The sequence below is a fragment of the Coloeus monedula genome, assembly GCF_965178545.1.
Source record: "Coloeus monedula genome assembly, chromosome: 4".
NCBI classification, from domain to species: Eukaryota; Metazoa; Chordata; class Aves; order Passeriformes; family Corvidae; genus Coloeus; species Coloeus monedula.
The window spans coordinates 44,653,708-44,725,796 of NC_138784.1; positions in this window are offsets into that span (position 1 = coordinate 44,653,708).

Consider the following 72,089-nt stretch of genomic DNA (forward strand, 5'->3'; position numbering starts at 1 on the left):
TTTAATGATAAAGTACATTTACATGCACAAAGAAATGAATGAATGATAAAGCAAGGAAATTTGTAGTTCCTTTGTGTTAGTGATTCACAGTGGTAATAAGAAGTAATACCATACCTAATTTAATTAAACTAAATGTTGTTATCTTAATTTATCTGGCTATTTCAATTTAATCACTGTTTAATGGGAATCATAATTTAATTAAAAATGAGACTAATTAATAGTTTCAGTTGTTGTTTCTATGAAAGATGTTGTTTTTCATGGAAAAAGCACAAAACCTTTTATGAGGTAAAGAAACCACTTACAACATTGCCTTAGGAACATTTCCTTCCAATTAAAGCATTCACAATACTATGAAAATATATTATTATGTTATCATACATGCAGAGACAGAAAGAGAGAAACAGCAATGGCATTGAATTTACTCTCAGGGAATCTGCCCACTCCATTGGATTTCACATTTCTTGGTGCTCACCAGGTCACACTGTGCAGGTGCTGAGGAAAGGATTTGTCTGCTGCAGACGTTTATCAAAGCTATGAGAGAGATAAGAAAGAGATATTTCTGATTCCAAAAGAGAGATATCTTGAATTCCAGTATTGTTTTCCAGGAAAAGAAAAAAGTGCTTCACTGGAGTTGAGGAACCAGCTGGGATATTACAGAGTTGAACTGGAATTTTATTTTGTTAGAAATTTCTCAGGATAGGTAGTTGGAGGACAGGGAGAAGAGAGGGAAGACTAAGATGAAAATTCAGCCTTTGTCAGCCTTCCTTAATGGTTTTCAGATATATAAAATTTGAGACAGTTTTGAAAACTTATTATGAGAGAAAATAAATTTTAAAATTCTGTGTCTGAAGACCACACTTGAAAAAGAAAAGATACTTTAAAATCCCAAATGCTCCTCTGGCAACTCTTTTGTAAAGTAACTTTAAAAGCTAATTTGAATTAAAAAAAAAAAAAAGTAAAATTAGTTTAATGTAGAAAGAAGAGTACTATGAAATAAAAGAAGAAACAACTGAATATAAAGAGATTTAGAACTAGTCACTTCACATTTCCTAAGCATCTGTGAAGTCTGTATCTGAAAACAGCTAAAGATTTTTAATAGGAATTGAATAATTGCCAGCTTTTTCCTTGATTTTTACTTGATTCAGCTAGAAAAGCATGAGAAAATGGGTCTTTTATCCTTCACTAATGAAATTTATACTTACCTGTTGAAAACTCCAGCAGCTTGTTGTCAAATACATTTCTGCCTTTTCCAGTCTAATTTTGTGTTTTGTGGGGGCTTCTTGTTTTTACTATTCAGTTATTTTCAAGTTTTATTACAATGACAAAAAATGGAAATTTTATGCATTCTGGAGATAAAATGAAAGTTCCTACTTGCTATTTTGCATGTAAACTTCTAACTCTTTGAGAGCTGCATTTCCTCACCTTCTGTGACCAGTAACTGTCAGCAAACCTAGAATGTTAGACAAATATTTGTGAAATGTCCTATCAAACATTTGGCCAAACTAAATGCTGTAATCATCATGAACTACTCCCCAACATCCAGACTTTCTAAGGATTTTATAAACTCTTGGAGTCCTATCCTGCTGACTATGAGGCATGAAGAGGATGTCTTCCATCATTTTCAGTAGGATTGTAGTTCCTAAGTGTAAATGTTTTGGAGCTTCTTATTTCTGTGGAAGACATGAAGATACAATTTCACTGTCTGAGGAAGTTACTCATAGCATTACAGACTCTTCTGACTTATTAAAAAGGTTGCCTTTTTTTTCTTCATTCTAGCTACTTTTTTGTACTTAATATGCATACAACCATAGGCAGAGAATATCAGAGGGTGTAATGACAGACCTTCTCCTCCATATTATTTATTTTTTTAAAAGCATGACTTGGCGTTACTTAGTATATCATGATGATTTTCTGCCTTATTGAAACTTGTTGATAAAGGGATTATGATTTTCTTGCTCAAGTTTTCCCTTGAACTGAAAATAAATTATTAGAGGGCTTTTTTCTTCTTAAAACAAGAAAAGATAAATTTGTGTATCAACAACAGAAAATGTTTCAGTCATGATGAAATAACAAAAATATAATTTCAAAACAAACTCCTTCCTTTTCAGGAAGTGTCAAAACACTTCACAGACAATTTTCAAAATTTACTCACTCCTTCTGTAGCAGCTATTTTGCTATTGAAACATAAATTGCAAGTAATTTTGGATCTCCTACAGCTGCTTTTACAAGTTTATTATCTATCTGCTTAGAATACCATATCAAAGCATAGTCCTTATGTATCTGGTAAAAGATTTTATTTTTCTGAATTGGATTTTAACTACTTTCACCTAAGCCAAATTTCAGGAATCCATGGGTTGTCCCCCTCAAAAAAAGAACTCCCACAAACTAAAGTAAACATACAACTTCTCTTTTGGCTCTTTCCTTCCAATGTAGGAGTACTCCAAATCTCAAATATGAAGTGGATGTGATACAAGATTGTTACTGAGAATAGCATGCTTTCATGGCCTGGTGGTCTTTTAAATGCAGATTATTTTACCAGAGACTTTTACAGCAAAGGAACATTGAACTTTGACAATATAAATATTTGTAGATAGGCATACATAGATACACATATAATTTGCAGTCCATGTAAAGCATGCATCTCAGTACACTAAGGAAAGCAAAACTGAACATCAAAAGCACATCATGCACTTCATCATATAAAACTATCTAAGGAATCTTCTACTCTAGCACTTTAATAGTCCAACACTACAGGATCTGCTATTGGAGTGAAAAAATTACAATGAAATTAAGCAGTTTCAGTGTTAGTATGGTCTAATAGTATTCGTGATTTATAATAATGGAACATGAAAGCCCTTAATATGCTAAGTTTAACCTGCAAAATCTCCTATTTTCTTAAATAAAGAGGAGACAAAACATTGGGGGTTAAAAAGAAAAAAATGATAATGATGATACAGACAGTGAGAAACAAAAAATAGCAAGGACAAGGAATATAGTAAAATAGATTGACAAACACCTGTAAAACTGCTGGCTACACAGTACTTTGCAAATTAAAAGTCATGGTCTATAGATAAAGCATTTTCAAGAGCTGACTTATCAGAAGGACTTAGTACAAGGCTTTAAGGGGCCATTTTGTCACTCTGTGGAACAAAAATAAGCAAATGAAAATATGGTTTGCAAGGAATCACAAGTCAGTGTCGTCAAAACGCACAAAAGTCAAAAGCTCAGAGGGGCAGAACTGATTCAGACAGTGTAGGGATCAGCATTGCAAGGAAATGTTAGCATTTAAAGCAAAAAATTAGAGACAAAGTGGCTCAGACAATTTATCTGACACACCGCATATGCATCATGTATGAGATCATGTTATATATGAAAATCTAACAACACACAGCAATACCTCCAGAGAGACTGTTGAAAGGCAAAAGTCCTATTGTTCCTTTAAAGTTTAACTGCAAAGTTCTAAATAGAGATTTATGATTGGGAATACATGCTTTTGATTGTTAAGAAGGTGTGGATTTTGGTGGGTTGATCTTGGCTGGACACCAGGTGCCCACTAAATCACTCCAGCACTCCACTCCTCAGCAGAATGGGAAGGAAAAAAGATAGAAAAACCTCACGGGTCAAGAGAAAGGCAGTTTGGAAAAGCAAAGGCCTCATGCAGAAGCAAATGAAAACAAAAGATTAATTCTCTACTTCCTATCCGCAGTCCATGTCCAGCCACTTCCCCAGAAGCAGGGCATCAATACAGGTAGCAGTTGCTCTGGATGACAAACAGTGCGATAGCAAATGTCCCCCACTTCCTTCTCTTAGCTTTTATTGCTGAGCAAACATTGTATATAATACCCTTTGGTCAGCTGGGGCCAGCTGTCTTGGCTGTGTCCCCTCCTAAGATCTTTCCCACCCCCTGCCTACTCGTGGTGTTGGGGAACTTTGGAAAGCCAGAGCTGTTCAGCCAAAGCTCTGTTGTGTTATCAACACCTTTCTAGATCCCAAAACAAAGCACAGCATTGTGAGGGCTGCTGTGGGGAAAATTAACTCCATCTCAGCCAGATACTGTAAAGGATTCATAAGTGTACAAGTAAAATTGATCATGCCTGGAATGAATTTCAGTGTCTGAAGTCAGGTTACACAGAATGGCCTGTATCCCCAGTGTTAAAACTATTTTATTACCTGAAGCACAGTAATTGGATGCAAATCCTTATTGTACCTTATTCCAAGCTGTGTTTAGGAGCTATTTGAAAAGGTATTTGTTAGCCTGGGCCAAAACTGTCTCACAAACTGCTCTTACATTTCACAAATATGGGAGATCACACGACAGTTTACACCTATGAGGCTTAATCCTCTTAATTTAAACACATTCATAAATTTCCAGGAAGTGAAAATGCATTACAAAGACAAATCACTAAAACATGCTACATCAACAGTCTCTACCCCTTACACAGGGACAGTTAAGCTCCACGTTCAGAGGACACTAGCCCAAGAACCAGCTTTGCATTTGCTTTCTACATCATATTTTTTCTACATTTGTCAGAAAGTGACTTCTCTGCAGTGTAGTAAGAAATGGATATTTATTTTACTTTTTTAGACAGACAGATAAGGCTCTTCCAGAGCCTCATGACTTTTCTGAGTCACTTTACTGAAACACTGCTGATGAGCTTCTCACAGTGGCTCTCAAGATCTTGAGCAGACACCTCTTTCACCTTCAGCTTCTTCAATTATTGCTGGACAGGCAGCCTCAGCTGATCTGTTTTTAGTCCCTCACTGGGTAGATGGATTGTGGAATATATGCAGTACGATTTTAATTTACACATATATTCTTTCAAAATATTTCAGATTGCATAAAACACAGACAAAAACCGGGTCAAGATGAAAACCACTTTTTTTTTACTTGTAATTGCTTGGAAAGGGGAGGTGTTTGGCTCTTAGCTCTTTCGCTCTTCTATGGGTCACTCAAGAATTCAGCCATTACAATGTTAGCTACAAATAAAGCTTAGCTGTTCCCTTTCTGTCCATAACCTCTCAACCCATCCTGAAATTCTCCCACTACTCCTTCTGCATGATGTACCAAAATTCCTTTTACAGTTTCTAGGCTCCACCATCAGTTTCCTTTTCTTTATTATTGTCAGGTCAATGTTCTTTAGATTGAATTTTCTTTAGATTGAAATTCCAAACCTCTGCAGAGTCATCAGTTCTTTATTATTTTCCCTTGCAGTAGTATTGAACATAAGCCTTGAATCCATGTCTTATTAGAAACTATAAAGATTCAAAAAATCACCCAACAGTGTAGCTATACTGTTATGCCAGAGGGTGTATAGCTCTCAGAAAGTTTGTATTTAATTGCTGAGCTATCGTAAACCTTATTTATGTTGTCTTTCCCCTCATGCTCAGCAAGGGTGGAGTTAAATTCTAATGATGACTCAAACAACAGTTACCATGACCAGAGGCTGGTATAGCAAAAGCAGAGGGATGAGAAGTGATTCAGTTGTATCTATTTATCAGCATTTGTGCATGGGAAAAAAAGGACTAGGAAACTGTAAAATCAACAGAAATTGAGAGATGTCAATCAGTCACAGTGGGGTAAGTCAAAAGAAATAAAAACTTTCTGTGCAGGGTGTTGGCAGTCTTAGATTTCTAGAGCAGCTCTCTCATGGAATTTGGTGGTACTGCTCTCAGAAAGAGAAACTGAAGAAGTAGACTAGATTTTGTTAGAAAAGTATCCCTGTCTGTTCAATTTTTCCAGTGCAGAGAAAATGCCAACTTGCAAAGCTCTGAACATTACTTGCCTATTTTTTCAAAAGAAGCAGCAATGCCACATAAAAGAAACTCACTCAGCACATTTAAACAGTATCTTATTCAAGTAATGTAAGTGCCTACTCTACCTTAAAATATTACATCGTGTTTTAGTTGAGCCATTATCATTGATAAGCAGATTTTTAATCAAGGAAATAAGGCATAGTTAATTATGTGCATGGGTTGTGCTTTAAATTAGATTTTATTAGCAGTGCTCATCACCTTCCAGCCCACAAACCAGGTGTGGCATCACAGTTCTTTAACTACTGCTTGCAGAGATTACAGCCAGAACCAGACTTAATCCAATTAGCAAACAGTGTCCTCATGTGAAAAGTGAGAAACTGCTGACAGTTGCAGTGACTGCCATTAGTGCTCTTCAGTGAAGAGATTCTCTAATTACAGAGCTTGACATCCTCCAAAGTACGATGATAGCCTGAAGATACACTGCAAAAAAAAAGAAGTAGATTATAGGTGTAAACAAGATTTGCTAAAAAAATAAACCACCAGTCTCTATGACAGAAAGGAAAATATTGCAAAGTTTGAAACTGTAATTGCCAATGTGGAATGATAAAATGTCTGATTTAAAGGAGGAAAATTAATAGCATTACTTGATAGAGGTAAATTTCTATGAAATATCTAAATTGTAACAAATCTACTTTCCTGAAACTACAAGTGCATTTCTTTGCTGGCCATAAATATTTGTCCTCAGCATGGCACATCAAATACTGATTTTTGGATGCTGGATTACAGATTTATGATACAAGATTTAGAAGGGGTTTTTTTTGTTTATTTTTTTAGGCCTCACGGCTTTTTTAAGCTCATGAAATCCTGTGAAATAATAGTGACTACTTTAATCTTTATGAGAAATCCTCAATGCTTATGCTGCTACTGCACGTGGCCTTTATACACATTCATCCATACTGGTTGTGTGGCCCAGACTACCATCTGTATTTCATGCTCAGTATTCTTTGCAACTTAAGTTTTGTCCCAGATATCTCATTTTTTCCAGGTTGATTATATCTTATATTTAATTTTCAGCTGTGACTTTTTCTGTGATTAAGAAATCCAAATTTAAGAAGTATTTCACTTTTTTGATATATTTTACTGTTTCTTCACTAAAAAACTTTACAAGAGTCCTTCTGTACACTATTTGTCAAAAAAAAAAAATAGTGGGTAATACACAGGACAACATGAAGAGTAGAGAAGTTCCAAGAAAAACATATTTTTCAAGAAATATAATGGCCTGGTGTTGGGAAAAACCAGAAGAACAGCCCCTCAGCTAATAACATGAGAACTGCTGAAGTTTTTTAAGTGTATTTTTTTTCCAAAATAAAATAAAACAAAAAAGCCCTGAGACACAAGATCAATGTCCCCCTATCCCCTTATGAAATTTTATCTGACTGATGCAGCTGTACTGTGATCACTATTGCAGAGAGAGAGATGAAATTGTATTTGAGAAGTATAAAACATACTGCAGAGCATGAAGAGCAACAACACAAATGCTTATACTATCATAAAATGATATACAAATACCTCTGGCTAGATAGGAAACAAATGTTAATGAGTTAAAGCATAGAGACATATGCCCTTCTTGGAAACTCATTAGCATGGTTTAGATGTTTCATGGGCGTATTCTCAAGTGATCCCGAGAATCACATAGAATTATTACCTAATCAAAATGCAAGATTCATTGATGTGTGATGTAATTAAGGAATGAAGTTTGAATGTGTTCATTAAAATGGAATCGAAAATAGATGAGACCTAGGGTCAAGGTCCTTCGACAGCTAACTTTACCCTAAAGTCCAATATGATACAGATGCAATTATTAGTTTAGCAATTTAATGAAAACTCATGAAGTCTGAAAAGGTTAATCAGTTCTTCTTATTGGACTAAATCTGCATGAAAAGAATGTCAGATTTGAACAATGTTATGAGATACGAGCACCACTCTGGCCAGGGTTTCTTCCAAAATCCCGTGAAAATATTAACAAGGCACAGTTCAGTTAGGATACCAGTTTGAATAAAACAGCAAAAATCATCACATGCATATAATACAATTTCCTTCCTAAGGAATGCTGCAATTGTTAATAGAAAGATCTCATGTTTTCTGTCATAATTTACACAGGTTTGATGGAATCTCAACTGGGGTTGCTTGAAGTTACCTAATAGTAATGAAATTTCAGGCTTCATCTTTCTGAGTAATTTTCTGACATGTCGGTAGGGTTTATACTGTTGCGGATAATTGCTGGTAATTAGGTACTGTAATATAAATCCTCATTGGTTAGAAGCCCTGTATCTTGGGAAAATAATGCACTTTTGTGTAGATATGGTGTAAGGATTTGTTCCATTTAGTTACCTTCTGGTTAAGAAAAATCAGACTTTGAGTAATGAAGGGTCATCTATGCAAGCCGTGTTGGAGATCACTGTCATTGTCAACTTTAAGAGCAATGGCCATTGGACTAATTGTCATTAGAAGTAATAAAATTGCAAGCTGATCTTTTTAGATAGTCTTACTTCTTATGTAGAAATAACTCTTTCCACAAAAATAACTTAGCATACTGCTGTATAGATGGATGAAGACAATTCTGCATTTCTCTATCCAATATAATTCAGAGGCTCTGAACTTGAAAAGACTATGAAAGTTGGAAGAATAATTAACTCAGTTAATCAAACATGCCAATAGGTAAGGCAGTAGTTACAAATCTATGAGAAAAACGGTAATGAGATCTGGTGAATCTTCATCACCCCTACACACATCTCCATTTGCACTTTGTTTGATCCCACAAGACCCTACATGACTACTTGAGTATATTAACTCAAAATCAGAGTCATCTTATGTGGCTTCCAGAGTGAAAATTAGAGACATTCAGCAGAAAAAAACAAGCATAGATAATCCCCACCACATAGATGTATTACAGACTCTTCAAATTACCAGAAAAAAAAACCTGCTGATGCTACTTTCACTCTATAAACTTAACATATTTTCATAAACAAATATTGGCAGTGTCTGTCTGTGAGCAGCTCAGATTTACTTGTAAAACAGCATGGTCATTGGAGGTCATTTCTGAAGTGTTGGAGGGGGAGGCAAGTTGAAAGATTACATTGTGCATAAATGCTGTTTTTGGCTAAGCACAGCTAAGTTAAGACTGCTAAGTTCAAACTGCATAATCAATCTTTCAAGGCAAGCAAAGGAACAGGGGAAGGAAGACGAAGAGGAACTCCTTATAAGCAATTTTCTCTAGTTTGCTTCATTCCTAGCCTGTGGGCACCATAGGCCAAATTTGAGTATATTAGCATTTATGTGGAATTGTCCTCTAGGAAAGCAATCCTTCAGAAGCCACGACAGAGATGTAGAGATCCCCATCTCTTTTCTTAACTACCCCGTGGCCTCTGCAAACAAGGTTTCAGGATTTTTTGAATGCTGTTTTCAATATTGTTCTAAGCAAACTTCATTGAAATGATTAAGAAAGAGTTGCACTGCACCTCAGGGCTATGTACAGCTGGTGACATTCACAACAGCTTGCAGGGAGCCTAAGGTTATAGGAGGAACTGGGTTGGTAAATAATCTCAGGATATGAAGGCTGTGACACTATTTGTGCCATTCCAACTCTCTGCTCAGTAAGTGAGGACTAGTCTACTGTCCATTCTGTTACCCTCCAAGACTCCTTGCTCCAGGGTGAAGACTGAAAAGAAAATAAGTTGTATATGCTACATACTTCTTCTTTCATGTGCTTTCTCTTACATGTGCCTACTTCAAATCACTATCCATGAGAGTAATGGGAACTGAGGTTTATAGTCTCTTTTATGGCCACATAGACTCAGCATTTCTTGAGCATGTAGGCATTTAAAACTTCAGAAGGGAAATTAATTAGAATTGATGTCTACAATAACTCTGTTAGGTATATTTAGAGCTCTTAGGTAGAAGTCCTAAAGTCCAAATTATGAAGTACCATTCCTTTTAGTGGATATAGAATAACAGAATCATATAATAATAATATATTACATGTTGCTGTTGCTGTGTGTTTACATCTAAATTTAAAAAAATATTATAAATGCTTAAAAAGGGGTAATATGAAGTTCTTAATTCTCAATGACCAGGGCCAGGAGTTGGATTTGATGATCCTTGTGAGTCCTGTCTATCTCAGGATATTCTACGATTATCAACTGTTCCTCTCCTTTTCACTCTTAGTGCTGTTCCCCATCTTGCTTACCAACTAAATTATTTAAGATCTTTCTTGTTTTCCTAATATATATATTTATCAGAATTATGCTTTCCATTGTCAGTTGAGACCAAAAGACTGTATTGCAGCCCAGATATTTCACTGTAATCACAAATAGCAGCAAATTAATATGATTCTACATTCTAGGCACTTACTGAGAAAAAGATATTGTGTATCAAAATAAGCAGAAAAATACAACTCTGTGAATAGAATTACTTATGAAAACATTCCCCCCTTTTTTTGTTGAAAAACAATTATTAATGCAATTTGTTTTAAATACTAATCCATTAATTTTTGATGCAATTATTTTATTGAGCAAAACGATGGTTTTAAACAGCAAGGCTAGGAGTTCTGGGTATTATTATTTCTTATTGTGACTCCTCAGTGATTTCTCTTACAGCAACCATATCATTATGCACAAAATGCTTTAACCTTGTGCAGAGCTAAGCTGCAAATATTATTTCTATTTTAAATGGAAGGATTAAGGCTCAGAGTGAATGAATCCAGACTTTTCGGGAAGTTTATCTAGTAAGTGTGGGTACTTGCATAGAGCAATTAGCCTTTGAAAAGCACTGTATGATCAAAAAGAATACTCACAACTCATTTCAATTTGAAGTGTAGGGAGGTTTTAACCCTACTATGATTCAGGCTGCTGTGTGGTAAGAGCCAGTAATGACCACACAGCACCTGCTGGATGGGTTTTAAATTTTGCAGAACACAGGTACTAGAAAATAACAGTTCTTTCACCTAAACCTTTGTTAATCTTATTTTATTTAAAAGCTACATCATCCAGCCACTGAGAAAACAAAACAGGGAGAAGTGATCAGCCATTAAACCCTGGGAGGACCAGACCCTCAGTTTTTTTACCTTCTGCATTCTTTTGTACATTTTTCAAGTGTAGTCACTAAATGAACAAGAGAAGCAGTTCTGCTCTTTAGGAGATACTTTTTATGTGAGGAATCATAATCACCTTGACCTACTTGTTATATTAGCATGGAAAATAAACCAAAAAAAAAAAGTCACTTCATCTCATATCAGAAAATTTAGTAGCAGGCATTTATTAACAAAAAACCCCCACCACCAAAACCATTCAAAACATAAACCCCCCAACTCTGGCCTATTTACAGACAAGTTAAACCCTCACCAAAACTGAAAACTAGTGTGGGCTTAAATGTCACTTTTCTAGTAAAATGTTATATTCTCTATTCTAGCTGACTGCATCACATGGGAGCTAGGATTCTGTTCTACAAAACTTTTGGAGAGATAAAAAAGGATCAGTTAGATTTATGAGCATATTTGTGGAAGTTTTCATGCATTCAACATCAATAGTATTTCATATATATTTGAATTTAGAGCCGTACTTAGAACCATTTTAAAGAACTGAAGCACTAATAACTGTACAGTAAAGTTGCTTGTCAGATTAGGTTTGAGTTAGATCAGTTTTGATTAATATACATTAATTTTGCTGAGTTTGGTGTTTGCCTGTCATACCAGGGCTCTCAGGGAAATTCGCAGGCATGGAGTTAACATTAATTTTAAGTCAAAGAGTTATGGAGCAAAAGAAGTTTCTGTTGTTTTCATAACCCTTATCTGGCAAAACAATGTAATCAAGGTGTGTAGAAAGTACATAGAATAATAGAAAAACACATCTTTGTTATAGAAAGCCACGCCTGACTTTTATGTTCAATTACAAATACCCTGCAGTACTAATATAGCAGCTTATTCATGGATGTAAAATAAGTGCAATTCATTTTTGTCCCTTACTCTTTTGCAAGTTCATCAGGAAGTCACTCAGGCCCTATACTGGCAAAGACCATGGTATCAGAACAGCTAAACCCTCCAAATATTTTTATGCAGTTGACTGAAGAGAAACATTTTCTTGCCATGTCAAAGGCAATTGCCCCCTTACTCTTTTACCCAACCAAATTTTCAGTGTGCTAAACTTCTCATATTTACTATTATTTGCTCCCTCAAAATTTGGTGAAAACTTTCATATTGTTATTATATCCACAACAGAAGATTAAAAGATTAGGACAAACTCTTTACAATGAAAAGCTGGGCTACATAGTTGGATTATAGAAGAAGGTGACTGCTTCTCCTCTCACCATTTCTCCTTCCTGCTTTTAGACAGGTGTTGCAAGCTGAAATTTTTTAGCCCCTCTAATGAGATTTTTTTGACATTATTACTTCAGTTTTCTCTGTGTGATCTTTTAAATAAAGTATTTATACAGATTTTATATATCACTTCATCAGCATATATTAGCCAGTAGAAGAAATGTACACTTTTTGCCAAAATTATTTTTGAAAAGCTCATTCAACTGAGTAAAGAAGGATTTAATGATTATGACTGCAAAAGCACTTTGGTTGGTTTCACTTATTATTTTAACAATTAAAATATTGTGTGTATGTTCTTCCAACCTTCTATACCTTCTAAAAAGACATTCAGTTACAAATAAACCATCAAGTCAAATTATATTCAGCAATAGTAATTTTTCTATTAACAAGTTTCAAGTCAATAGTAAGATTAGTCTACACTGAGATTTCACTGAGATTTTTCAATTTTACTTTAGAGGTGGAAGTGGAGGTCATTCTTTAAGAGCTCAGTGCTACTACTGAAACTAGCACAAAAAAAGAGAAACTTCTTGAAGAACTGTTTAATGACAACTGAAATCAGTGCTTCTATTTCAGACATTTAGTGGAAATAGAATAATCTCCAAAACCTAAAATTCATTTCCAGTCACACACTGTTCTCCAATAATATAGTAATAATTACCTAAGTGCTTCATCCACCTGAGTTTTTTCTCTGTCTTTACACAAGTTTACAACTCTGTATTTTTCAGCCAAGGTTTCACAACTGCTGTGAAACTGGTTTAAAGCAACAGAATCAAGAAAAAACCTGTTGGCACAATGCCTTTCCTGCTAAGTAACAACTAATATTCCTTATCTCCTTTCCCCTCCCCTTAATGCCTTCCATTTCCCTTGCTATTTTTTTTTAAAGATCGCTCTTCAGCAAACCATCTTTCCCAACACAAAACAAGAATCTATTGCAAGTTTTTGTGACTTGTTTTTATCTGGGTCTATTTTAAAAAATTGACAAGGTTTAACATATTTTTTATATTTTCCCAAGCATATACAATCTATCCTACAAAAACAGGGTAGTGGATCCCTGAAATTTGATGACTGCTTAATTTTTAAGAAACGTGACCAACTTCCACTAAGTGCATTCAGCTTTCACTTTCAAGTCAAAAGCATCCAAATCAATATTGCAAAGAACTTCCATTTAATCCTATAATCAATGCTTGCCAATGCTGAATGAACATCAATTATTAATAATGGATGTGGTTTGGGTTACTGTACTTATGTCTGCTTTTAGAGTATTACAAAGGGTTGTTCCTGTCAAGTGCATCCATTATATAGGCATCACAGCTCTGAACATAAGAAAAAGGAAGAGTAAAATTTACCGACTAGCCACACATATGTCTGGCTGGGATCTAATTTTTTTACCTAATGCCCTGTGTCTCTTCTGTTAAACCTGAACATTATATTCACTGAATGCATGAACCAAGGGAGAGAGGGAGTAAGACTTGATGCAAAACACGAAGAAATCACAAAAAGCAATATCAGGATCCTGAAAAAGGTGTAAAGCAGCATGGCTTCATTTGCCTCAGTGACTACAGCTACATGGAAGGGGAGTACCTGCTTCTTGATTTTGAGGCTCCACGTTGCTTTGTAGTGCCATGATGTCAGGGAATTTAGGTCTGATCACTTAATAGAGCAGCATGGAAAACTTGTTACTTAGGTCAGCCAGGAAGGGATGGAGGTCACTATGCAATGTCCCATAAGGAAGCTTTGGCATCTATTTGCCTTCTTTCATCCAGCTCTCACTACACCTACAAAACTTAGCAGATTTTCACAGTAAAACAGTAATAGGGATGGAATTAATCTCATTTAGCCATCAATGTGTTAGGCATGTGATCTCAGTATGTAATTTAAGCTCTTTTTACAGAAAAAGGGAAGAGAAACACCTAAAGGTGGCACAACCCACTTTTGCTAGTCACCCACATTATCAGGGTATAAATTATCCCCACAAAGTTTTACTTTGTCCCTTAATTGAGAAAAGAAGTCATAAAGAAGGAACTGTAAGAGCAAGCAAACTTCAAGATTGTTAAATCTATGAGAATATCGTTTGTCGTAAGAATTGACGGCTTGATACATAAAAGGAAACGAAGTCATTTACTCTATTAATGTTGAAATTTCTTTCACAATATTTTAAAGATGAAAATCAGCCTTAGAGTTCTAGTTTTAAAATGCAGACTGATCCAGACCAGCATTCAGTTTTTCTTCCCTGACAGTCTGCCCCAGAATCCTGCCTATACTCTCCATTCTCCTTTTGCCTCCAACTTAAGTCTCAAATTCTACTTTCCAACACTGTTGCAATGTGCTTATCCTCTGGTCTTTCTCTTGACTCCATTTAAATTGATCACCCCTTTATCTTACATTGGTTGTGCACTGACAAATGAATCAATGCAGGGTAGAAGAATTACTTGCTTTCAGTTCAGTGACCTGGTTGTACATCCAAACCAAGCGAACTGTAGAAATGCAATTGCAGAAAAGTAACAGAAAGTTCATAGAATAGCTGGGATTGGAAGTCCCCTTCAAAGATTCTGCCCAGTCTCTTTGTTCTTTTTCTTCTGCATGTTTTCAGAAGGACAAAGTGTGTCACAAAGACAGAAGATATATATTCCTAATAAAAATATTGTGTTGCAATCTTTGAAAAGTAGTTTTAAAATATTAAAAACTTATTGAATAAAAGTTTACCAAAAAAGTTAATTTAAGCAGAATAGTGTTTCAAAAATTTTGAATTTCTTTGAGTTGTAATACTGAAAAATCAGCCTAAGCTAGACTTCCCCAAATGCAAATAATGCCAAAGATAACGGAATAACTTATTTTGATGAACAATATGGTAAGATCTCAAACCTGGTTATTGAGAAAAGATGTTGAATATCTTTAATGAAACTTGACAAAATCTGTAATGAAAACTGAAGATGTCAAAGAATAACATTCAACAAAAGTTATCTTGCTCCCTGTGAATGAAATTACTTTGGATGTAATGCAAGATATCAGTCAGTAAGAGGCCATAGAATCTGAATAAATGTTCTGGAATATCTCAACCTCCAAGACAAATAAAGTTATCACTACATGACATCATCAGTAGGTATGAGGTAAATTCTTCCTTCAACGGTTTCAGAGATATGATTTCTTTCCCTAGAGCATGGGTGTCTTCTGCAGAGAGCAGTGGGTTTGTATTCAGCCACACAGAGGCCCACAGAAGCCCACAGATGTCACAAAAGAGGGCAGTTGTTTTTAAGATTTTTACTTATTTCTGTTTGAGAAGCCATGCTTTATATAAATGGTGATCATTAAGCTGGGGAGAGAGCTGACACAACAGATGACATAAGTGCTCGTAAATATATCATATACAGCTTCAATGGGGAAGGAGAAGACCCTCACCCAAATGGTCTGGTGGCCTTGGTCTCCACCTCTCTTTCAGGATGGACATGACTCTGCAAGCCTGGCAGCTGTGCAGAGCCCCGGCTGCTCCTCAGGGTCACCAAAGGCCAAACTGAACTGGAGCCTTGCACAGTGGAAGCAAGTGTACTGTTTACTTAATGTGGTAATGCCAGGAAATTTTCCATTATCACAGTATTTGAAGTAGCAGCTTAATCATATGGTATGAGCTTTTATATAGGCACTTTGATTATGTATTTATTGAAATAACTGCTGGAGAACAGAATATTTCTTTTCATATTAGCTTTTTCTGCTTGATTTAATATATTAGTTTTTATTCTTGATGGGCTTCTATAAACTGTGTCTCAATATGTTCTTCTCAACAGGGATACTGGTGCTATTCTAACTTCAAATGTGATCTGGATGCTGTGTTCCTTTCAGTATATGAAAATCATGTATGTTTTTTTCACAGTAAATTTTGATATATGGTATTTCCTTTCATTCTTGTAATATCACTCTGTCTGGAGTGACTTCTCATTTCTTCCATTTAAGAATACCTGCAACACTTCTATGTTCAGATTGTCCCATGATCATAAACCAAAGAATTATTTATTTTTGTCTTAAGATTTTAAGCAGAAATATCAGATTTTATTGCAGTCCTTAAGATATTAGTAGCTTAATGCAGAAGAATGATAACAAGTGGGTAGTAAAAAATTCTGTTCAAATTAACATGAGAAAGTTTTAATTAACATAATGCATTCAAGATTTGCTAGAAGACATCAGCAAAAAATACAAATCTCAGATTAAATTAGGTCACACTGGAACAACAACTCCTCTTTTAGAAGGTGTTCTGTTCATTTGTGTCTAAATTAGTTCTTAACAGAAACAGCTTTAGTGATTATGAAAAAAATAGCTTTTTATCTCTAACTTCTGTAGTTACGAAAAGAATTTGAAAATATGAAATAATCCCAAAGCACTGCTGAAGAAAAGAACAAAAATACCAGCAACAAAACCAAGAGGGGAGAAGAGAATAAAAATAATTTCTTACTCCCGGAGTGTCAATTTCTCCTCTCCTGCCTTTGTGACAACAGTGGCATGACTGCACAGAGCAGTGAGTAGTCCTGCAGAGATGTGCAGTCTGGTCAAGCTATGCCTGGGAAGCCAGTGTTACAGTCCTGAAGCACAACAGATACAAACACTTTGGCCACGAAGTGCAGGATTGTGCACTTGCAGCACAGGTTCAATAGGCCTGTAGCTCAGTGAGGCTGTGTATCCCTTACTGTCTGCTTCACTCAGGCTCCTATAAAGGGGTTTATACTTTTTGGCTGGCCTGTTAGATGTTATGTTGATAGGAGGCTCTATCTCTCTCCTAAGCCATGCACACAGTTTGGTATGTTTGGTTTTTTCCCACATTTTAAATGAAGAGGGAAAATGCAAACTATCCTACAAGATTCACCATTAAATATTTCTTAAAGAGGAAAAAACATAAGTTGGGCATTATATACACAAGAAAAATGCAGAAGGAGTAAAAAATTTATAGTATTATTACCAGTCTTGTTGAGAAAATCCCAAAATTTAAGGGGAGGATTTTAAATAAATTACAATAAAAAAAACAAAAATAAAGCTTTAAGTAGTAATAACCACAAGAAATAAAGGACAGGAAAATCAAGCTAGTGATCATGATGATGTTGTAATTACATTGCCTGTCATGCTTAAACAAGATGTAATTACATACCAATAAGAGAACTCTGTAAAAGGCAAACCTGTATATGTTGGAGTGGAATAAGAAAAAAATATATCTATTTTTTTGCAAAAAGCTTCATTTTTCCAGCTTATTAAAGTCATTTATAACTTTAAGCATAAAAATGTATCTGGATCCCTCAACTATTTCATAATTTAGCCCTGCATATTGTTTGATAGGAGTTGAGCCTCATTTTTTCATATGAAAGTGTAATTTTAATCTCCACTGTTCAGCTCAAGCAACAGCTTTCTTCTCTTGGAAAGACCATAAATTTTGAAATGTAAATCACATATTTTATGTACATTAGGTTTCTGGTCAGAAATCTATGAAAGAGTTTCTGTTAGATCACTTGACTTGAGATATTATAACTGATGGTTTATTCCTACTTTGCCTGCTATTGAGATGAAAATGCCAGAGTTAAGGTGGAAACATAACCAGTCACTTCAGTGTAGACTGATCAGAAGAATTCATACACTTTATTTCTGAATTAGAACAATCTCTGTCACACTTCAGACCAATGTAACATAGCAAAAGCAGAAGAGGAAAGAGAGGTCCTAAAGACCTTAAATGATGTGCAATTGTATTTTTTTAATATTATTTTTTTAACTCACTGTAATTATCCTGAAAATATAGCTAATGGTTCTCTGCTCATCACTGAACTGGGCTCTGTAGCCTGTCAAGTACCACAAGTCTCACCAAGTGACCCTGAGGTGAGCACAGTGCCAGTAACACCAAGATCATGGGTTTGATCCCCACATAGGCCATTCACTTAAGAGTTGGACTGGAAGATCTTTCTGGGTCCTTTCCAACTCATATTACTCTCTGAAGTATCAGAGTAATCTAAATGAAAATTTATTGAAACAGGATGCTTGATTCTTAGGTAGTAAGGTCCTTTCCAAGTGTCAGATTTGTATCTACACAAACAAAAATAGTCAGATCTTGTCAAAAAAACCTGTTGGAAATCCAGAAAAAAGGAAAAAGAAATTCATTGTGCTTTGATAAATATATTATTCTGAGACTGTAGATCCATTATAATTCCTTTTGGCCAGAGTTTTGCCAGATTTCTCCATAATCCTGAACACCCCCATGATTGCTCATGTAAAACAACATGTTTTGTAGGGTCAGGAAAACACCATTCCCGATTCACTTTGAGCTTGATTCTGTGAAAGACCAAGGGTAAGCTCCAGACAAACAGTATGGGAATTTGTTTGAATTTAGGTGTCTTCTTCAAACACTGCTGAACTATCTAGGTACCTTGAGTATCTTCCTTGCCAATGTTAAGTTTCTAACATTAAGGGCATGCATTTTTAGACAGTTTTCATATGGAAACATATGCACTAATATATGTACCTGCTTCAGGCCTACTGCAGTGTTTAAGTATGTATGTGCCTGTTTCATAGACATACAACCTCAGAGTAACACAGTCTGGTAGAGCACTTGAAGAGCATTTTTGGCATTCATTTCATTCAAAAAGATCAATAGAAAAGAAGTTGGAGTTCACTTGTTATTATGGTTCTACAGGAAGGCACTTAAACCCAATAGCATTTTCACCCTGGTAGAAAATACGTTTTATTTCTCTTATTGATGTACAGCTCTAACAGACTCGTAGTTCTGAGATCAAAAGAATAACAAGCATTAGTAAGTCTCACCTAATCAATTCAGGTGATCTGTTTTCTACAGTATTTATATACATTAAATTATAATTTCAAAAAGACAAATACACACAAAAGAACAAAACTGAACAAAACCAATCAGAACCAGCACCTAGATGAATACCAATTGATATGAGTATCTCACCCATTTGAGTTCTCTCAAATAATTGGGAAACACTGGCAAATATGATCAGTCAGTAACTAGAAAAATGCTTATGACCTTAACTGGTTTTTTTTAACATTGCTTTATTATGTGTTTTTTCTTGCTAGGATCACATGATGTTATACTTATCTTTAATACAAGATATATCCAGTCTCCAAGTTTTTTTCAGAGTCTTCTTTCCCAATTTTTTCATGGAATAATTTTTAAAAAAATTTTCTTTAATTCATGCAACATAATTAGTGTTTAATCAGACTATAATGAAATTTTCCCTAGAAAATCAAGTCTTTTGTGGCCTAAGGCAATATTCAAGTTTTTATGAATCTTTCATCATTTTGGTTTTTTTAAATGCTTTTATTGGTCTTAAAGAGTTTTTTCTGTCTGTATATTTTTTGTGTTTTTCTTATTTTTTTGCTACACTATGTTATTCTTACATGGGTGTCTAGGTTCCTCAGCTTTCATTTATTTCTTGGATATTTTCATCTCGCTTCTGATATCATTCCCTTAACCTCTCTGTTTTCTAAGATGTAACCTCAATGTTTTCAAAGAATTTTGACTCAGGCTTCCTGCTCCAGGGACATAAATAATTTTTTTCTGAGGACATACTGAGGCATCAATCTATATTCATTACAGTGCCTCACTGATGTCACAGATTTGGAGTAGAACTGACTGATTTTTATTATTGGATTTCTTAACATAGTTTTAAGTTCTAAATCCTACACTCTCAAATATATCCTTTCTGATATATACAATTTTCTTTGATCTTTTGAAACGCCCCTTGCAGTAATAATAAACCCTTCTCTTCAAGATTGTCAATGAAAAAAGTTGGTTTAGGAAGCTGGTTCACTGAGCTCTTCTTCTTGCTTTGTAACATTTGAAACTAAGTTCTTTATTAACACAGCAGTAATCCAATATGTGCTTTTTTTTCTCAAGAGCTTTGATATTAATGATCTCAATTACTTTATGAGTAAAAGCTAATAGACCTTCAATATGAGGTGTATGGCTTGCTAACCCAGTTGCACCTCTGCTTTATGAAGTCATAAATTGAGCAAAAAAGGAGCAGTATTACTGTCCTACTCTTCTTCAATATTCAGAGACACAGTAGCAGAGAAAGCTTGTTTTCCTCTCTCTGTCAGAACTGGTTTTTGTGGTGGTTTCTGTCGTGCTGCCTAGGAAGACATCCTATCTTCCTTTTGACCAGTGACATATACAGCACATTTCTTGTCTAATAGTCACAATGACATGCTTAGAATTTGATTTTACAGTCACCCTGTGTTCAGGTATGATCACTGTTTTTTCCTTACTAGTGGTATTCTGGAGAGAGGTATAGTTCTTTCTTTGCTCACCTTTCATCCTTAGCAATAATGATAACAAAAATAACTGCTAATAGTACACTACGGCCAATCTTGGTGATTGACAATATCTTACTCAAACTTGAATTTGATAAGTAGAATCTACAGAAGATAAATAAAAAACCAAGACAACAAAACAGCTGAAACAAACAAACCACACCCAAACAACAACAAAAAACCCCCACATGTTATTCTTCACAATATAAGTACTACTCCATGCATTCGTCTCCTGGCATCATTGTGCCAAAGGATTTGAGCAAGAAAACATAGTTAATTCCTTTTAGAGATGAATTCCCTCCTCTCTCTGGCTTTAGTTATACAGGATTTAGAGAGCATAATTCTCTGCATCCTTTTTTTAAAGGAAAGAAAACAGACTGAACAAAATAAGAATGATCCAATAATTTATTTAAACTAAAAAGAGGAAAGCATAACCAGTGCTTTAGGAGTATGAGTAGTTTCACTGCATTGGTTGTCCAGCTTGATGAAGTACCAGACTTAGGCTCCATTTGTCTGCACTGTGAAGTGAAACATTTTCGTTGTGTTTAAGGAACAAGTCTACCATAGATTTCCCTTGTGGAGAAGATCAGTTTTCAATGAAAGCTGAGTAATCTGTATTTATTGGCTGTGGTATTCACCTACTTAAACTTCTTTGGAATATAGAATAAACCATAATCAAGATAAAGCACCAGTTAATTTATCCAGGAGATAGCCATCTCTAAAGCAGTTTCTTCACAATCTTTGCCTGCTACAATGACCTTTGTAGAGGATACAATTAATCCTCTAACATAACTGAGAGTAACAGCTAATATCCTGACAACACACTCTTGTGTTCAAAACTCTCTGCTTTCCCTGACGTATATAAACATGCATCTAAACTAACAATGGCTTCATAAGGTTTTACTCACTTTAGGGAGAGGGAAGTCCTTCTAGTTGCAAAGTAAATTGCAGAACATGTCAGCTCACAACAGGCATGTTGAAATTTTCTCTCAGTTTTAAAGATAGCATCAGTTTAAAAAGTACTCTCTTTTATGTACAAAGAATCTCTTTGAATGTGTATTTCATTAATCAATGCTGTCAAAAAACATTTGGTGACTGAATACTTGAGCTTCTGAGTGTTTAATTTAACTTGGCCTCATATTCAGAAGATGGAGGCTCCCTCTTTTCTAAAACTCAAGCCTTCATTAGAGTCTCTGGGAGTTGAAAGTACTAGGAGTGCGAAGTATCTTCCAAGTTTAGCTGCTTAGAAGCTAAGCATCTCGTTCGAAGCAGTCATCCAGCTCCCTCTGTAGCTGGTAGGAAGAGATAAGTGTAAGCTAAAGCAGTGATATGAAAGCTGGAAAAATAAAAAATCTAATTAATGGAGCTGTGCAAGTGACATAGCGAAGAAGCTGGGAGTGTGATTGACAATCTGACAGAAAATAGACTAAAAAGCAGGATTTCTTTAGCCCATCAAAAGTCTGTAAAAGTGTTCTCAAACACCTCTACTAAAACACCACCTACTATTGCAAGTAGGAAGATGCACAGTACTAGTAATGTGTGCATATGGTCTTTAAAGATACAGAGCATGAAAAGAGCATGAAATAAACATTTTTTTGCTACTACTTGCTACTGTTGTTAATGTTTGCATGTGTATGGATAAAGCAATATTAAAAAACTAGAAGTATGTCCAGATTCATAATCAATTGTACAATATATGCTACAATAGAGGTGAATCATTACAGCAAAATTCTGGAAGATGAAGGACCTGGTGTGTCCAGAGAGACCATTTGCCCCAGGGAGCTGAGACTGGTCCATGTGACAAAACTCCTGGGGGTCAGCAGAAGAGAACAGCAAATAAAAGAACAACCCACCTTAGAAAGCTGGTTCATCCAAAATAGCTGGTAAAATTACTCTTTGCAAGTGTTGATCTCCCACTGAGTAAAGACTAAGACTAATTGACCAGTTTCAATTAGAATACTCACTTTCAGTAAGTCTGAATGCAACCCATTCCAAGTGTGCTGCAATGAACCTTGGATGTCAGCAGAATTTGCATTAATGTCACCAAAGCTGTGACATTAATCATGCAAAGGAAGAGACAGCTTTAAAACTGAAATCAACATTTAAGTCTGGTATGCACAACTCTAATGATCATAATTAGTGCTGCAGGACAGATACTCAGACCTTTAGTCACTAGGCATCTACAGATGGTGATAGATAGGCAGGAACAGGTCGTGCTTTGAAGAAAACTAGAGACTTCTGATATTTTGGTCATTTGCTCTGTACTACATGGAACTTACATCGAAGGTGAATTCATTAATCACACTTTCAATAATTATTGCATAAAATCAAAAGAGAAGGAAAGAAAAAGGATATTATAACTTACCTTCTCTGAATATTAGGTATTTAATAGATGTATTTTTACCAGATAGACAATAATTTGACTTTCACTTTATGACAGGATGTTTCCTGACTTGCATAGACTTCTTTAACCAGTGCATTTCCTTAATTACCTTTCAGTCCACTAACACCTTCATCATCCCAAAGCCGGTCCATCTGCTCTTCCTGATGTTATTTGTGAGATGAAGTGGAATAATTTGTTTCAAATAGGACTGCAGGGTAAATAATTTGTTGGGCTTCTATTGAACATGAAGGCCAAATCTTAAAATCTCTGAATAAATTTAAATTAAAAGTAAGCAATTTCTTATCATTATTTGGATAACCAGTGCAATTTCAAAACTTGATTAAAAATAAAATTTCCCATCACTATCAGTATGTTTTATGCAATGTTTGCCTTTCACTTTTTTTATTTAAAAAATACAGACTCTACAGGCTCTTAGATGTCAATGAAAAAAGAACAATATTATTCAATAACACAGTAAAACTGAGTATAGTTTGGTATATAAAATAACAGCAAAATCAATGGTTATGTTTCCAGGATAGTATATCTTGGAAAGCATAATATAATCCATAAAATAAATTGGTTTGTGTCCCATCTTTTGATATGTTCCTTAATTTTAAAGAAAAGGCAAGGAAAAAAGTTAACAGACTTTATTACTATCATATTTCTGTAAGTTTTCTTGAAACCCATCCATCCTTGAATAAATTCCCTACTGTGTAACTCCTGTTGTAGGATAGTGTATTCCCATCAAATAAGCAGAGTTCTTCAGTAGTGAAATACCAGTGAAAGAGGCACTTTCAGTGGCATCTAATTTATATACCTCTGGACAGTTCTCAAGTATGCAACAAATTCCAGTATATGCCAACAATGTCATTCTGGACAGCTTGCTTTGTTGTGTGAATGTCATTTCTCCTTTGAAGCCTGCTAGCAGGGAACAGGGAAATTGAACAAAACAAACTGAAACATATTCCCTTAAATGATAACTTGAAAAAATATGTGTTTGTAAACGAACAAAATTATGCCAGTGTGGAGTAGTGATTCATAGACTTGTCTTTAGAACAGAACTCTGTTAAGTGACATAGAGATGGGAATTTGGCTGTCTTGGTTGTGCAGGTGAGTTTGGTTTGGATGGAGTTCCTATTCTTCCATAGTGTTGAGGCAGAAAGTGACTAATCTGAGTGACTAGCTCAGATTTAGATGCATACCTTATGTAAATAGCTAGATGATATGCAGCCCACTCCAAAACATTTATATATAGCACTCATTTTACTAGTATCCATTTTAATTTCCAGCTATAAAGAGGAAATGTGAAATGAATCCTCTTATGTTAGATGGTTAAAGACTCTTCTTCATAAACATGAAAGATCACAGAGGCATGATGGTGGGCAGTAAATCCTCATTACCTTAGTCAGGAAAAGAACCCTCTGCCCTAGCCCCAGGCCTGTGGCAGGGGTGGTAAAGTCCCATGGGACAGGGATCATCCGGCAGCAGGAATCAGTGGGGACACTCTCTGTGTCACCCCACAGGCAAAGAGCATTGCCAAGGGCCACAGAGCTTACTGTGAGAAGCAGAGAACAGTAATTGAGGACCAAAGAGTATGTGTTAGGGGGTTTTTACATGTGGAAAGGGAAAGGTAAAGATGTTTGGGAGAGGAGAAAGTATATTTTTTGTGTTCACACCTGCCTCCCAAGCTAGATGACAAAACTTCTCTACTAACGCACACATTTCCCAGAAACATATGTCCCAATATCCATGACTGTTTCATTCTTTAACAGCGACTATTCCTCAGCTCAGCAAAAAAGAAATAGGATTGACCTAAGCTGTCTTCCACCTTTCCAGATGGGAAACAATGTCTAACCTGTCATCTTGCTGCCCTCTATTTCATAGAATCATAGAACAGTTAAAGTTGGAAAAGACCTCAAAGATCATCAGATCTAACCTAGACCCAATGTGTTCACTACTAAACCATGTCTGCAAATGTCACATCTACATGTCTTATGAACATTTCCAGGTGGCAAGTCCACCACTTCCAGGGGTTCCAATGCTTGACAATCCTTTTCACAGAGAAATTTTTCATAATATCCAATGGACCTCTCCTGGTCCAAACTGATGTAATTTCCTCTCATTCTGTCAGTGCTTTCTGGAAGAAGAAGCCAACCCCCACCTCACACCAACATTCTTTCAGGCATGTGTAGAGAGTGATAAGGTCTTCCCTGAGCCTCCTTTTCTGGGCTAAACAACCTCAGTTCCCTCAGCTGCTCCTCACAGGACTTGTGCTCCAGAACCTTCACCAGTTTTGTTACTCTTCTCTGGACTTGCTCCAGCACCAAAATGCCCTTGTAGTGAGAGACCCTAAATTGAACCCAGGATTCAAGGTGCAGCCCCACTGATGCACAGTACAGGGGGACAATCTACCCTGCTCCTGCTGGCCTCACTACTGCTGATTAAAGCCCAGATGCCTTTTTGGCCAGCTATTGGCCTTTTGGGCCACCTGGGCGCATGCTGGCACATATTGAGCTGCTTGTTCACCAGCACCCCTAGGTACTTTTCCACTGAGATGCTTTCCAGCCACTCTGCCCCCAGCCTGTAGCACTTCTTGGGGTTATTGAGAGCCAAAGGCAGGACCTGGCACTTGGCCTTGGTGAACATCAAACAATCGCCATCAGCCCAACAACGCAGGGGCTTCCTGCCCTCCAGCAAATCAACACTCCCACTGAACTTGGCGTTCACTGCGAATTTACTGAGGGTGCACTTGATCCTCTTGTCCAGCTCATTAATAAAGATATTAAACAGAGCTGACCCCAACACTGAGCTTTGGGGAACCCCATGAAGGAAGAGCCCCCAGTGGAGTTTAACTCCATTCATCACCAGTCTCTAGGCCAGGCCATCCAACCAGTTTTTAACCCAGCAAAGAGTGCACCTTTGGATATAAGCAGCCAGTTTCTCCATGAGAATGGCTGTGGGAAACAGTGTCAAAGGGTTTACAAAACCCATGTAGAGAACATCCACAGGCTTTCCCTCATCTACTCCATAGACAGAAATGTGATAGAGACAGGACACATTTTTGCATTAATCAGCTCTTTATATATTCTCCTGGAGTTTAATGGTCTCAGTCAGAGTTTATAAGGTTACATCCAGCTCAGGTGACGCAAAGGAGGAAATAAGTTCAGTATTAATCTGTGTCACCTGGACTTTGAAGTTCTTACAGTCTCAGAAAAAACACACTAGCAGCATCTACTTCTTTACAGAATTCCTCTAGTGCTGCTGGACTTTTTTTTGGTCACTTAATGTACTGTGAATACAGTGACCACTACCTTTAAGATTGCAACAGTTTTAAACATACATTAAATTTTAAGCTCTGAACTACTGTGAAATATCCTTTTCAATGCTAACAGCATGAAATACTGTGTAGGAAAGTAAAAGAGCTCAAGGTAAGGGAAGCTACCTTTCTAAAACTGGAAAATACAAGAATTCACAGAGCTGAATCTTGGCTTTTTAATTTCACCAGGGAGCAAGTTCACAGCTTTCCAACCTGACACTTCATACTGCCAAAATTGCCACATGGGCTTTCTGAGAAACATCAAAAAGAAAGAGAGGAAGAGAAAAAAAAAAATAAAATTTTTAGTTAGGAGGTAGATGTGCCCTTTGACCTGAGTGGTTAACAAAGGAAACCTGAGGTTGCTGTGGTTAGAAAAAACTGGTAATGGAGTTTTTGCTTCCTTACAAAGAATTCCTAAAGAGCTATTCTCTGGGCACAGTAGGAGACACGCAGTGGAAGCGTGCATTAAGACTTATTAGCAAAGAGACCTTCAGAAAATATTTCCTTCATAAACCAGCTGAAGCCTGACTGTTTCACATCTGAGAAAGAAAAGTTCAAATATATTTCTAGTATGCATAACAATTTGAAAATTGCTTAATTATCCTAAAACCCATCAGAAAATTTGAGTCAGTCAAAAGGAAAAAAAACAGACCAAAAGGACAGAACCATATTCATTTAAATGAAATTTTACATGAAAAAGAAACAATGACTCAGTTCTTACCGTACATGTCTATATGCATAACTACAGCACTTGGTTCATTATTTCTGTCTTTGGTCTCTGTAGTTCTCATGTTCTTCAGCAAACCTGTGTTGCATTCCCTCACCATGACATTTCCTTGCCACATCCCATTAGACAGATCGTGATGCTTAGAGCTTGTGCTGAATGCAGAGCAGCTCCATATGATTCTTCTGCCTTGCTAGAGATTTGGGGAGCTAGAGCAGGTGACAGATCTGTATTGCTGGGTGAGATGAGCACTGGACTGCTCAAAAGTTTCCATCTTAGTGAGGCTTTCAGGTATTCCAGAGACATCCCAGGAGCAATCTTGTGTGCACACAATGTGGGCAGTGAGGAGAAGAGGAAAGAAAATAAAATGTTGACAATGGGTGAACATGTTGCATACCACTTCTAGCTGTGGTATGGTCTTCTGTGCAATGGCAGATGGCACATTTGATCTTATTTTTTATTCTGCTTTCTTGGTTTCCATATCAGAAATCACAATCTGGAAAACTTACTGTTGCATATTACTGTTGCATATTATAAAGGAACAGAATTTAGGTAATTTCTCATTTAATTTTCTACAGGATGCACCATTTACCTAAAAAAATAATAAAATTTGTTGTCATTCTCTCTCTGAGTCAAAAACTCAGTATAATACAACTGAAACTTTTTCTAATTTTTTCAAAATGTCAACATGATCTTGGTTTGGGTTTTTTCTTTTTTTTTCTTCTGCAGAAAGCAACATGGATGCACAGTATCTAAAAATATTGCTAAAAGCAGAAACTGATTTTGACAATCCGAGCAGAAATTTTGCAACTGCTTCTGCTTGATTTGGATCAAAAGTAACTTTAGAAAGGCAAATAAAGGGTTTATGGCTGGCTTTTTAATTTTCCCTGGAAAATCAGAAAAACTTGATTTACTTTTTAACGGGACAAATTTGTTCATAAATAATTTCTACAGCCAAAATAGATCAGTGTAATTTTAAAGCATTTTAAAACAGAAAATTTAATATACAGTTTTTTATTTATAAATCTGAAGGATCCTGGAAATTATAGATCCCACATGTATAAATTAATCTTGTCAGAAGCATTCCTGAGGCTTATCTTTTGAAGCAGAGAAGAAATAGACATCATATCAGACACAAAGACCTTGTGCTTCTAGATGTCCTCACTAGTGTACTACATTTTAGCTATGTTAAACCTAAATCTGGTAAGACAGAATAAGTTTCTTTCTACAGACCTCTAAATAGCAACCAAATTGGAAAAGGCCAGAGAATTACACTGTCTTTTAACAATCTAGTTTACACTGCCTTTGTTCCTCACATTTAAACTGCTATCTAATCCATTCCTAAACGCTATACCTACTTGCTAAAGCTAAAGTTTGAGATGAAGCAGGTTCAATGCCAGCCCAACTTTTTCTTTCTTGATCTGGTATGCTACACAGCAATGCAAGAGTACAGGTAGGTGCGTAGGTGGGACATCTGCTCTGAGGAATACATCATAGTAGAAACCACCTCAGGATATCTTTCAATTCATGTTGTTTTCAGCTTCTCTTATTTTTCATTCATACAATGTTACAGATGCCAAACAAGCTTATTCTTATGAGACAGAATATGTAAAATGTAATTCACTGCCAAACTGAAAGATTTATAAAACATTTGGCGGAAAGATGGTGGAGCAAATGTATTTATATTGAGGGAGTTATACCAAAGCACAGGACGGTTGACATGGAATTTAAAGATCTTACTACCTGTTATAAAGGTCACATTATCAATGGCTTCATGAACACTTGCAAAGACATGCCTGGGTAAGGTATCGCTCTCAGTCAGACAGTGGAACTACTTGACACCCATTGTTGTCATCAAGCTTAATGTTAGCCAAATATGTTTTGGCAGACGGGGGCCAAGAACATGATCTGCTATGTGGGGAGATGAAACGGAATATTCTTATATTGAAGAAACCTCTCATGTAACTTTAACTCACAGCTATATTGCTGAAATAAGTTTATAACTGCCTATGGAGAATTCAGATAGCACAGTTGAAAACCAGGTTGAAAACCCTGTGGCTATGAGAAAATTGATATTTTTTTTCTGGAGGAAAGGATTTGTATGGTATGCAATAAATGCAACACAGAACCATGTACTGACCAAGAGAAAAAACCATATTGAATAGCCATTCATTATTTCAAGTGGTGTTGTTAGTTCATTGAATCAGCTAGAAGACCTTTAAGAAAAAAGCAACATTTTTGTTATCCAGGAAGGAATATAAGAATTAATTCTGTCAGCCTTAATCCTGCATTTTCAGAGTTTCTTGAGCTAGATTTGAGAGCCTAATAATGTTCTGAAACTTACCTTTATGTTATATATAAAATGTAGGATGGGAGTTGATGGTGTAATTTCCTAACAATCACTTTGCAGATTGCACACAATAAAGGATCTCTAAATATTTTATTATTCCTTAATAATCTAAGCACAGTATAAACTTGATTCTCATATTGATTCTTGGCAATTTAATATTTCAGTTAATAATGAATGTGACAGGCTTAAAATATTCATGCATTAATACAACTGAAAATATTAATGTGTTGGTCTATCTGACCAATGCATTGAAACATTTAGGATAAAGTTGAAATTTAGTAATGGATACTTTCATACTTTATTCTATTGTATGAAGCATGTAAGAAACAACAGAAGAATTCAGTTCTTGCATGTCAGAATTGGACAAAACTTGGGCTTTATAATTTAAATGATGAATTGAATTCTATCTTTTTGATATTTTCTATGCTAGTGGTATAAAAATTGATTATGAACATTAGTTCTGATGTCCTCTTCACAGTATAAAATTTTATCATTTAACTTTTAGTAAGATCCATCTGCATATATATGTAAAATGGAATTCCATATCTGCATAACAAACATATTATGAAATTTTAAAAATCTGAGCGAATTGAAACATATAGCAAAACTGTTTTGGAGTGCTGTGTTTAAATATTAGTTGCCAAAATAGATAAATAAATACAAAACCAAAAAATATATAATCCATTAACAGTATTCGATTTTGTCCTGAATATTGCTTTTTATGAGTATGTCTGTTGAGTTGTATTATTTTTTTAAAGCGGTGTCATATTAGTTACTGATAACAATATTAGGCATATCTTAAAATGCCTGCTGATTAGAAATAGTCTTCTGTATTGCACTTGGTCTTGATCAGGGACTGATCAAACACAGAAACTTTTCTGTGTCGGCAATTTCTTCTTAAGGACTGAATTATTTATTGAATTTTTTTTCCCTATGGAATAGAATCCTGCATGTTATTATTCTCTTCTGTGTTTTTCATTTCTTAAAGTAACCATGTCAGGCACCTTTCCAAGTAATGTTAACATGCCATCTATTCATGTCTATAGGAAAAGCTGGTGAAAAAATACAAGCTAATCCATTTTAAATATTGAGGGTTCCTACTGGATGTCATTTTTATATTTTTTAAATTATTAATTCTTAGAATTCTTAAAGTAGGAACTAATTTAATTGTTTTATTCCCATCACCTTGTTTAACACTTAACTTTTTCTTGCATTTTGGAATAGAATATTTAATGAGCATAATGACCACAATTAATATTTCTGCAGTTATGTAGTGTTGCGTCCCACTCACTTTGGCATTCTTTTTTCGTGTGTCAAATATGTAATATTCTGCTTTCCACTTAAGGATCATCTAGAAAAGTAGACACAATATCTATCCCTAAAATGCTAACTAACATACTTGGCAAGATTCAAAAAATTATATACAATTCATATGCATATAAATTTATGTATATATTTCTAGACATACATATAGAAAATATATAGATATTATTACATAGATGTTCATGAATGGGAAAATGTGCTTAACCATCATGATTGCCTTCTAAAATGGGAAAACTGGATGGATAGATGAGAGAAGAGCAGTAATTTCACTGATGACACAAACCTGGGAAGAGTGATCAGTACCTCAGAGGTCTGTGCAGCCCTTCAGAAGGACCTCAACAAGTTGGACAGATGGGGAGAGAGGAGCTGTCGGAAATTTTGAAAAGGCAAATGCGGGGTCCTGCACATGAGGAGGAATAACCCCTGAACCAGCAAAGGCTGGGGACTCACCTGCTGGGAAGCAGCTCTGTGTAAAGGACCTGGGGGTCCTGGTGGACAGCAAGCTGTCCATGAGCCAGCAGTGTGACTTTGTGTCCAAGGAGGCCAATGGAATCCTGGGGTGCATTTGGAAGAGCACTGCCAGCAGATGGAGGGAGGTGATCCTGCCCCTCTACTCAGCCCTGGGGAGGCCACATCTGGAGTGCTGTGCCCAGTTCTGGGCTCCTCAGTACAAGAGAGACATGGAGCTCCTGGAGTGGGTCCCACAGAGGGTGACAAAGATAATTAAGGAACTGGAGTGTCTCTCTTATGAGGAAAGGCTGAGAGAGCTGTGCCTGTTCAGACTTGAGATGACTGAGGGGTGACCTCATCAATGTCTATAATTCCCTCATCAGGAAAAGGTGTCAAGAGGATGGAGGCAGGCTCTTCTCATACCATAAAAATTCATTATGTTGCATAATGTGTTATATTTATATCATTATTATGAATAAAACTACTGAATATACTACATTCAGAGTATTAATTTATAGCAAAAGCCTGAATCAAGCGTTAAATAAATTTTTGGAGCCCAATATGTAAACTTTAATAAGAATCCTAGAAATCTATAATTATTTCCAAAAAATTTGATCCCCATATGATAAAATTAGCTTCTCATCAGTTTACTATTGCAGTACTTCTGCTTCTAAGATGTTATTGATCTGTGGAACTATGAGAAACTTTATTGATATGGATTTCCATGGTAAAAAAAATATTCTAGATGTTATTATTTCACATCAAGATCTCTCCCTGCAGGTAGAGTGCAACTGTGCAAAGAAATCACTCAGTTGTGTATTTTGACACCACTGCATCTTAAAAGACAGCATAAAAATTTCTATTTCAAACTGACCATCTCTGGAATTATTCTTAAAAGAAAAATATTTACTAAATACAAGCACTTCAGCTTTTGTTCATTTGTTTGTTTTTATAAAAGTGGTAAAAAACCTGTTACACAAGAGTACTTTTACTTACGTTTTTACTTTTTTTGCTAATATATGTTTCAATGTAATATTTTCCCCTCAAAAACATGCAAGACTGCATAGCTGAGCAGTTTTTCACACCCAAATCCTCACTGATGCCAGTGGCCAAAAAAGTGTAAGAATAAACTACAGAAGTCCATCTCAGGCAGTAAGGTATAATTATTCCATGTTTCTCTCACATTCGGAACAGCTCATGTAGAAACAAAGTATCAGGCATAATACTTATATTTATATGAGCTTTATTGGTCCTGACCAGGGCATTCAGAATATTAATAATAATAATCTAGTTAGATCTACCTATTTATTGGATATAGCTAGCTGCATCTTTTGAAGGTTTCTGAGATGAAGGAGGAAAGTGGGGTTTGAAATCATAAAAAAAAAAAGGATTTCTGCAACCACATATAATTTCCTAATGGAAAAACAGCAAAATGTTGAATGAAAGGAACAAAGTTGTAAAAAGATGAGGCAAGATATCAAAAATATCAAGGATTGCAGGTCAATATTATTTTTTAAATAATATGCATTTCCAAGGTTACCAAAAATTTCGGTCGTTCATTTTGCATGAAACCGAACAGTTTCAAAAGGACACATTGGTCACTGATACTGAGATTTGCTGGCACTTGCTACTGGAGCGATTTTCTCCATACTATTATCTCATGGTAACAGCCCTAAATAAAATCACATATACCATGCAGCTCACTATGAAACCTGCTGCATACTGAGTAACTTAAAACTCTTTTGTGCTGATTCAATATCTGGGTTTATTGCTTGTTGAGGTCTTGGAAACAGGACCTATTGTATTCTGATGGTTCTGCAGCAGCTGAAGGTTAGCACAAAAAAAAATTCTCAAAAGCAAGTAGAAATCACACCTGCTTCATTTCATAAAGATTCTTTCCCATGTTAGATAACAGCTATGAGGATGGATGTGTAGTTTGATCCAAGATCTTCATACTAGATATTACTGTCATCAAAGGGGATCATGGTGTGATGATGTGTGCAACCTTACATTTGAAACTCTCCCTGTGATATTTTCATATTCAAACAGTTATGCTAGAGTTTTCTGTCCTCCACAACTTGAACAGGAGATCTGTATTAATACTTTTAATACAGTTATTGATTGTTCAATAACTTCAAAAATGTTAGCCTTTTCTCTGGAACACAAAAGAAGTTGTCAATGACTTGCAGGCACTTAACCCTAATCAATATTCAGTTGTATAAAAAATATTTTTATTTGCTGGGGTGGGAAAGATTCAAATCTCAGCATGTGTTCTTTGAATCATATAAGCATGTACATTTATAACTTCATCTGCTAGATCAGTGAGAATAATGCATGGTTTTCGTTTTCTTTGTTCTTTTCAGATGATTGGGGCTCTCCACTCCTCTTCTATTATTTAACCCAGCACTGAGTCCCAGATCCAGAGTACTGAGGAATACTGTGCTATTCATTATATGGAATAGTTTTTAAATGTTGACTTCTTAATTAAAATACAAAGCTTTCTAAATACCAAATCCTTGTGCTCTTATTCCCAAAGAATATTGTGCCATCAATCACAGAATTTCTGACAGACACTTTCTGTGGTGGGATACTATTTGCTGTAACTCAGAATTTACATTGTTCAGAAGAATTAAACAGAGACTCCTGTTATGTTATATAGAAGAGAACAACGTAGCTTCAAATGTGGTGCACTCAGAGCATTTTCCAAATGTAACATTATATGAAGTTCTTTGTAATTTTCCAGCCTTAGCTAGATGTTAACAACAATTTTGCACAGGCAATAATGCTCTTCATAGAAAGGATTATATGTCTGCATAAATCTTTGTAAAAGCCCATTAGTGGTGTTTTCAGGAATAATCTAAGTAGAAAAGTATCTAGACTAAGTGGAAGTATTAGTCCAGTTATGTCTAAAAATTTTTCTATTGATCATGGGCCAAAATTGATCAACACAGTAATAATGCCACCACATTTGGATGAGAATTTTTTTCTTGGCAGTCTATCCTAGAGTATGTGGAAATAAAGTCATTAATCCCATTTAATCTTGCTGATGTCATACACATATAAAAATTTTTTTTCATCTTAATTTAATGAGAATAAGGAACCAGAACAGTGAGATATGCAATTCTAGGACATGGAATAATTATTTTCTGGTACACTGTGATATGGATCTTAATGCCAGACTTTATTACATAAAACTTATCCTGAAGTAAAAAGTTTTGGGAACATCACTTCAACAGTCTGGGTGTTTTGTACCGCAAAGAAGAAAGAGGGCAGGAACTATGTGATATGTGACAAATCTTTAGAAATTTTCTCTATAAATTGTCAACATCAGAGGAATTGTTACCTCTTATCTGTCTGTGTCACCATCAAGAGGCAGTCTGCCAGGAGACAAAATAACTAAGAGGGCTGGACGCTTCAAATAAGTCAGTGATAAATTGAAGAGATTAAATAATGTAGTGACTACATGTATAGCAAATCAATGTTTTCTACAGTGGAATTTATTAGGCAGAACAGGGTCTCTTCCAGAGAAGATTTCTTTGGGGACTCTGATTTGAGGCTATTTTCTCTGGTAAAGGTATCCAAAATAATCAGTGAGGCTGAGTCAGACTAAGAGATTTCTGGAACACTTGAGGGTATTTCTGGCATAGTAAGATCCCAGTAAGACACTGGAGACTACTTAGTCCACATTCCTGATTTGTGCAGGACAGTCTCCAGTTCTAGACCAGTCAGCTACAGCTTTGTCTAGCTAAATGTTAAAGCCTCCAAGAATGGAGATCCACAGCGTTTTTGAGAAATCTCAGTACAGTCTGCACTAACTTACAAGTGAAGACTATTTTCTTTATGTCCAGTCAAAACTTCCTGAGACACTATGTGGCTCTTACCCCTTGTATTATCTATTACAACTGAGAAGAGTCTGTCTGCCTCAGTCCTGGAGCAGCCTTCAGGTAACCATAGGCTGCTATTGAATCATGAATTAGACACTGCACTGCTGGACTAATAAACCTCATAACACCTTAATCTCTTCTCATAGATCACGTGCCCCACCCAGAATAGCAGCCTTGTCTCCACTTTCTCAGAGACCTCTGGGGATTCAAAACTGGACTCAACATTCAATGTTCAGCCTTACTAGCTCTGAGCAGAGAGAGGTGATAACTTCACTACATCTGCCAGTCATGCTGCTTCTATTGTAGCTTAGTGTGAGGTTTTGCTTGTATGCTATGGAAGTGCATTGTTGAATACAAATTCAGCCTTCATTCACTGTAATCCCCAGGTCCTTTCCAGCAAGACTGCTGCTCTGCCAATCACTTTCCCACTTGTACTGATTCCCTGAGTTGTTCTGCATTGTCTATGTTTGAAGGGAGCATGAGGGTATGAACAGCAATAACTGTACAAATGTCTGCCACTTACAAGGAGGAGACTTTTTCAGTCCTTTTAGATGATATGTGAACTATTTAATTCCATAGCTTCCTAAAAAGCTTAATAAATAATTTTCCGTGAATAGGAAAACCTAATTTGTTCAGAATCCAAGATAATAGTTTTGACTGAAGCAAAATATAAATTAAAGATAAGTATGAAAGATTCTTCTTTGTTTCATTTGTATCAGTGTTGCATTTAGATCAAGGTAAGACAGAGAACAGTTCTATAATCTGAAAGCAGCAGCAGCCAGCAACAGAAGTTAATTTTGTAAGGGCAAAGAGTATTGTCATTCTTGACACTAACCCTCTCTCATGAAGACTTAACAATAAGAAAATGAAAAGAAAAATATATCTGGTCACAGTCTGGACATTTCCTCTTAGACAGGTAAAACACAGGTCTTTAAAAAGGAACCCCATGAATGCTTTTATTGTGAAATTTAAGATATTTTATGCAGCTCTTTTCAGATGTTTCAGCAGAAAAAAAATTAATACGAAAGAGATGTTAATTTAAAGGCTTTAAAATCATAGCTGTCCAGCTCACTTGAACCATACTTTGTAAACGGCACCTTGTAAACTGTGCAGTAATTAAAAAATCCCCACCCATATATATTTCAATCAGGCAAAATTTTTATAGTTAAAGTATTAGTATTTATGGTTATTTCAGACAATGTAGTCAATATTTTCTTAGACAGAAATTAAATTTTTTATCAAAAAGTCTAGTTTCCAAAACATTCAAATTATATAAATTTTTATCAGCTTTGCTTTAGAAGCACTTGCCTTGCTTCTAAAATATAATAGTTCATATTATGGCATATACTTTTCCCTTTAAAAAAAAAAGTGTGCAGAGAATAAATTACATTTACATTCTGATTTCTCAAAATATAATACATTTCATCTTTTTTAAATCAGATATATTGTACAGTATTACAATTATATCTTAGAAATTATAATTGGATTTTCTGTATGAATATCTCCATACAGTGCTAAAAGATACATTTTGCTGAAACAAGAGAATATGAAAAATAAGATGTTATCTGAATTCCAAAGATTTATCTTTGTATTACAGAATTTTAAGCTGCAATCAAGAACTAAACAGGGCATGTATATATGTGATATGATTATAAAAGTAAATAAATAATGTGGACAGCAATGAAACAGTAAATGTAGCAGAATGGAGTCCTTCCTCTCACTTGCCTTCACTTTTGAGCACTAAGCTCTCCCAAAGACAAAGTTCAAAGTATTTGCTTCTTGAAGCTAATTCCTGGTCAGAGATTCATGTGTTGTGGCTGTGTTACAGTACAACACTGTGCTCTTATTTAACTCTAATTATTCAGCTTTCCATCTGTTCCTTGTTTTCCTATGCTTTCTTGGATTCTCTGATGGGATTCAAAGAAAGTAGATTCATTGCTCCTCAAGGACAGAATTTACATGTTACTTTATTGATGAACAATTTAAGAGTCTGGTTGGATGCCACTGGGCATCAATTACAATTCTTGCAAGGACCTGGCATGAATTTACTCACGATTAATGAGATGTCAGCAAACTTGAAAGAAATGCATTGATATCCAATAGCAAAGTAATCAGACCCTCACAAGGCCAGGTAATATGAACATCTTTCAGACAGGTTTCATCTATCTTAAATGTCATGAATAGATTCAGTACACTTCACAAAGGGAAAGGAGTGTGCAAGAAAGAAGTACAATACTGGGACCATCCAAATCCTAAATTAAATGAAAATGTAGTGAATCTATCAAAGGAAAAGCATAACTTTTGAGGTATGTCATTGTAGTTTTGTGTTTATATATATATATATGTATATGCATAGATATACACAAGCTGTATAAACTTGAATCTAAAACGGTCAACTTTGAAAATTTTTTGCTCACTTTTTTTTCTGGATTAGGCAGAAGGGAAGTTTTAAGTGTCCAGGCTTTGCATTTTGCACCCTACAGTTTTTGGCTTTTCCTCTCTCAGGCAGACCCTAATGCTGAGAGTTAAGTGCCTGGGTTTCACAGGGTACTTGTGAGGAGGGAAAACAAAAACAAGACAAACAACATGAAAATTTTGACAGCAATTATTACAAAATTTCAAATGCAAATCTGCTTCTGAAACACTACTTTTCTTCAGACTGTAAACTTGTAACTGGGCTCTGGAAGTAGCTTTGTTATGTAAAAGTTCTGAAACTTTTCCAAAACCCACATGCTGGAAGCCATTAATAAATTATGTATTATCAGAATTTAACCAATGAAGCAGTGGTAACAATATGCAACTTTACATACCACCTAGGATTAAAACTAGGCTTTTAAATTCTCTTCCACTCAAAAAATCTGGTCTAAGTAACATTATCAGAGAGTGCATGGCATTCTCCTGCTTCATGACTCCGAAGGATCAGAAAATTCAAGTCACCGGGTTTCTAACTTACTCCTAACGATAAGAATGGGAATTGAACCACTGACATTCTTCCTATTGCAGCTGTCTGATCAAACTCAACTGAGAAAAAGTGTGCAAATTTTAGGAGCCAGAGAGCACAAACGTGTTTGCTGCTATAGCAGATACATTATCATTTTGGAAGTACTACTACTCTTACATTTTTGCAAGCGGAGAAACTTGAGCCAAGTATTACCTGCTGTGAGCAGATGAGGGAAATTCTACATAACCTAATTATTACAATTACTTTTTATTTAGTTATAATCACAATCATATTCATACAATTGAAACTCATTTCTTAGAGAGAGCTTTTTATTTGCACTTCAGTGAACTAGTTGAAAAAGACTGCCGTTGTCAAAAGAACTGCTTAGAAGCACTCATCCAAAAAAAATATAGCTCTGTCCTAGAAAACTTTCTAAACAAAGATGATGGAATAAAAGTGCATAAGTAATTAAGTCCATCCAGAATCATTCTTAATAAAAGAGACCAAATATATTTGATGCAACATAATTTCACTCTGGGAAGTGGTAATAAGAATATTAAATTGAGAATGTTATTGAAGTGTTTACAAAAATGAGGGGCAGTTTAGAAATCAAGGAAATATTTCTCCATTGCTACTGTTCAAATGCTCCAAAAGTACCCATATGTCTAAAACTGAAAATAAGTAATGGTGCATGAAAATTTCCTTATGAACTATAGTTTCTGGTTTCCTCCAATTAGGATGGAACTAACGAAGAGATTCTCTGTGTATGTTAGAGCATCAGCTTAAAATAAGTAGTCCAAACTTCTTTATCTGCTTGATACAATCTGTTTTAAAAATCAAATATGTAATTGGTTAGACTAGAGTATGTATCACATTGTGGATCATCATGTAAAAATTCTTTGATATTTAGTATTCTTATAATGAAATTTTAACTAACTCTCACTGCCTCAGGATAATAACAAGGGTATGATAATAATTCTCAATAGGATTTTCCTAGCAAACAATTTTTGATGACATATTAAATTAAACATCCTAAAAAAGGATTTGATTGATCTTAAATTAACATTTCTTTTTAATTTATAATAATTTGATACCAATTAAGATAGTCGCATGACAATTTAGATACATGTCCACTGTTGCATAGCGCAACTAAATAAATAGATGTTTTTATAATGAACTGGTGGTTAGTTATACTTGGATAATAAACATAGAAGGATATAATTTTGGAGAGTAAGATGAATGTGTTGTGTTTGCTTTCGAAAATGTACACTAAGCAAAATATTTCACATAATCACTTCAAAAATCTAGAAGCTGGTCATTGTCATGCATGCACTCGACACCTTAAACAAACTAACCATACCTTGGTGCAGTTTCCAAAGTGGGTAAAGGCCTGGGCTATAGCTCCTGGCTGTTCCTCCTCTAGGAAACCCCCAAAGGAAGAGAGTGACCCAGAGAGCATCAATGCATTTGAGCTTGAAACACCAATCACACATAAATAGTACGTGGTTTTTCTAAGAGTCACTTATCCAGGACCAAGGAATGTGATGGGAACAAAGAATCTCATGCATACCTTTTCCACTGTATGTATTTTGACCACAAGCAAATCACTTCTTTTCCAGAAATATAGCAGCTCCATCAGGAGTTTAGAAAGCAGGGGGTTCCTCTCTGGACCTTTTGACTCAATGGGAGAGTCTCCCTTACACTTTTTTGTCTCCAATCTCTGTGTAAATCATTCTACCTTGGTTTTAAGTCAATTTTCCTTTATGTGTTTTTTTCATTAAGTAAGTAACAGAGTGAATCTTGCCATTGAGCTTTGTTAAATGGCACTTCTAAAAGTTCAGATTAAAACCACTTTTGTTAATACCTTTGGCAGTGATTCTTTGAATTACTTAAATCTCTCTTTCACTACAGTCATGGATCCAAATTTTAAAAGTCCAGAGAAATGTAAAATATTTCATTTAAGAAAAAAATCAAATTATTTTTGTAGTCTTTGTTTCCCAGGTATTACTGATAACAAAATTGATGGTACCTCAGCTGGACTTTCTTTTCTATTATGGTCAGCTAAGGCCTGACAGACCAGTAAGGACTTTCTCTTCACGGCCATCCCAAATTTGAGCTCAAAAGGGAACAAATCTTGACTCTACACAGACTCCTGCAGTCTGTGTGAACATTTACAAAATCCTCTTATCTTCAAATAGTACCACAACAAATTGTCTGGTATGCTGGCTATGACCACTGAAGATGAGGACAATACCATCCCAAATTGTGCTATTTAATCCCTATCTTAAAATCCTTCCAAGGAGACAACTAACTCCCTCCAAGTCAAAAGATCCTTGGCATGCATTTCCTTCATTAAAATATTGATTTTTTTAAAAATCTCCATTATTTATTGTCTCTATGAACATGTGAAAAGGTGATGAAATACAATGCACTTGCACTTGTTTGAGAGAAGAAAAAACACACTGCAAAGTTACTGTCAATGCAACTCAACCAGCAACTGGGGAAAGGAAGTGAAAGTACAAAGATGTTTGAGCAGGAATTACTTCTTCTTGTGGACAATTAAGGGAAATAGCTGGGAAAACTATAAATGCAGAGCAACAAAAATGCTGAAACCTTTTGCCCACATGTTTCCAGGACTCATTTGCAGAATATATATGGTTATATCACAGGAATTAATTAGTCTAATGGACCCAATGGGAAGCAGTAAAAAAACCCACGATATCAATGATACTGCTCTGGTTTATTTTATTGAATTTCACACTCTGAGCACAAAGCATAAAGATAGAAAATGTATCTCCTGGAATATACAGGGCTCAAGAAGAGCAGCAGTCATATGGATAATTGGTGCTGTTAATGTGTATGCTACAGATTCTGCATTCTGCTCCTCTTGAAACATTGAAAAATAAAGCTAATTTGGAGCATTTGGGTGCATTGCTACCAGTGCATTCAGTTAAAAAATAATCATTTCCTCTTCTGTGCTGCCTCACTGGATGCTTGAATAAAAACCATGAATGTTCTCCTCCCTCCTCACAAGTCTAGACAACTCATGCCTAAAGAGAGGGATAACCAGAGGAAAAGTGCAGTATTTCACAGTGGTACAGTAGAGAGAGAAGTTACTTATAATAAATCACATGTATAAAACTTCTATTTGGAACTTTGTTAGTTATAATCAGTAACCAGTTCTACTAGCCTTGAAGTCCCTTATCACACACACCTGCACACACACAGAGTTCCTGTAGATGCACATTCTCCCAGTCACTTAGGCTGCAGAGAATAATTTCGCATCTGAAAACACAACAGGAATGAGAGTGCTGCCAGCCATCTTTGACCTAAGATTCTCCCTTTCTGGTGTTAGTTTATGGATAGACCTCCTCTACCTGAAGATTTGTACTTATACAGCTTTGAGGGCTTATCACCCCTCTGTTCTGTTTATGTTTGAAATAATTGATACTTCATGGTGTGTCTCAGATAAACAGAAAAGACAGTGAGGCAGATGTAACCTCAGAAGGAAAAGGTACTTTAAAACATTTAAAATCTGTTCAGCATTTTCAGAGAAAGATAGGAAGAGAAAAGTAGAAGGAAACCAAACTTTGTGGTCCTGGTAAAAATGTTTACTTCTTATCAACATTTCCTGGCTCAAGAGAAATGAGCAACATGTTTATTCATAGAGTCTGCCTAACACTCAAAAATCTCTTGTAAGGAATGCATCTTTATTTATATTTCTCCAGATAATGAGAGAACAATGCAGATAATTCAGGTTGTTTCCCAGGGCACATGCACTAAGAAAGGACATTTAATATAAGGTAGGAGTCAGCATTCCTTATCAGCAAGACCTAAAAAGGGCAGAAGAGCAAAGAGAGTCTAGAGCATCACTTTTGGTGGCAAATTTAAAAAATTTTCTCATGTTTCTGCAAATTTCTGCTGTTGTGTCATTAACACACTTTTATCTCTGACACTTGTTCAAACACAGAGCGAGAATAAATATAATTTTTAACAATCTGCTTTTTCACCACATACTTGAAGAAAAGCTCTTTTTCTGTAATTTTGAATGTTCCCATGCAACAACTGTGGCAGCATAAGATTTACAGTTGGACTTGATGATCTTAAGGATCTTTTACAACCTAACTGATTCTATGATTCTGTGAATCTCCTAATAGCCATGAATGTCTGGGAAGTGTGCATGTAACATTACCAAAAACATCAATAATGGAAGGATGCAACACAAAATTTTTACTTTAATAGATGTTCCACAACTTTGAACTTGAAAGACCTGCCTTGATTTGAAATGCCTTTCAGAGAACTACTATAAACACCATCAGCTGGCCTTACAGCAAGTATCTTACATGCAGTTTATTAACAAACCATAACACCTAATCCTCTTTTTCTACTTGCTCATTGAGTTTTAGAGGAGATGAAATGTCAACTGAAGTTAAGAAATTCTATCCTTCTTGTAGCTGTAATACACCAATAACATCTAGGTTATTGCTAAATAAATACCTAAAATTATATTAATTATTAACAATAATTATAAATTATCCTTATTCAAAGGATGAAGGACAGGAAAGAATCAGTCACACTTAAATGAAAACTGTAGTCATGAAAATACCACATTTCTTGGTTTAGTTTGGGCAAATGAATTGAAATAGAACTCCATGGTGTGAAAAATTTTGCCTTTGATGTTGCTTTATAGGTGAAATCTCATCAACTTTCCCTTGTGCCATCAAGTTATATTTTCCCTCTATTCTGCTGGTGTGTTGATTGTTTTCTGTGTTTGAGTTTTGATTCTGGCTATAAGACATTTTCATTAGCATTGAAAACATTTTTCTCAGTCAAGAATTTCTTCATGAGCATATGACTTGTAATATTTTATTTTCAGGACTACAGTTTTCATTTAAGTATGAATGATTCTTTGCTGGCCTTCATCCTTTGAGCGGAAGTGGGGGAAGTTTTTCAGTTATTCTCTCCAGTCTGGCCAGTGGCTTGGATAACCTCAGTCGTCATTCTGCCAAAACTGAACATTGGCAGCAGCCTTAATGTATCCTGCTCTCTTCCTATGCTGTACTATTGCTACCTAGCCACATATTGGTATTTTCTTATGGAGTTTGGATTTGCTATGGGGTTCTGAAAGATTTCTGATGTGTAAGTTAAATATTCTGTTACTTTTACTGGTACAAATGGTCAGCTGGGATGTTAGAGAAAAGGACTTGATCATCCTTTCTGGTTGTGTAGTCCTATACCAAATTAAATTGGCTTAATTCAATGAGATTTTCCCTGAATATAGATTCAGAAACAAACAAACAAAAAAAACCCTGCAGGTCAGGATTTAGAATCATAATTGAATGCTGAGTAGATACTGTCTTAACAGCTGTGAGAAGGAAGGAGAGGGAAGCTGCAATAAACAATGAATTAAGATATTTCAGGCAGGCTCAAATAAATGGAGTGCATTTGAAACGTGTAAATAGTGGGGGGAGGGGTGGGGGGAAAGCAGATTTTATTTATTTACTGTTGTGATATTCAGTTGGAAAATTACACAGATTCCTCTGTAAAAATATAAGCCAACCCACTTCCCTAATGCATATGCATTATGTACCTTAAATAAGCAACCATCTGATCCAACCATCTGAATGTGATTTAGTCCCAATAGACTTTCTGGGCACTCTGACATATATTTTGTGCTATGTTTGATAGAATTCAAGATGACTGTTCTTTTGGCAGTGACCTTTAATTTGAATGTGTCTACCACAGCCATGCTGTTTCATAATCATTGTATCTTTACAAGCTTACTAGGTATTCTTATTTCCATCTTTGAATAAAATGAAGGAAAAAAATAATCTCTGAAATATTAACACATCTCTTCATGTTTTTATCATCTGAAATATTACTGTACTTTAATTACCAGGCTGAGAGCAAAGGGATTTTTTCACATTAGGAGAACAGAAGCTACATATTTAAGACAGATGATACACAAAGAAACATAACTGGAAAATGTCATAATAGATTTATTCTTTTTAGCAATCCCCACTGACCAGGCTGAAACTTCCTTTTCTCAGGTGAACAGATTAACAGGAAAAGGCATATTATTTGATTCTTCTCTTATTTTCATTGCACTTACTTATTTCATTGCACAAACTAACCATTGCATTACTACTCTTTAGAATTTATGTATATAATGCTTCTAAGACTCTGGAAACAATTTTTCCAATAACTCAGAGAAGTTGAATACCATTTCCAAGTCAAAGTAAATAGGTTCTCAAAATCACCATATATGAAGGCTAACCTTCTGGCCCCTAGAAAAGCTTTTATGAAGTTTTTTGGATCAATTTTGCACCATTTAAAAATTTAATTTCAGAGAGCAGATGCTTAGTTTTTTCTGCAAATGGTCCTAAATGTCACTTTTGAAAAGTTTGTTCTTAATACTCAGTGTATTATTAGAACAAAAGAAAAAAACAAACAAACCAAAACAAAACAAATAAAAAAAAAACACCAAAAAAAAACCAAACTAAGAAAAAGTACTTCAGACTCATTTAACCCACAGTAAATGCACACTTTCATTAGCTTTTGGAAACCTATTGTACTCTAAACCAAGCCAAGCCAGTAGGTCTAATTTCCTGCTTCTGGCTCTGAATTCTTCCTATGAAATATTTTGAGTTTATGAGACTCATTGACTCAGCAGTGAGATTTGCTGTAAGAAGGTTGCTAGTGTGTATCTACCTGCCTTAGAGGCATAAGTCATTGCATTCTGGATGGTGGAATTGATCCAGGGAAGCTCTGTATGTATCCTATTCTGAAGAGTGCAAGGCTCTCAACACTAGAAGACCTAGGACAGATATACATTCAGCTCTGTTGAAATCATTGCATGCTGTTTTTAGGATCAGGAATTTGATGATCAATCACATTCTGAAGAATATTGTTACAGTTTTCATGAATGCTACCACAGAGGAAGTATTTGAATAATATTTGGGTAGGAAGTGTTTTAGGAGGTGTTTATGAGTCTGAGAGAATAACCAAATAGCATGGCTTACTACAAGACTGGTATTGGTATTTCTGTTCCCGAGAGCTGATCATGTTAGAGAAATAGACTGCTGTGCGCTGTGGTTTAACTATTCAACTTGACAGTACTTTAGAAACAGTAGGTATACTTATACAAGGAAGAAATAACTTCCAGAAAGTCTTCAAGCTCAAGACACACTAGGAAATAGTATTGTAAAATTTCCCTACCTCAAACAGAATTCAATTAAGCAGAGGAAGAAAAGGCTGGTAGGGGAATTATGACTAAAAACACAGTCAGCCTCGTTTTTTATCACCTGATTCAGGTAATGAGCTACAGTGTACTACTCTGTCTTGCTGACCATAAAGAGCTGTTGAATTAACTATATTTTCTAATGGCTTAATAGAATATAAACTTTTGTAATCTTATCTGAGAAACTGAATGTTGAATGCAATATGTATTTTGAAAAAACCCTGCATGCCAAAAAGTTGAGTGATATGTTCTGCCTTCTCCATTATGTTTGTTTATCATATGTTGTCTTAAAGCACATCAAAAAACTTTGATTCTCTGGTTTACAATATCAAAAAATTCTCCTCTGTCCTTTTCTCTTTCAGTAACACCTTCTTGCCTGCTTTTGGATGTCACAGGCAAGGACTTTGTTGATGGAGTGATTAAATGATATGCAGTTTGTCCTCAGCAGTGAAGGTGATAATTACACAGAGAACGGCTTCTAAGGAGTAAGGATGTTCCCATGGAAGAGGTCTCAGAATAAAAATATCAGCTGTGTGTTACTCTCAGTAGCACTGGGCCTCTCTTCATTAGTGCCCCATCACTCTTCTGAAATTGATCCCATTTCATCCACTTTGATGAAGTTTAACAAAAAATGTTGCTGAAGAATTTCAATGTCGCCTTCTCTTTCAGTAGCACTTTCTCCAGAGCACTTCTGTTCAATAAACTAAACAAAGTGAAACAGTTACCAAACATTAAGCTCTAAAGTTTTCTTTTATTAACCAGAATGTTTACAAAAATTTTTTAAAATTCACTTTCTTTCACAATAAATCCTTTTTTTATTCTACTTTGTAATTCTAAGAATATAACTTATGGTGTATGATATGAAATTTAATTTATGGCCCAGTCACATGATTCATTGAGCATAGAATATTTTATCTGTTCCAGTGTTGTTTATCTTTGCTGTAGGAGACATAATGTTGTCTTCATGTCAAAAAGGCAAAGTAAAGTTGAGCTGAAATGAATGTTTTTTCTTTTATTTAGATTGTATTTTTGAGCCCTCTGTTTCAGAATGGAAGGAATAAAATGCAAGAAAACATCAAAATCTTGAGGTAATATCCTCACAAAACTGGGACTATATGCTGAGTCAGAACAGGGGAAAGGCCCCAAAGATTTGACCTGATTTTCTCAAGTAATAATGTGCTTTTTAATGTCATCTACCAGACATTTGCCTCTGAAGAAACTGTTAGCATGGAAATTTCTTTCAGATAGAAACCCAATATCCTCATGAACCACAGCCCAGACTGCAGAACGACAAATTGTTCAATGAAGTGCAAATGCAACAATGCTCAAAGCAAAATCCCTTTAGTAGTGCCCAGCGTTATTCAGCTTATCTGCTAGGGTACCATATGCTGAACAAGAAACAACATTCAATGCATCTGTTAAATCATATGCCAATACCAAATAACTCCAGCAAAATTACTAATACACTACTCGTATGACAACAGCCTTATTATGTCCACATACTTTTTTGTATCAGGAATGAGAAAACTGAGAAATTGGAATTAATGTGTAATTTCTCAACTCATAAGCACATGCTAATGAACTGAAGATGCCTATAAATCATGTAAGCAAGGTACAGTTTCTCATGATATATTCTCTTCCCTTAGGAATCCTTAATTTTGTTTAGCAAGAACAATACTTTTTTTTTTTTTTTGCAGAGGAAAGGAGAGACAAAATAAGTTTTTTTGTCAGTTTCAAGTCATACGTTCTTTTTTTTTTGTTTCCCCTTATTGTTCTTAAAACCCTAGTACTAAGCTAGGTGCTTTATAAAGATAAAAGATTTTGGAAAGTATAAACAAGAAACTTTGTCAAAATTTTTAAATAGTTAAGAAGACAATGATATGCTTATCCTAGAAAATCTTGGTTTATGTACAATCTGGCTGATGGGGGAAATTTTCAAACCCAGATGGTCTCATGCTGATTCTTCATTACCTATATTGGGCTATAGAGGAAAAAAAAAAGAAAAGAGAAAAGAGAAAAGAGAAAAGAGAAAAGAGAAAAGAGAAAAGAGAAAAGAGAAAAGAGAAAAGAGGAAAGAGGAAAGAGGAAAGAGGAAAGAGGAAAGAGGAAAGAGGAAAGAGGAAAGAGGAAAGAGGAAAGAGGAGAGGAGAGGAGAGGAGAGGAGAGGAGAGGAGAGGAGAGGAGAGGAGAGGAGAGGAGAGGAGAGGAGAGGAGAGGAGAGGAGAGGAGAGGAGAGGAGAGGAGAGGAGAGGAGAGGAGAGGAGAGGAGAGGAGAGGAGAGGAGAGGAGAGGAGAGGAGAGGAGAGGAGAGGAGAGGAGAGGAGAGGAGAGGAGAGGAGAGGAGAGGAGAGGAGAGGAGAGGAGAGGAGAGGAGAGGAGAGGAGAGGAGAGGAGAGGAGAGGAGAGGAGAGGAGAGGAGAGGAGAGGAGGAGAGGAGAGGAGAGGAGAGGAGAGGAGAGGAGAGGAGAGGAGAGGAGAGAAGAGAAGAGAAGAGAAGAGAAGAGAAGAGAAGAGAAGAGAAGAGAAGAGAAGAGAAGAGAAGAGAAGAGAAGAGAAGAGAAGAGAAGAGAAGAGAAGAGAAGAGAAGAGAAGAGAAGAGAAGAGAAGAGAAGAGAAGAGAAGAGAAGAGAAGAGAAGAGAAGAGAAGAGAAGAGAAGAGAAGAGAAGAGAAGAGAAGAGAAGAGAAGAGAAGAGAATAAAGGCCTCTTACACACTGCAAATATGATCTGTCCATTAGACATCTATCTTATAAAATATTTATAATCAGTTCTGTCTTGGGATCTTGAGATTTGCTCTCTCCCAGTGATATTTGATAAGAGGTATTGTATCATTTCAGCATTATCCCTAAGGATTAGAGAGGGATAGCAATATTTGCACAAATACAGTTTAAGCATCTACAAATCATTTTACACCAGAAATCAACACAGAATTGATATAGAACAGAACAAACGAGCCTGAGTAAACACAGAAATACACATAAAGCATGATCTTCCCTCCCTGGCCTTGCTGAATATTTCCTTTTTCTGTTTGGAAGTATGTGAAGTATATTTCTCCCCTCCCACTGTAAAAACTGGCTCATGAGATTTTGCAGTAATGTCAACTACCTTGGAAAGAAAACCTGTTGTGTTATTTTATAAAGCTAAAATCACTCTTAATGACAAAGAAATAGTGCATATCTTGCAGTCCCAGCAACAACCACGAGCAGCACTGTGCAGTTAGGTGCATTTGCCTGGCCAAATAAAATTTTTAATTCCACCAGAAGCTATAAAACATGGTTTAGATACGCAATGGTTAAACTGTGACAGAAGTTCTCCATACCTGCACTTGTCCTGAGAAGTACACACAGGCATGTTTGTCTTAGCTTGACCCTCTGATGGTATTCCGGCTTTAAATTAAATCTGTTGAGAAGGAGGTAATGGTAAAAGTTTCTATGTTTGGTATTAAAATCTGTTATTTCAGCAAACAAAAATAACCCAAAAACCCAACGAATATATAGACAAAAATAAATTTGCTTTAATTGTAAAACCCTGAAAATGTAAAATCTATTATTACATAAATCCCTCAAAATTGATCCTGGATTTCAACTCAAACTTTTTTAGATGTAACTGATAATTTTTGTAGTATGTCAAAAAGGAAGATTCTTAGTTCAGCTTTAAAAATATGGTGACTATAATAACAACTGAAACAACAAATTATTTAATTGAAATTGGGCATGACCTATGGAGAACCAATGCAATTTAATTTTTTGCAAAATTTTTAATTACTTGTTTGGATTATCCGTCTTCCTCACTACGAAGATTTTAACTCTAGTAGAAATCTAAAAAATTTTAGCATTCAAATTTTAATTTAATGGCATCAAATTTTTTTTAGAATCGAAGATCTTCTGTCCTGATAATTCTCTGATGTACTTTAAATTGTTCTGAATAGGCTTTGTTCATCACTTTGAAATAATTTTTTTCTGAAGACCTTAACCAGCCTACAAAGTATAAGACATTACCCTTAATCAAGGCAAATGGAAAAGTTTTAGAATGCCTCAGGCTCTGCAGGTCAAGCAGCATTTTATTGCTCCTTCAGATGTATCATTTCTAAATCCAAATGAGGAGACACAGAGTCTATTTCCAATTCTGATCCTAATACAAGAATTTTAATAGTCTGAAGCAATATTCCATAGAGCCACAACACGGGGAAAGACATTCCTAGCTGCTGTGAAACCCTCTGTACCTCACAGCACAACCCACATTTTCATGCAGTGTTATTCTCTTTTCCAATTTAAAGTGACATCCTCTGAGGGCCATGTTAGAAAGCAGCAGTGGGAGCAAATGCCATTATGAGAGAAATCCTTCCCTGAATTGGGTTGACACTGTCTGAAACAGGCAGCAGGCCAGCAGTCCCACACCATTAGTTGAAACTCACAGCTTTCTCTCATCCCTGAAGTATAAGGAGCAGGATAAACTGAAGCAGCCTAAATCATAAATATATATTTTGAAAATGAAACTTAGACAACTAGGAGAGAAAAATCAATCTTTTTTAACACTATTCCTGATTTTTTCATATGATTTATATTCCCCTTTTAATTTTCAGAAAGCTCTTTATGAAAAATGTTTTTCAGACATAGTGGTCCTTGGTAGCCTCTAAATGATTTCTTTATTTTGTCTTTGGTGCTAGACTCTTCAGAGAGAGAGAGTGGTGCTAGACTCTTCAGAGAGAGAGAGAGAAACTTGGTCTTATCCCAGAACACATTTAAATTTTCTTCATGTCCAAGGATATTTTTTACACATAGCTGAAAATAAACAAAATACCTTCACTTATTTCCTGAAATTTTCTAAATGCTGAGCTACTGCTCGAAGAATTTGCAGCTGTCCATTCACTAGAAATTTGCAGATATCCTTCAGGATGAAAATGAGCAAATTCAGGAGGACAGGACTGAATTCCTAAGTGACCTGATGAATTTACAGCAGTGGACACTGTAAATTCCTGAGTAAAATCTGAACTAAAAAATTAAAAACTAAGTCCAAAATCAACAATAGAGAAACAATGGTTTTATTTTTAATTTTAAAGAAAAGGTAACTTTTTTTTAAATTGGAGTGAAATAGTGATATTTCCTTCCTTAATATTCACCTGTTACCTAAATGATGACAAAGAAAAGCCTAAAGAACTTCCTTAGCAAAACCCTTGGTTTCATTCAGTCTGAACAGTCTATCTTCAACACTTTTGTTAGTTTTGAACTATTGGGTGAGAGACAAGGACACTAACAGTTAGCTAAAAGCAAAACAAAGCAATCCTACCATAGCTTAAGTATTCACAAACAAATATTCAGCTATTAGAGAAGTCACAAACAAATTTAATTATCTCAGGGATGAATTTCATTAATTATATTCAGGTTTATGCTTCTATCTGAATCTAAAATTTATACTTGTGTTTAGAAGAAAGGAAATCCTTATATTTCTTAGAGTTTTGTGCAAAAAAGGTTGCATTTTTACCTGTCATTGACTGTAGCATTTGTTACCAGAATAAGAATATTTTATAGGCCCACCATTCCCCTATCAGAATTAATCTTTTTGCTGAAAATGCATGCTACATCAACAACCTTAAAACTGGGCTGTTGACACTAATATCTTCATAATTAAAGGCTCTGTTTGGCCTCTTTTCTAGTATGGATGTGTAGATGTATAGCTGCAAAAGATTTTTCACTGGTCTACCTTAATAAAAAAAAGAATCCAAGAAATAGAGGAAATTGCTGAGTAATTTAGCAGGAAGACAAACAATGGCAGTGCATTTTTCGTTTAAGTCTGTGTTTTTGCATACATAAAATCCTTCTGCCATTGTTAGTAGTATCAATAAATGGTTTCAAATTATTTAGGATATTTTTTTTAAATGGAGTAACACATTCCTTTAGTCCTCTGTTAAAATGTTGAGATCACTACAAACAACCCTTCTGTGGGGTGTTCATTCTCCTTTGCATCTATATAAGCAAGAATTTCAGTAAGAAGAAAGAGAACACAGTGTCAGTGTGGCAAAGTAGAATAGCAAAGAGTTCGTGCAAACAATACATGAAAAATTACCCTTGAGGTCCCACAATGGTGTTTGGAAATTGCTCAGATCCAGCAATGTGCCAAGGGCTGCTTCAGTGACCTGCTTTGGACTGTGGAAACAACCAACCCTGAGTTAAAGTCAGGCCTGTGAGACACTGTAATTCCTTCCTAAAACATGCTTTTGTATCTTCATTCTTTTATACAGCTCAGATATACTCCAGCTTGAGCCTTAAAGGTAGAAAATTTTAAGTGTGCATTTTTCATACACAATCTAATCTAATCTACCTTCCAATTTTTATTGCTGTAACATATTTACAGGGACTTATATCTGTCTCACAGATGGTGTCCAAGCCAGTATTTCCATTTGCAGATCTTTTAATCTGTGACAAATGAAAACAATGAAAGATTTCGGTCTATTAAGGTTATTCTCCAGAACAGGAAAAAGAATATACTTTTTTTTTTTTCTGATTTTTATCACTGATTGGAATTTAAAAGAAGTATGTACAAATACACCCAAAGAGATTAACATAACAGTGGGAAATCTGCCAGTTTCATTTTACTGGTTAATTACAGCAGTACTTAAATGTTTTATTGGCAAGGCCTGTACTAGAAAATTAATATGCACAGGGGTATGGGAATAGGCAATGCCACAGTCACTGCTACGATTACCTTGGTAATACAGATGTTTGCACAGACATTCCTGAGCACAGTTCAGGGGACAACACTGGCCAAACCAATTCCAAAAGGCAGTCTGAAGGCACCATATTTTCAGAGATTTAGCCATCTGGATGTGAGCTGTGAAATGACACTTGTTCTCAGAGCTGAAGAGTGCTCCCTGGTTTGCTTCCTTTAATAATATAAATATAGTTGTTACAGACCCATACATTGGTGCAGCTTAACTAATTTGCACCTATCTTGAGAAGATAAATGTCCCAGTATAAAAGGAGAACAATAAAAGGAATCTCAGAAAAGATCCTTGGAATTTGTGCCAACACAGGGTTCTGCTGCCTCCTGTTGTCTGGATGTGGCAGAGATTGATTACAATTCTAATGTTGGGAGTGGGCCATTAGCCTAACCAGTTATGCTTGGATTCTCTGGTTCCAGATTCACTTTCCATACCTGATCTAACTGGGAGTATTGCTACATACCACTTGTTTCTTATTATCTTCTTCCTTTCCTTATTTCACATTTGCTCTATGAGGGATAAGCATGGTGCAGACAACAAAACCAAACCAAAACAAAACCCTAAACAATAACAGAAACACCAAACAAAACCAAAAAACAACCCACAGAAAAGAAGTAGGATGTGAAGGAAGAGAAGTTTGTTTTGAGGAAAGAAGTAAGGCAGTACTGACAACAAAAGACACTGGAACAAAATCCAAATAATATAGAACTGCATCTGAGGAAAGGAAAAAATCTCTTACTATTCTGTTTTTCAAGGGGTTTATAATGCTTTGCTTTTCCTACTGGAGAGAGTAGAGCAGTAAGGGATACATGAAAATATCTCTGCTCCTAGGGAAGTCCTTCTGTCAAAAGATTCTTGGCCTGGTAAATGTTTTCTCTGTTGAAGAGAAAAATGTCATGGGGACATATCTTCCAAGGTGAGTGCATAACACTTCCAGAGAAAAGCACACAGGACAGCTCATAAAAAGAGAAAATGAAGATTTATATAAATTATAGTTCTAGATTTGAAAGAAAAAAAAAGCTTTAAAAGCATAGACACTAAATTTCCTTGTTACTTTAGTTATTTAAGATGTCTAGCCTATTGTTTTTCTACTATGGTTTATATTTATGGCTCACCTCTAAATCTCATAAATAAAAGATATTACATCATCCCCTTCCATGTAGATGTGGTGTTTCTTGAGGGAAAAAAGAGCCTCACAAAACACAAACTAAAAAGCCCTTTAAAAAACCTACTCCATTATTCTCCTCACTGTTTCCTGTACTTTCATTTCCCCATCTTGCTTATTTTCCATTTCTCTTCTCTCACTGTCTTTGTGTATCACCACTGACAACAAAATATTTCATTTTTTCAGTTTTATTTCTTTTCCTGGACTCCCATAATAACTAGTTTCCTGTAGTTGCTCTTCTCTCGATATTATACTTCCTGTATTGTTCTGTATCCCCTCTGTCTTTACACTCTGCTTGATACTTCTCTCTACTCTGTCTAGCTGATATTTCTCTCTATTTTTTAAATCTTAGCTTTCTCTTTTCTTCTCTCAATGTGTAAGGCCCCTACTTCCATCTAAGAATCATATCTTTTTAGTAACAAAAGATACTATTCCTTTTTTCAGGATATGTTGTGGGCAGGGCTTCATCTCTGGGACTTTTTGTGACTTCGATTTGCATAAGGGAAATCTACCATTTACTATGAGTAAAATCACACTGTTTCAACTTCAGACATGTTAGAACACAGTCTGCTGGGTTTTTTTGGTATATTGTTTATACAAAGGAATCTGCTTTTTTTCATTTCTACACTATTTCAATAAAAAATTATTGTCTATGAAAAAGCCTTGTGCATTTATGAACCCTGTTCTGTAAACTAGCATTGAGTGAGGTATGCAAATCCTATCATCTGGTGTATCCATAGGAGGGACATGCTGACTGATAGACACATTATAGGTATCTATAATCAATAAGTAGTCTAAAGAATAGCTATGGTCACAGTTACCAAACTTTGGGTGACTGATACTAAATCTTTTGTTTCTTATGTGATTGTCCAGGATTGAAAACTGTCTCCAAAACCTTTATTCTCAGGCTTACTTTACCTGCGTTCAAAAAGGATTTAGTTGCTTGGTGTTTATAAAATGTGAGCCATAGAAAAGACACGATAAAGGAGCCCCGGCTGTAAATCAGTCTCTCTTGGTTGTATAGGTTGTGCAGGCAGCCAGTTGCTGCCATTAGTATTTGGGAATAAACTCACTTGGTTACGCAGTACAGCTGTTCCATAGAGATGAAGGCAAATCAGTCAAATTAGTTTGGGGCATTTATAGCTAAGAATGAAAAGGTATCATCTTCATCAAAAGCAACATGGCACACAGGTCAAGGGAGGTGATTCTCCCTGTCCATCCCACTCTCATGAGACCCTGCCTGGAGGGCTGCATCCAGCTCTGGGGTCCCCAGCATAAGAAGGGCGTAGACCTGTTGTAGCTGGTCCAGAGAAGGGCCACAAAGATGATCAGAGGCCTGGAGCACCTCTCCTATGAGGACAGGCTGAGAGAGGTGGGGTAGTTCAGCCTGGAGAAGAGAAGGTTCCAGGAGCACCTTAGTAGTGCAGTACCTAAAAGGATCTACAGGAAAACTGGAGGGAGACTGTTCACAAAGTCCTGTAGTGACAGGACAAGGGGTAATGGCTTCAAAGGGAAGGATGGTTAATTTAGATCAGATATATGAGAGTGGTGAAAGACTGGCTCAGGTTGCCCAGAGAGGTGGTAGCTGCCCTCTAGAGAAACATCAAGGTCAGGTTGGACAGGGTTTCAGCAATCTGATCTGGTTGAAGAAGTCCCTGTTTATTGCAGGGAGGTTGGACTAGATTTCTTTTAAAGGGTCCCTTCTAACTCAAACCATTCTATGATTTTATGATCATCAAGGACACTTTGGTTTTGTCGGTATAATCTAAACACAATACTTTTTTTACTCATCAACATATATGTTTCATTAGGAGTCTTAAAAGGCAGAGCATCGTGATATTATATTATTTTAAGATTACAGTAAGTTTAAAAATGGCTGATTTTCTTCTTCCTTCAGATGGAATACATTATATTAGAATATTTTTATAGTATTATATTTTTTTTCTATTTTCTCTTGCTAACTTTTCTCTTACTGAATATCATATATGATTATTAGAGACAAAATTTCACTTTGAAGTCATCTAGAAATAATGCATATAAAATAATCTTGTAAGAAGTATGACAGACATATTTTGAATTTTCAGTCAAAATCTTTCGTCAGTGTCAGATTGACTAGAAAATATTAGTGCTAGGCTTGCCTCCACAATGATTAACATACAGTCTGCAGAAGGAGCTTTCCAATCTGGAACTCAACTATCAGATATCTTATTTATGGTGTTTAGGATGGAGAACATGGTAAAAAGAATGTGTGGGAGCACAAGGTTACTTCTGGGTGTCTTTATTGTGTCAAGCCCTTACATTTACAACCTGTTTGATATTCAAACATTAAGTAGATTTTTCTTTGCCAGACTTTCTGCTTAATAAGAATGTCAAGTCTTATGTCAAATTCTTCCAGAGCTGCAAAAAGCAAAACTCAAGTAGTATTTGTAAAGGCAAAAGAGAGACATTTTTTAGATCTTTACCCCTTTTATGATAAATCTTTATTTTTCAGTGACAGTTTCCTTCAGTATCAGATGTGATATCAGAAATTATGTCAGTGCAGTTTTGTGCTACATTAGCATACTGACCTCCTAATGGATAGGAATTTTGCCTTTGATGTTTAAAGGTCATTAGCTTCCTTCTAAGTGTCTATTTTTTCCCATGCTGCTCTTTTACATAAATGCTTAACCTTGAATCCATAGGTTGCTTTTTCATCATGTATGAATATTTAACATTGAATTCAGTGCCTGTCATTTAATAACTAGAGGAAAGACTTTCAGATATCAGCTTTAGCCAGCTGAAGGTCAATTTTTGTCTTCATTTATCAAAGCTCCAATTATCCCCCACCCCTCTCATTTTAACTGGGAAATGGTACTGTTAAACAAAAATATAAGTAAAAAGTATCCAAATAACAGGGGTTAATATGAAATGGCAAAGTGGTTCCCTGTAGGGCAACTTGGCAAACCCTGACAGCAATATATATTTTTACTTAGATGTCAAATAAAACAACAATAGTCAGCACTTAATGAGTTTATATCACATTTTATGTCTTTCTACACATCACTTGATATTTTGTTGTCTGCTGTTGCTTTTAGAGATTTCCCTTGTTGATAATGTTTTTGTGTTGCTACCAGGTCTAATTTGGCTTTCAGATAAGCTTTTGAATTTTTTATAATAAAGTAATTTACAGATGCTAGAAGATAAATTAACACTGCAAATGCAGTTAAATTGCATAATCACACAGATTGATTTTGTGTTAGCCTTTGAGATGTATAGATACCTTGTGGCATCTCTGTCAAGAAAAGGCTGTGAAAGCAAAAAACCTTTCAATTACTCTGGAAAACAAGGAAAAGCATGTCAAAGGATAAGAGAAATAGTACAGCTGTTTCACTGAAATGCCTGTGGTTTATAATGTTCAATATGCAGGTAGCATTCAATATTGACATAAACTGTCTCCCCATACAGCATACACCACGTAATACTTTTTCACATAAAGCTCAGTTTGTATGTACAGCAAAAGGTGGGATTTATTTGTTTGTTTGGTTGGTTGGTTTGTTTTGGCATTGTCATTGATTAGGAAGGAAAATAATAATAGTGAAGACTTCAGTGACTTTTGCAGATTTGTTATGTTCAGAGGAGACTTGAAACAATTAGGGCATCCCAGGATTAATGTGATCTGGAGAATATGTCCAAGAACATGTGCAGAATACAAAATTATCCCTCTAGTGGATAAAAACATTTCAGTTAATGCAAGGAGCTTAGAAGTCTAGCATGAGAATAAGTGCAATTCAGCTGCTAACATCTCATGAGCAGAACACTGTCACTTGCAGGGACACTGAGTGGTAACCACAGCCTTGTCTCAGTATGTTCTGTGTTGCAGTCATGGGGATAGATATGCCAAGAATTTCAATTCATGAGATGGGACTTTTACAGATTTTACATACCAAATGCTGGTATGTAAACATTGCCTTTAGCTGCTGGCTAAGGGAGTAAACACCCCTGTATTTATCATCAGAGAAAATAAACTACTTCAGTCTGAAAAAAAAAATTCAAAATAATTAATTTTACTAAATTCAGAAAAGCAGTTGTATACTCAGAAGAATAAAGCCACAAAGATAATGCAGGAAAAGTCCTGGTGATGTAGATAATTGAGCAACACATAAGTGATCTGAAAGCAGCTTGTAACTAATAACTTACTAATGCTCACTGTAAGTCACCATCTCTGGTGAGGCTCAAATGCACTGATCTAGAGATCTTGGAGCTTATGTTTTTTTAATGTTGTCCTTTCAAAAGAAAATGTATGAGTTCATCATGAAAAGGAGGTAAATCACAACATTGTACAGAGCCCACAACAGCAAAGAACACAAAAACAGGGTAAGAAAAGTGGGAAAAAAGTTTTCAGGGCAAATATAAAACCTGATCAAAAAACTTGTAAAAGAGTAAACTCAAAAATACATAGTATGGTAAATATACCTTCAAAAACAGGAAAGTGAAGGCAATCAAATGAATAAGGCAATGCATGGGAAATGGAGAAATACCTATGTGCAGTAACTTGCAGAATTAGGTTTATTCAGTTTTTCCTGGAACTATAATAGAGTTCATATATAGAAATAACATTTTCAGGTGGACATTTCTTGGTTGGATGAGAATTAGATTTTGTCACACATTTGCACTCATTTATTTTGCTGCTATTTTTAAAAAATGTTATCTTTGATTCTTTGTCTCATTTTTAATTCACTAACAGTTATGGAGAAGAAATTCAGTTAATAATATATAAACATTCAGTGGTAGTATATGTATTTAATAATACTTTTATGGATAATTGGCAGCCATATATCTTGTGTAAGGTGTTGACAAATTTTAATAAAACACATCTGAAAATAAACAAGAAGCAATGTGACATTTGTACTTCTAATATTCTTATGTTAATATGTTGATGCATATAATGAAAGCTTTGAGTGTTTCTGAGAATGCAGTAAGAAATAAATTAATTATAACTGAAACAATAGGGCAAAAAGAACATGTTCTCTGTTATGCTATGTGAAATGTAGTTTAAAAAAAGCCCCAAAGACCAAACACATGAAATGCTAATATTTTCTCTCAAAAAAAATGTAAAAAAACCAGAGTTCTTTGTCTAATTTAACTAATTTTCCATCAAAAAGAAATAAGTTTTTATAAAATACCATGTAAACATGAACTACACAGTACTATTTCAGGCACCATTAAGGTATAGATTCACACACAGATAATAGTCTGACTTAGAGCCTGAAATCTAACTGGAGAATTTGCAGCATGTTAAAGGTCAGCTTTAAAGGAATTTCTTCTTAGTCAGAACATGTGCTGGGCAGATTTTTGCATGTGAGGCAAAGGACAATTTATAATTAAGGGAAAAAACGCAGCAGTTTATAGGAAAAGTGTTTTATAAGTACATGGATATAAGTTAGGGAGATATATAATTGTCAGACAAGATGGACTCAACATTTGAATAGGAAAGTTAGAGGTTTTTTTCTGTATATAACAATCTACTTGATTTAATGCATTTACCCTTTTTAAAACAGTTAGAACCTGAAGTCAGATTGTTTCTGTTCTGCAGGGAAACACTGACACAAGACAAAACTGGACATACCCAAACAAAAGGGAGAGACAGTTGCAGCCTCTGTGGCTGAACAGAAGAGCAATGCAAGGAAAGAGAAAAACTGAAAGAGAAAATAATGTCTCTCAGGGTTACTGTTTCACTGTTTCCCTAGACTCTCTGCAAATGAATATTGTCTTAAAAAAAAGAGTTTCCTGGAAAGTAAACAGAAGTAAAGCTGGAATGAATAAAATAATAGAAATACAGAATCATAAATAATTTATGTTGGAATAAAACCCTAAGATTATTGACTGTTAAGCCAGCACTTCCAAGTCCACCACTAAACCACGTCCACATCTATGTGCCTTTTGAATACCGTCAGGGACACTGACTCACACTCAAAGAATCATAGAATCATAGAATCACAGAATGTTTTGGATTTCAGGGATCATTCAAATATCATCTATAAAAGCATCTCTGCTGTGAGCAGGGACCTTTCACTAGATCAAATTGCTAAAACTCCATCCCCCACGAGTTTGAACACTGCCAATGACAAGGCATCCACAACATTTCTGAGCCACCTGTTCCAGTGTATCACCACTGTCACTGTAAAAAATTCCTTCAATTTGTTAAATTGAAACCTACCCTCTTGCAGTTTAAAATCATTTCTTCTTGTCCTGTCACCACTGAACTTTATAGAAAGCATCTCTTTAACCATTGGAACCCCATAATAAGATTTGTCATTCTTCTTCCCAACCCTCTCAGCCTTTCTTCACAGTAGATGTTCCACCCCCTGATTAATTTTGTGGCCCTCCTCTAGACCTGCTCTAGCAAGTCCTTTTCGTTCTTGTCCTGTGGGTCCCAGAGCTGGATGCAGTGTTCCAGGTGGGCTCTCATGAGAGCAGAGGGGCAAAATCACCTTCCTTGACCTCCTGCCCGCAGGTTTTTTTAATGCAGTCAAGAATATGGTTGACTCTCTGGGCTGTAACTGGAATGCGCATCAACAAGGAAGAGTCAACTCTGAACAGCTGATGAAAAATACACTTGAAAGAGAGCTAGAAAAGGGAACTAAAAAATGTTCTAAGAAGGCAGAAAAATATTTTACTACTTTTGAGGCAGGAAGGAATCACCCCTTCAGACTTTGTACTTGCAGCGGTTAACCGTTCAGGGCTAAGCATCTAGAACTATTGGCTCTCTTTCATAAGTGCAGATTGGCAGGCATCCTCCAGAGAGATCATTGCTCCTTTCATCTTGACTAGTTTCCTTAGGCTGGCATCAATTGCCTTCCACAGAGGCCTCTCTTTACTGAGAACAGGGGTTTGAATAGCTAACATTAGGTAATAAGAAGCCTGCCTTTATATTATAGTGGTCCTCCACACTCTTTATTTCTGACAAAGCAAAAAATTTATATAGAAATTATATATCTCACCATTGTGATGGGATAGAACTCTGTTCTATCACATTGTGGGGGATAGAACTTCATGACAAAAATGGCATTGTGTCACCTTTTAACATCATTCTCTATCAACAAGAGCATATTCTACTTTCTTTGAAAAGTTTCCAGCTCAAAGTATTGATAAACCACACCGTTAGTGAATGTGCAATTGCAGAGAAAGTTCACAGGGCAAGGGAGGGATAAAGACTCTTTAAAAAGATGCCAAAAAAAGTTCCTCTACTAGTCCTGAAAAAAATCATTAAGACATTTAGAAAAGCACCTCTCCTTAGAAATATTTTATAAAAGAAGACAAAGTGGTTTTGTAATATATTTAACAGTTTATAAGAAAACAAACGTATAAAGGCTTGTATTCTATTAGTTCTTGATGTATTAATAAAGCATTGGTAGAATTATGAAATCTGCCTATTTAAAGCAATTATTTGTAAATTGAAAACCTTTTCGGACTAAATTTATTATGTATCTCTTTGAAGCAAACTGTTCTACACTAATTTAATACTGTTCTATTACTTGTGCTCTTGCTATTTTTCCATACACTAGAATTTTCTGTCTCAGTGCTGAAATAAACACAATTTAATATACAGTTTAAAATTTTGTGAGTAGAACTTTATTTTTTTAATATTCAATAAACATTACTCCATCATTTCTGTAAGAAATTTTCTCTGACCCATTGCATGTGCTCTGTTGCTCCATAAATTTATTAATAGTTCAGAGTAAAGAATGTCTAGATAAATCAACAGCACTGGCTCCCATGCAACCTTGCATTTTCCTTGGAGGCATCTCATGCAAGAACTGACCAAGTAGAGACTGGCTGACCTGATCAAATATGACATAACCACTACATGAGTCATGATAAATGAGGGTTACTACACCTCCAAACTTCCTTCATAATCCTATTGCAACCTAGATTCTTCCATTAAATACATTTGTGTATTAGAGATGTTGTTCTGTGATAACTTCCAGTCTATTGCTAGATGAGGTATGTTTAGTTGCAATATCATTTTGCCAATTTAATTTTAGAAAGGTGGGTTTCTGTGCAAAAGAAAATGTACTTCTGTCTATCATTCCTCTGAACAAAAACATTTACTACAAAACCAAATGTACTGCAAGAAAGAGAAGCATGTCAGGCATCTGAAAAAGGAAAAAAAATTATGCTTGGATGAGCCAAAAAGTACTAGGAAAATATGTAAGAAAGAACCACATGTTAAAAGAAGTAAAAGGAAGTTTAAAACACCTATATATTTGAGGAGTCCTTTGTAAATACAAAAGGAAGTAGAGAGAGCAACATAAACATTAAAGTACAGCTCCTTATTAGCATATGAGGGGTTGCCACAAAACATGATTCAAGCCTAAAAATAACAGAAAGATTACCTCTGAACAGTTGAATTGACAGGTTCTAGGCTAGTTCCTTCCAGCTAAACTTCAGGTGCTCTAGTGTTCATAGCTGAGGCCAGGTCAATGCAATAATCAGGGGTTAGATGTTGAGACTGTGGTGCTTTGTGTCAGCCTAAATCCCCGTGTCAGGGAGGAGGAGCGAGGAGGACATCCCTTCTGCACTTCACTCATTTCTCCCAGTAAGGAGTGATGTGACCTGGCTCTCACTTTGCCTTGGTGAAGCAGCTGTGTACAACAATCTAACAGCAATATCATGAGCTGTGATACTCTCTCACACAGAGTTACGTCAATAACAGATATTTATATTCTGCTACTGAATTGAATGAGAACCATTTTATGGGTTCAAACTAAAATATAAATTCTGAAAGATATCAGCTTAATTAAGAAATGAATGTCAATAACCCTGTTTGATTCAAACCAAAAATGTTAAAAATACCTTGGAAGAGTCCGGCCTTCATTTTATCAGGTTTTTACTTGGATAATAACTGGGCAAGCAGTCTGAACCATCTGAGCCCTTTGCTCCTCTAGAAAAGTGCCTTCATGACCACTCTGTACAGGTTTTCAGACAGAGACATTAATTACTTGTCTCTTCTGTCTTGCTAAAATTGTGCTTTCCAATTTTGATTTGGAATACCAAGACAATGAAGGATGCTCAGGCCATCTTATATGAAGTGCCATTAGAGATATATGGTGACCAGAAAACTGAAATTCTTTGCCATTTATATTTTGAGGGTTATTGGAAGCTCTTTCCTGACTATTTGTTTACTGCTCCTAATGGCTTTTTAAAAGACATTGCAATATTCGCCGATCCTGGAGAGGAGTGGGACAATACGGTATCTAATGTGTCCTTAGCACCTTAGGGTGAGGATTCACCTCAAGTACAGAGGTTTAGAAGTCGATAATGTAAACATTTATAGCTGAGCTGATTATCCAGTGCTTGCTTTATAGACAATGGAGAAAAAAATGCTGCTTTTAAGAAATGATTCATCTGAGGACACCTAAAATCATAGAATAATTTAGATTGAAAAAGACCCATAAGATCATCAAGTCAAACCATTAACCCAGCACCGTCAAGTCCAGCCCTAAACCTGTCCCCAAGTGCCACACCTACACATCTTTAAATACCTCCAGGGGTGGTAACTCAAACACCTCCCTGGTCAGCTTGTTCCAACATGTGACAACCCTTTCTATGAAGAAGTTTTTCCTAATATCCAACCTAAACTTCCCCTGGTGCCATTGAGGGAATTCCCTCTTGTCCTATTATATGATATTTGGATAAGAGACTGACCTCCACCTTGCTACAACCTCCTTTCAGGTAGTTGTAGAGAGTGATAAAACTGAATCGGTTTTGTGCTGATATTACCCGTGTTTCTTCATTGACTATAAGGACAAATTAAAAATCTGGCTCAGACATTGTTCACTTCATAATTTAGGCCTGCTTTTAAAGAGATAAATCTGACCCAGCGTCATAAATGCCCACTGCAGTCATGTCAAAATTTAGGCAAAAAAGTGTTATTTTAAAGAATAAAATTTAATAATATTTCAGATAAGAAAGCTACAATATTTTTACATTTTCTGGGATTCATATAACTTTGATAAATATTTCTCATATTAAACAGTATGCCATCTTGAAACAGTGATTTTCTTGACAGATGATTAAAGGAAACATAATAATTGAAATAATTTGGCATCCTGAAAGGGTTCTGTCTTATAGCCCACACAGCCCATTAAAATTGTGATCGCTGGAATCAACTTTTTTATACATTTCTTCTTTTTTCTCTGTCAGTTTAGTATTTTGTTTAATAGAGGAAAGTAACAGTTTAAGTGAAAATTGACAGGGATAATTTAGCTCCTAAATAAGTAATTTTATGCTAAATTGTAGTATAGCTGATGTACCCTGACCTTCTTGAAAATACAGGGACTTGTATTTAATTTTGGATGCATGTACATAGGTGACATTATTTATCATTAGCTTTTATTTCAGAAATGGCAGGCTTTCTTATAAGTGGCTGTATGAATAAATAGTGTTTCCTCATAGATTATAGTAAGCATACTGTCAAAGAATACATTATGCACACTATTGTGTCAGAAATATGGCATCTCACCGTAGCAAGCTAAAAACTGCTTAAATATAAATCAAGCACTTACTGAAAAGGAATAGAAAAAAAACAGATTAATGAGAACTCCAAGCACCATTTTGTTTCATCTCCTTTGTACAGAGCAAGTGACACACAGATATATGCAGTGGTTTATTGAAGGGTAGTTTTTAAAGCTCAATTCATTAACAGATTTCATGAAGAGTATGACATTTGAGAAGAAAGAATTGACTTTTTTGCTTGTTTTTGTTTTCTGATAAGCAACATGACCTGCTAGGAATAAATGCAGCTTTGATTGTTTAATCCCCACTGGGAAGTATGCAGGTAGTTTTATGAAAAACTGATTGCTGTGTAGAGGTGAAGCAACAAGAAAAGCTTAAAATAAGACCTTGAGCAGAAATCTGGATATTAAGAAAGCTAAAATGAGTTGGTTCACCAAGAGGACAGAGAGGAGAGAAGAGAGCATTTTCATTTAGCAGAAATTTGTAGCATATGAAAGGAAAAAATAAAAAGAGATCAGGACAACTGACAGCCTTCTCTGTCACAAGCTCTGAGTACCTCCTCTTTGAGCTTCTGGAAACAGATCACATATTTCCAGAAATAGCAGGTTCTGAGTGAGTCTAATGTTATTATTTGCTACTCTATGCTATTTTAAAATTTGGAAGGCTAACGTTTGTACTGTGAACTGGGGGATTTTGCCATCATTTACGAGACAGAGAACCCTTTGCCAAGCTCCTTAGCACACCCCAACTCATCACTGAAGCCAGACTTTGATGCAAAAACCACAATTAAACGGACAGCAAGAGAAGAGAAGAGGGCAAGAAAAGTGACACCCCACATCACTGTGATACTCTGGAACCACATGGAGGAACATTCAACAAATTCAGAGTAAAATCTGAATTCCAGAGCGAGTCTAAACTGGAGAAACAACTCCTACTTATTGCATGACCAGAAGGAAAATGGGGTGAGGAAGTAGAGAAAGTTTAGCAGGCTCATGAAAACCAGTGAGATGGATATAGCTGGAAAACTTGGAGGCTAACAAAGGGAAAGCATAACAAAGCATAACACTTCTTTATGAGGCATCCCCTTTTGGCGTTTTTTGAAAATAGAGTGCAAAACTTAGTATCAAAATTTGAAAAAAAATTTCTGAATTAGATGACTTAAAAATCACTGAAAGTACTTTTATGCATAATTAGCAATGATATCATTATATATAACTATAAACATCTAATAGTGTATAGCTTGCAGAAAACCTGCAAGAATTAACAGCGTGGTTTCCTTCATATGAGGTCAGAACTAAATCCCTGCAATGTTAAGGTGATTAGTTAGTTAAGCATTTAAAAAATGGTACAGATAGCAGGATTAAAAAAAACCACTGAAAGTGTCCAGAAATATTATACTTCCATGGAAAAATATTTGCATTCTGACAGAGCTGCAAGCTCAGTAAGATCTTTTTATCTATTTTAAGAAAGTCAGGCTTGTACTGTTGGTATTAGCAAATAAACCCTTATTCTTTCCTTTCCTTGCCCAATCTGAACAGTTGTTTTGAATTAACTTTTCATGTAACAAGTAACATTGCTTGTTCACCCATTATTTAGAAACTGTCTTCAGAAGACATTAGGTGAGTAGAGGAGATAATCTATCGTTCAAAATACTTTTCTAGTCATACTGTTGAATATAAGAAGGAACATAAAAATGATTAGAAGATTCTCATATTTCTGTTAGCAGATTGTCAGAGCCCAATATTACTTGACAAGGTTCATTTTTGATATTCCACATGCAGAGAGTTTAATGTTTAATACCAAGTTCACTTACATGTGTATATTTGACATTACACAGGATTTTGGCTTATCCAAGAGATATATCAGTGTACTGAAATCACCATGCAAGTACACTGAGCAGACTATAGCAATTGCAATATGCACAATACAAATATGATTCCTGTTAATGATCTCTGTTTGTTCACTGTCATGACACTGGGTGTCCATAGCCACCAAGAAGAAATACATGGGTTGAAGCCGACTCAAGCCCATTGCTTTCTTCAAAGTCTGTTCCGTGGGTCGGTTGGTTTTTACACTGGCTTGGGCTTAGCCACATATGCTCTTCTCATGGGGATGGTGCTGTGCAGGGCTGGGAGTTGGATGGGACTATCCTTGTAGATCCCTTCCAAATAATCTTATTCATGATTCTCGGATTGCCTCATACTAATCCAAGAAGACGTTCACAGCCTTTTGGTTAACACTAGAAAAACTGTTTACACAGCAGATACACCCACTCAACTCTCAACACTTGTTGACCCAATCAACCAATACAGCCATTTATCTAAAACAATGGTCACCCTGTGGTTTGTGTAGACCTAAGTTTGACTTTCCCTACAATAGTTCTGATCACTTCCTGTGGTTTTCTAGCTTGGACTTCAGCTTCATGAATACATCTTCTATGTCCATTTCCTCCAAGACTTCCTCCATTGTAGGCAATTATTGTTAGACCACAGAGACTTTTAAACTTAATCTTCTAGAGAAGGAAGCAGAATCTGCCTGAGTTATCAAGCTACAATTTTAATTGCAAGTGTGGCTGATGGAAACCCATCCAAAATAGACAGAGGAGTGCAGCTCCACCAAAAACCTAAAAATTAAGCAATAACTGAAGAAATTAAATGTTAAAATCCATCAGATAACTATTAATTCTAAGTAGACTCTGGAAAATATTTTTATTTTTCTTTTCTTTACCGGCTCGCTTACTTTACATTTCAGAGGGCTGAGGAGAGCTCCAGTCAGGAAGACCAGTATGCTGCAAGGTTGGGGCAGTGTCATGCACCACTTGAAATGCCTTTCACATTGTCAGTGTCCCTGGAGCTCTGGGCTTTGTGGCTTTCCAAACCCTAATGCTAGGCATAACCCTACCCCCAACCCTAACCATAGGCGTAGCTCAAGAAGGAGCTTTGGGCCGAGGCCAGTTCCAATCAGGAAAACAGGAAGGCTGCATTGTTGGGGCAGTGCTGTGCTCCCCGTGGAATGCCTTTCTCATTGTCACTGTCCCTGGAGCTCTGGGCATTCTGGTTTTCCAAACCCTAAAACCAGGCGGAACCCTAACCCTAACACTAGGCGCAGCCTAAGAAACAGTATTGGGCTGAGGCGAGTTCCAGTAAGGAAAACCTGAAGGCTGCATTGAAGGGGGAATTCGTCATTCCCCTTGGCAGGCCTTTCGCACTGTCAGTGTACTTGAAGCTCTGGGCTTTGTGGCTATCTGAACCCTAGCCCTAGGCCTAACCCTAGCCTTAACCGTAACACTTGGTGCAGCGTGAGAAAGAGCATTGGGCTGGGGCGAGTTCCAATCAGGAAAACACGAAGGCCGCGTGTTTGGGGCAGTGCCGTGGTCCCCTTGGCATGCCTTTTGCATTGTCACTGTAACTGGAGCTGTGGGCTTTGTGGTTATCTGAACCCTAACCCAAGGCGTAACCCTAACCCTAACAATAGGCGCAGCCTAAGAAACAGCATTGGGCTGAGGCAAGTCCCGGTAAGGAAAGCACAAAGGCTGCATTGTAGGGGGAATTCATCGTACCCCTGGCAGGCCTTTTGCACGGCCAGTGTACTTGGAGTTCTGGGCTTTTTGGCTTTCGGAACTCTAATCCTAGGTGTAAACCTTACCCTAACCCTAACCCGAGGCACAGCCTAAGAAACAGCATTGGGCTGAGGCGAGTTCCAATCAGGAAAACAAGAAGGATGCAAGGTGGATGCAGTGCTGTACTCCCCTTGGCATGCCTTTGGCATTGTCAGTGTCCCTGGAGCTCTGGGCTTGCGGTTTTCTGAACTCTAACCTTAACCTTAACCCTAGGCATAAGCCTAACCCTAATCCTAACCCTCACCCTAGGCACTGGCTAACAAACAGCACTTGGCTGAGGCGAGTTCCAACCAGGAAAACACGTCAGCTGCATTGTTGGGGCAGTGCCACGCTCCCCTTGGCATGCCTTTTTCTTTGTCAGTGTCCCTGGAGCTCTGGGCTTTGTGGTTTTCTTAATCCTAACCCCAGGCATAACCCTAACCCTGTGTTTTAACATAAGGTGGCTTTGTTTTACTGAATTTGGCTGTAAACTGAGCTACACTTTCTAATACTAACTATGTATAATAAAAGTTATACTTTGCAATTACATCAGAAAAATCCTGCATTAGTTTTTTATGTGCCATGCTTAAGGTTTCTCCAGAGTTTTGTTTTTTCTAAGCTAAACGAAGCCTTCCCTTATGTCCTTACAAAGTCAAAGATTTGCTAAGAACCTCAGAATTGGGGAAAAATTATTTATCAGCATAAAATTTCTTGTTAGCCACAAAGGTGCAAGCTGAAATAACTTGGGGAGTAGAGGAGGATTATAAATCCAAATTTTTGTCAATGTGACACCAAATGAAACCAATATAAATTAGAATAATGGCAAAAATCCCCTGTGGAGTTGTGCCAAATGTTAACCAGAGTATCTGTGATCTGAATCCACTCTTAATACTTTAATAGAAACATTAAGGGACTGTATCAGTTACGACCAAGCACACCATATAAAATGTGTAGCCTTAGCTGCCTACAGAGCAAAAATCTGTTAGTCTGCCGTGCTTCTATAATTCTCAAAAGCATTTAGAGACACACTGCATAGACTGGCTTTTTTCATGCTTATTTTTGCTATTGCATGGCAATATTTCAAAGCTGTATTGATTTCTTTTGTTTCTATTATTGGTTAATATTACACGAAGTCATCAAGAGTATTAGTATAGAACTGAACAGAGATATCAGTGCTTTTCCACAGAAACAAACAAATCCTTTGTGATTTCATCTAGGAATATATGTATGTTAAAAGTTTTACCATTGAAATAGCATGGACACATAGCCCGATAGAATCCTTCAGATGTGTTTCCACACCTGTTAAAGAACTTTCAAAAACTACTAATGTCAAATAAAAGTGCAGCTTTACAGTCAGGGAATTAATAGACTGTTTTGTTCTTTTGGTTTTGTTGTATTGTTTTTTTTTCCACAGGGGTTTTATCTCCAGGTTAAGTGTTTTCCTATTATAAACTTGTAATATGGAATTTATATTCCTTAGTAATTGGGTTGATAGGAATCCAGTTCTCATTATAATCTGGGAATATAAGAGTTAGTGAAGAGAAGATTCCTCAAGAGGCATATTTTTCAACTGACCCTGTTCTAACACATCAAACTTCTTAGGATGTTAAACTTGCACCTGGCAAGTGGGTTTTTTTAGTGGTAGTAGCTCATTTTGAATCTTTTTGCTCATCATTGCCTCAATCTCTACCAACCATATCTGTTCTGTTCTTATGTCAATAGCAAGGCATGACAGATTATGCTGAAGCCACCAGCATGCTCGGAATACTAGTAACCAGAAAAATCATATCCAATTAAGGTAAATGAAGCTCTCAGGCTCTAGCAAGAATACAGGGTGATGTCTAAAAATAAGCAACCATTTTCTAACACACTGCCTATATTTCTGCCTGAATGAGTTATATTTTATAAATAGCTGGTATTTGAGAGAGAAATAGGAATGTTTAAGTTATTTCTGTCTACTGGAATTTGTGAGATAAGGGCTTGTGTGATGGACAACAAGTCATCTCCTATCAAATACATGCAATTTAATATTGAAGGATGTTTTATTTCTCTGTGGATTGGCTGTTTTGATTAGCTGAATTTTCATGTCCTGTGAGTTCTTGCAAAAAAAAAAAAAAAACAAGGTGCCAATATTTCTGGATATTTATTATTAGTGGGAGATGTGGGGAAAACCCAGCAATTTACCCAAGAAAACTTTTTCAGTTATATATTCAAGTATTTTAAATAATGTGGTTTAGCTACAGTGGAAAGGACAAAAAGAAGTACTCTGAAGGAACACTCTGATGCTAAGGTCAGGAAAGGCAGGCTGCAAAGAATATTTGCTTGCTGACTGTTTTGCTGAATCACAGAATCATTGAATGGTGTGGGTTGGAAAGGGACCTCAAAGACCATCTTCTTCCAATCCCCCTGCCTTGGGCAGGGACACCTTCCTCTAGACCAGGTTGCTCAGAGTCCCATCCAACCTGGCCTTGTACATTCTCAGGGATGGGACATCTGCAACTTCTCTGGGCAACCTGTTCCAGTGCCTCAAGACACTCACAGTAAAGAATTTCTTCCTAATATTTAAACTTTGTCTCTTTCAGTTTGAAGCCATTCCTCCTTGTCCTATCACTACATGCCTTTGTAAAAAATTTCTCTCCATCTTACTTGTAGGCTCCCTTCAGGAACTGGAAGCCTACAATTAGGTGACCCCAAAGCCTTCTCTTGACTGAAACCTAACAAACTACTGGAAACTGATGGCTGAGATCCAAATTCAAATGAGGCTGTTCTGACAAGATACATGAACAAGGGCGAATTTAATTTATAAGTACTCCTATTTTAATCTTTTACTTCCAATAGGTCATTTTTTCAGTTTTTGATCAAGTAGAATCTTGGTGCACCTGAAAACTCTCAGGTTATTCAGGTGTGCTCATTTTAAAGGAAAGGAGCAGGTAGGTCTTCAAAACTCTGGCCAAGTCGGGTATCTGCCTTCATGGATGGACAAACTTTTCAACCAGGGTGAACCACAAGCATTGAGAAGAAGAATATGGCACAGCAATGTGCAATCTGCTTGTAATTTCCCAGATTACAGACACTGACATGGCTTTCTCCAAGGTAGCTACTGGAATGGAGCCTGGAATGGGGAAGAGCTCCTGTATTCACTTCTCAAAGCAAGCATGCTCAAAATAATTCAAAGCTCCACAAGCTGCTGAAAAACCAGTAAGAATAATTAAGATAAACTCAAGTGTGCTTTACCTCAGAGCTCCATTGCAGTTTTAATTTATGAGGACTTTGACACTATCTTGCTGTACAGTTTTGCAGATTTGCAGTGCAGATTCTAACATATCAAACCTCATGATAGCATTATCTCTGTTTTCTGCTTTGTCCATCATTTTTTGCTCAGTGTTAGGTGATAGTAGAATTTCCTTGCTTCCTGCCCAGAAATATAATGACTACAGGAGGCAAAGAATCTCCTAATGAGGTTTCAAAGAAAAGATTAACTAGAAAATGAAGGCATCTGTGTGTGACAGTGGAATCAACATTAGTTGTTTTTCAGTGTATCAGAATTTCTATTAAACAATAACCATACTTGTCTGTGCTTACTCCTAGAATATATCTGCTCTACTCACTGTTTCATTGTGAATATTTTAGTGATAACTAAAACAGCAAGAAAAATGATGTGCACCTGTTCTTGAGTGTCACTATGCCAGGGTGTATGATGTCTAAGATTGTGAACCTGAACACAGCATTATGCACACAGCTTTCAGAGCAGAACTTTCTTTCAGTGGCTGGCACCATCTACATGGATATACCTTTTGCTCTCTCACAAACACATCTTTGAGTATGGGCTTGCCCTCTTACATATCCCACTGCTTGATTGCTACAAAGAGTGTGTATGTGTGTATGTGTCTTTATGTTCAAGAATGGATTCAAAAAGAAGTAATTCATCAAGTAGACTTCTAGCAGAGAGTTGATAGGTCTTTGGAACAATTACCTATGTTGACCATACACAGGGAGTTTGTATAACATAAATCTGACTATTTGTATCTATCCTATAAAAATAAAGATGAAAATGAATGTCAGACACACAACTGTTACATATATGTTTAACTGCAACAATCCTTTAATTTCATTAACTTTTACACATTCTTCACATGCCTAATTCTCCATGCAACTTCTTTCCACCAGATGGAAAAAGAAGTCAGTTTCTTGTAGCCATAAGTCGTCCCTGGAAGTAAATTGTCAGTGAATGGTATTTTCAAATGGTTCATAGTGCCTGCATCTTACTAAGAAAAATTATTGTCTTAATATCATTGCAAATTACAACAGAAATATTATGCATACTAGAGTTATTCTGAATGTTTTATTTACAAAAGCATTGAATCTAAAAAAACATATCATTTAAAAATTTACACCACAGTGTTCCATACATTCTTAAAAATTAAAGCTGTCTGTCCTGGCTGTATTTACTTATGAAAAATAGTTCAACTTTAAATAAAGTCATAAAAATTGCATTCTTCTCATTTCTACAGGTAATCAGCTATGACATTCAGTGATAAATCTCTGCTCTATTCATTTTCTTATTCTTCTAGGAAAATAAAAATGAAATGTTTATAAAGGTGATGATCAGAGCAGCTGTAATGCAATCTCCACCCTTTCTTTCAGCCATTTTAAAGCTGAATGCATGCTGAGAGAGTTTGGAGGCTCTTTATAAGATATCCTGAGAAGTTTAAGAAAAATTATTTCATTTTTATTACTTTTGTTTACCTGTTTTTTTCATTTCTTTTTAAAAATTTATTTTCAGCTGTATTAAATGAATGTCTGAAAAATATTTCTGCAGGTTTTCATAACATGTATAAGGTCATTGGAAGCCATCCCTACTCCAGCTGTAGCTTTTTGCTCGCAGTGGAAAAAGCTCTAAGAAGAGGGTTTAGACCACTGCTATTGATCTAATGAAATACTTAAATGTGAGAAGAAAGATTATAATATTAGCTTACTTACTTTGAGAGATGATGATGTTTCTATGCTTCTTAATGATAGGTAAAAAACATATACACATTATGTATATCTTGTCTAAGATACTTAGGGGAAAGCAAATCCATA